The following is a 72,089-nucleotide window of genomic DNA, read 5'->3' as shown; positions in this document are numbered from 1 at the left end:
CATTGTCTGCTCAGGGTCCTCTCCTGGACGAGTTGGAGGAAGAAGAGGAGGAGGAGGATGATGATGGGGATGATTACTTAGGGGAGGAGGATGCATCTCGTGGGGCAAGTGAAAATGTTGGCGTGGCAAGGTCTGGTACAGGGTTTGTGCGTGACTGGAGGGATGTGGATTTGCCAGAAAGTGCTCCTCTAACCAGCACTCGCAGTGCATCATTGACACCGGGAACATTGGCCCACATGTCAGATTATGCCTTGCGGATCCTAAAAAGGGACCCCCGCATTGCCAAAATGATGAACGATGACGACTACTGGTTGGCCAGCATCCTGGATCCACGCTATAAAGGCAAATTACAAAACATCATGTCACAGGAGAACCTTGACCTAATATTGGCTAATAAACAAGCAACTCTGGTAAATCGGTTGCTTGAGGCATTCCCAGCACACAGCAGCGGTGATGTTCTCACACGAGCCGTACGGGCCGGGGGCAGCTTGGCAGAGGTGTTCATGGTGCACACAGCAGAAGTGGCATTGGAGACAGGGGTTTCATGACAATGTTGTGGACTGATTTTTCAAGTACCGCTCACACAACTGGTAATGCAGCATCGATGGAAAGTGACAGGAGACAGCAGTTGTCAACTATGGTTACAAACTACTTTTCCTCCCATATCGATGTTCTCCCACACAGGTCATTCCCCTTTGACTATTGGGCCGCTAAACTGGACACCTGGCCTGAATTGGCACAATATGCCTTACAGGAGCTCGCTTGCCCAGCTGCAAGTGTGCTATCGGAAAGAGTCTTCAGTGCAGCTGGATCAATCCTGACAGAAAAAAGGACCCGTCTGTCAACCCAAAATGTGGATGATCTAACCTTCATTAAAATGAACCATGCATGGGTTTCCAAGGATTTTGTCCCATCTTCCCCTGATGACACATAGGGTGACAGAAAAATGGCTTGCTTTGGTCCACCTCTTCCTGGGACTTGACCTATTTCGCCTTTTGCATCAGCTGAATGTCCAACATCAACATATGCTACTTTCTAAAACTCCCTAACTGTGCTGCCTTCCCCCCCCATGGCCGGGGTCACCACCTAGCACACGACACCGTGCGAGTGCCGTTGCCCTGGACAGGTGGGTAGGCCGACTCTTGGGCGCGGGCACTGGCACACGGTCCCTCATAGTGCAATCAAGTGTCTCTGACAGTGGTGGTGCACACCCGCCATCAGACACACCGCCGTACTATGAGGGGCCCAGTGCCAGTACCAACGCCCACGAGTGGGCCCCCCTTGCTTGGGCAGGGCCCCAGCATTTGCAATCTTTACCTCTCCCTGCTCCTCCGCTGTGTAGTCTGGGCCGTCAAATCCATACTGTGCCTGACACCGTCTGAGCCTGCCTCCTGATGTATAGACATATATTTTGAATGTGTACGCTATCCATACATGTTATCCGGGGAAACGGTACCCTTTCTCACCTTTGTGCAATCACGTGCAAGCCATACTGGGCCTAACACCGTCTGAGCCTGCCTCCTGATGTATAGACATATCTTTTGAATGTGTACGCTATCCATACATGTTATCCTGGGATACGGTACCCTTTCTCACCTTTGTGCAATCACGTGCAAGCCATACTGGGCCTAACACCGTCTGAGCCTGCCTCCTGATGTATAGACATATCTTTTGAATGTGTACGCTATCCATACATGTTATCCGGGGATACGGTACCCTTTCTCACCTTTGTGCAATCACGTGTAATCCATACTGGGCGTGAGAACGGCTGGCGAGCTGTTAAGCAAGCTACAGCACCTGTGGTTTGCACACGTAAGTTTTTCATTTTTTCAGGAATGACGGTTAGGCCTAATTCCGGAACTGCGGTTGACCTGCACTTACTGGGAAATCATCGTTCGCGGGTAATAATTGTAATCAGTGATCCCCATCACTAACGTTGTTCAGCGGGTTATCTGCACCTGTAAGCGACAAACGTTGGCCTTTTCAGTGTAGCGTACATGCAGCCACAGACATGTAAGGGCATGACACACCAGTTATTGGCCAATCTCATGTGCCAGAGCCTCACGTGTCCCTCTAGTAAGCCGGACTCGGACCGCGGGGCATGACGGAGTCTCGTTCGTTAACGAAATTAAGCTTGCAATGTGTGCATCTGTTCTGTATCTGGCATGGTTGAGGTTTCCCAGGTGGAGTCGAATTTAACCGTAGGCTCCACTCCTGGTGGTGCACTTCTGGACATTCCTTTAAGGTTCAGCTTTGCAACCATACTGCTCACGTAAAACAAACACTTTGCCTTCATGAACGCTGTTTGGAGGGTCATGACTCGTGGGAATAACGCCGCCCAATCAGTTAACCTGCTAGAGAGATCCTTCGTTGCTCCAAAGCATGACATCACACTCCCTAGGAGGAAGGTAATGCCACTGTGGCGACCGTACTCCTGGGGGCGACACAAGTGCACTGATGCCCAGCCACTGCTCGATGAATCTGCTGGTACATTGACCCAGACCACTACATTCTCCTCGCATGCTACACGGCCTGAATCTGACCCTGATGAAACTCAGGTTACCCTTCCCATATACAGTTCCATCTTACACGGTGACAAAGAGGAAGCTGCAGATGAATGTGCAGGTTCGGCCCACCCGCCATCAGACACACCACCGTACTATCAGGGGCCCTGTGCCAGTGCCGTCGCCAACGAGTGGGCCCCCCCTGCTTGCTCAGGATCACAGCACTTGCAAGGTTGAAATACTGTGCAGTGAGATGGAAGATGGGGATGACGAGGAGTCCAGACTAGTACAGGGATTCCCTAGCGAGGAGACTTATTTGATTGTTTTCAATGTTGGGACAGCAATTTTTGGGGAGCACTATACTCTGGAGAATGATAGATGGGGCCCACCATACACTGGAACATTCCAAAGGTGGACATCAGACACTGGAGCAGCATTTACAGGGCCCATTATACACTAGAGCATTAGAAATGGGGCCCATTATGTTTGGAGCATTATTTGGGCCCATAAGACAGTGGAGCTTCATCCATGGGGACCAACATATACTGTAGCATTATGTGGAGCTCATCATATACTGTTTCAAACATTATATGGGACCAATGATTCTGTATGGAGAAATAGATGGGCCTCGTCATGAGATGTAAAAAGTGAAAGTATTTTTCATTGTACTATACCGCTATTTCTCTGCGGTATCGGAGCATGATGAGTTGTGGTATGTGTTAAAGGGGCGCTCTTTCGCCCAGGGCACATGAAAACCTGGAGCCAGCCCTACCTCCCCACAACTTTAGCCAAATAACCCCCATTTTTCAGTGCGTAACTTGTATTATGAAGTTAATTAAGGTTGACCAGCTTAAGTAAGAAGAATTGATGCTTTTGGCATTCAAATGAGCACTGTAGGTGTGTTTCCTGTCCTCCTTTCACTGCCGACTTTTATTCCCCATTTACTTACATTGGGTTTCGTGTTTCGGGATGACCCCGACTTTTCCCTATAATCGGCCGATCTTGCTCGACCCGACTTTTGGAAAAGTCGGGTTTCACGAAACGAAACTCGACCCTAAAAAACCAAAAGTCGCTCAACTCTACTTATCACGGTTGTCGCGGATCACAAAAATTTGGCATACCTTGAATCTGCTAAGAGGCTTACTCCTAGACAGGCCCGTTGGTCACTTTTTTTTTCACAATTTCAGTTCTCAATTACTTTTCGACCGGGGTCCAAAAATGTTAAAGCGGATGCCCTGTCCAGAAGTTTTGATCCAATGTCTCCCCCTGAGCCGCCATCCTCCATTCTTCCCCCAGGGGTGGTAGTAGCGGGGGTCTCAACTGAGTTGGAACAAGAAATCCTAAGGGCTCAGGCCCTAGCTCCGGCAACCAGGCCAAGCGATAAACTGTTTGTTCCAGATTCATTGCGGCCTAGACTTCTGCAGGAGTTTCATGATTCTAGGCTGAGTGCTCATCCAGGTATCACAGCCACTAGAGAGGCAGTAGCCAGGGGTTTTTGGTGGCCTTCATTAAGGTCCGATGTCAAGGAATTTGTTTCTGCTTGTGGCATGTGTGCCCATTCCAAAAGCTCGCATAACCGACCGGCTGGGGAACTCATACCTTTACCGGTTCCTGATAGGCCATGGACTCATCTTTCCATGGATTTTAATACTGGCCTTCCACCTTCCAGGGGCAATACCGTGATCTGGGTGATGGTGGATAGGTTTTCTAAACAGGCACATTTAATTCCCTTGGCAGCATTACCTTCAGCAGAAACATTGTCAAGGTTGTTTGTGCAGCATGTGGTCCGATTGCATGGGGTACCCCTGAATGTTGTGTCTGACAGAGGTGTGCAGTTTGTGGCCAAATTTTGGAGGGCATTCTGTATGAAATTGGGCATTTCACTCTCCTTCTCGTCGGCATATCACCCGGAGAGCAATGGTCAGACAGAACGCACCAATCAATCCCTGGAACAAATTCTCAGGTGTCTGACCTCCGCCAGACAGGAGGATTGGTGTGATGCGTTACCGTTGGCTGAATTCGCTTTTAACAATCGGGTGAGTCAGTCCACCAACATGTCCCCATTCCTGATTAACTATGGCTTTAATCCGCATTTTGGGGAGTTTTCTCGGGTGAATTCCGGTTGTCCAGGAGCAGAGGGGTCCGTTCAACGGTTAAAAGACCTCTGGGCTGAAGTCCGGCGTAATATCTCTCGGGCCCAGGGGAGATACAAATATTTGCCTCGGGAGACATGTTTCAGGTGGGAGAGAAGGTTTGGCTCTCCACACGTAACATCAACTTAAAGGTACCATTAGTTAAGTTGGGACCAAAGTTCATTGGTCCATACGAGATTATGGAGATAGTCAACCCTCTGGCATATAGGTTGCGTCTCCCCGCCTCCTTAAAAATATCTAATGTGTTCCATAAGTCTCTGTTGAAACCAGCAGGATCTGTCAAAGAGAACTCTGAGACTGTTGTTCCTCCAGTGCTGGTGGAGTGTCAATTGGAGTATGAGGTCGGACATATTGTGGACTCTCAGCGGGTGCGCCGCTCTTTGCAGTACCTGGTCCACTGGAAGGGATATGGACCAGAAGAGCGCTCATGGGTCCCTGCTCGCTCGGTACATGCAGATCGCCTGGTTCAGGCGTTCCATGCCAAGTACCCGGGGAAGCCTGGGGGTCCAGAGGCCCCCCGTTGAGAGGGGGGTACTGTCATGATTCCAGTGCAGGGTTTTGAGCTGCACACCGGGGGTTAATGTCTGGAGCTCTGTGCAGGTTTTGACCTGCACACTTGGGGTTAATGATTGTGGCCTCTTTCTGGTTCTGGGAGAGCTTCATAAACCCCTGGGTAGCTTCAATCCCTGCCAGTTATACTTTTGCCTTTGGCCTAGTGTGCTGACCCCCGTGTGCCTGTTTGTTGCTATTGCTTGTTTATATGGTTCTGACCCGGCTCTGTTTCCCATTGTGAGTTTGCCTGTTGATTTTGTACTGCATTATTATCTGTGTATGACACATTGCCTGTGACCTGACTACTCTCTGCTCGCCCCCTTTGGTACCTTGCAGCTATCTCTGTGTGTGACTCATTGGCTACGTCCTGACTATTCTCACTGTCTATGCCCCTGGGTAACTTTTTCTCGCAGTTACTCTGCTAGGAATTGTCTTGCAGCTCCTAGCTCTGTGGAGTTTAGGCCACGCCTCTAGCAGTCACGTGCTTCAGGTCCTGCAGCTCTGAAGTACGCATCCACAGGTAGCTTTGAGCACACTTTCGCTTTACTCAGGACACGCACACTGGCTCAGTGAGCCAGTTCAGTGCGGTGTCTCTGATAAGAAGTTTATAACGCAGGGCCGTGAAAATAAAAAATCATTTTTTTTCCACAAAAATGATTTTTTAGCCCCCAATATTTTATTTACCCAAGGGTAAAAGGAGAAAATAGACCCTTAAATTTGTTGTGCAATTTGGCCTGAGTACGCTGATGCCCCATATGTGGGTGTAAACCACTGTTTGTGAGCACGGCAGAGCTCAGAAGGGAAGGAGCACCATTTGACTTTTGAACTCAAAATTGGCTGGAATCAGTGGTGGCACCATGCCACGTTTGGATGTACCTAAATATTGGAAATCCCCCAATTCTAACTCCAACCCTAACTCCAACACACCCCTAACCCTAATCCCAACCATAACCCTAACCCCTAACTCTTATCCCTAACCCTAATCCCTAACTTTAGCCCAACTTACTTTAGCCTAACTCTAACCCTAATGGGAAAATGGAAATAGATACATTTTTTTATTTTATTATTTTCCCTAACTAAGTGGGTGATAAAGGGGGGTTATTTACTATTTTTTTATTTTGATCTTTATGATAAGGCCTATCACAGTGACCAAAATGAACCAATAGGAAAATTCTCCCTATTGTTGCCAGGTGCTGACGGGTGGATCTTGGCGGGTGCACTGCGCATGCGTGCGCCATTTTCTTACCGGAAGAAGACACTGGTGGCCGTGGGAGGAAGCAGGAGGACCCAGGAACACCGGGAGGTACCGGGGGAATCAGGAACCCTATTTCTCTCTCCTCCGATGTGTGATCACATCAGAGGAGAGAGAAATTAAATGGCAAATCAGACTTTTTTGCGGTCACCGTTATACGGTTATTAACGGCGATTGCAATATTGGGGTCGGGAAAAAAACTGACCCAAATCATGTTCTCTGGGGTCTCAGCTACCTCCAGCAGCCGAGACTCTGGGGGGCCTTATACACTTAAACCTTAGCGCAGTTATAAAGCAGTGCTGTGGTTTAAGTACCCTTCACTGCAGTCGTGAAAAAGAGTATCGGTGGTCATTAAGGGGTTAAACACTGCACCCGTCAATCATTATAAACTGCTGTTTTGGAAACTTGTTAACCCTTCAGGTGCTACACAGGAATTAAGGCAAAGTGGAATGAAAAAAATGAAAAATTATATTTTTTCTACTAAAATATTGCTTTAGCCACAAATGTTTCATTTACACTAGGGGTGTTAGGCAAAAATGGACCACAAAATACATTACACAATTTCTCCCAAATGTGGTAATATCCTATATTTAGTAAAAAAACCCTGCTATTTGGGCACATGACCCAGCCCGGAAGAGAAGAAGCGCTTATTGAATTTTGGAGCATAAATCTGGCTGCAAACGATTGCAGACACTTTGTTGTATTTGCAGAATTCCTGAGATGTCAAAACAACAGAACCCACCCATGTGACCACATTTTAGAAACTAAACCCCACAAGGAATTCAACTAGTGGTATGTTGACCATTTTCTATTCGTCAATGCTTCACAGAACTTTATAACATATTTCACTTCAAAATTAAAACTAACTTCTTTTTCCATTCAAATGTTGATTTAGCCCTAAATTTGTTATTTTTACTTGGGGCAACAGGATAAATTTGGCCCAATAGTGTCTTGTGAAATTTCTACTGAACATTGTGATACCTCCTATGTGGCTAAAATCACCGGGGCTCAGAAAGCATAGAGCACTATTTGATTTTTGGAGGGAAAATTTGGCTGAAATAAATTGTGAACGCAATGTTGCATTTGCAAAGCCCCTGCGGTGACAGAACAGAAAACCTCCAAAAGTGACCACATTTTGGAAGCTAAATACCTCAAGGTATTTATGGTGTCTTGAGCATTTTTAACTTATAGAAATGTAGTGTAGCGGGGTTGTTGCAGGTTGACAGACAGGCAGTGACCCAGGAAAGTTCAAAACAATGTCTATTTCAATGTTCAATGTACTCACAAACAAAGCAAATAGTATCCTCTGGATCGCATCCAGGAAACAAGATAGTCCGTAACCGGGTCCAGTTGCCATGGGCGAATGCACTGCCGTGTACGCTGAGGGGTGCCAGGCCTTTTTGGGTCCGTTGGGCTCCGTGTTGCTTCATGCTGAAGCTATGGCAGAGCCATTTGCTCTGCAGGTTTGCAAAACAATACTGACTCACCCAACCCTCTGCTGCAGGGTTTTTACCAGCAACCTAGGAAGACCTGGCCAGGAGGAAGCGGACCGCTCCACTACCATCCTGTAGTCCACTTCAAAAATAAAAGCCCATGGAAGGTTTCCTTAAATCTGCCTTGGGCAAATAGTTTGCCAAGACCAACACTTACTTTTATTCTGCATTGCAATCACAGCAGTGCCTGTGACTGCAATGCACTCCAACGGCCTCAATAAGCTTCTGTGCGCATCCTGGGGGACACATAGCGACCCTCGAATATAATCCCGGTCACTGCCTCACATACCCCCCTCTGTTCAAACTTGTGGGGTTGAACATTTGTCACTATACAGGGGGCCTGTGACAGGGGGGGAGTCCGCATTTGACTCTGACTTCTCCGTCCGCTGTTCCGCTGAAAAATTGAAGTTTTGTGGGGACAGGTGTAAGGGGGTGGCATTGCTATGGACAGTAGAGACAAGCTGCCCCTTTAAGAGACAGCAACCCCTTGGTTAGAGCAGTGGGACATTCTGCGCTTCCCTGCTGTAAAGGGGCTGCTTTTCTGTGTGGGGAAGAGACCCGGGATTTTTGCAGGAAGCAGGTGTGCCTGCCTGAGCTGTGAGAAAAAGAATGTTTAGTCTGAGACTGTGACTTTGTAAACTATTCTGGGGATTAAAAGGTGGCTTTCCTGTCTTGCTGTGAGAAGCCATGAAGAAAAGATAAGAAAGGAACCCAGAGGAGGAATCCACCATTTCTAGGAGCATCATTGAACTTGCACACAAGGAAAAGATCACATTGCACAGAGCTTCCAGGAAGAACTGTGCACCATCTTGCAAAGCTTCAGGGACCCTGGGATTGGACTGAGATACCAACTACTGTGAGTGTTAACCCCGTGTGCGCACATGTTTAGGGCTTAGGATAGGCTGCAATAGACAGCATGGTAGCCATTCGGCCGAAGTAGCAGCGGCCAGATATATTATAGTTAGAGTAGCAGCATACTGTACTTTATTGTATTGTTTGGCCTTTTGCAAAATACACTGATCTGTAATAGTTGGTGCACCGTGCCATTTGTACGGCCCAGCTAGAGAATATCACTTTTGTAAATTGCTTTGTCATTGCATACCCCTGTTTACACTTTCCTAACACTGCATTCCTTGCCTGTAAATAAATTAACTCTTTGTTACTTGCACCTCATCTTGTGTACCGTAGTCTCCCTGCATTGTGGTGGTCCCCCGGCCATCGCTTCACAGGAACCAACTGGTGACCCGAGCATTCCATTTCTTTGTGTTTCACATCCAGACGAGGGGTCAATGGTCAATTACTAAATGAAACTGACGCCCGAGAAAATAGCGTAAGTACTCCAAGGCCCACGTAATCGCCAAGCACTCATCCACTACACTATAATTTTTCTCCAGTTTCCTACTCAAGTAGGTGACTGGATGCTCATCTCCATTCACCTCTTGTGACAGCACCGCTCCTAGGCCTACCTCTAAAGCATCTGCTTGTACGACGAAGGTTTCCTTAATGTTGGGGCTGATGAGGACCGACTGTCCACATAACGCCAACTTCAGGTAATCCAATGCTTCCTCCACTTGAGGATTCCACCATATCATCACTGACTTCTTACCTTTTAACAGGTCAGTTAGGGGTGCCAATCTTCCAGCAAAATTGGGTATAAACCGGCGGTAGTACCAATGATGCCGAGGAATGCCCTCACCTGCTTGGTACTTAACGGCTTGGGAAAGTTTTGAATGGCCTCGATCTTGTTAACTTGGGGTTTGCTAACCCTGCGGCCGATCACGTAACCTAAGTACAGGGCTTCAGAGAGTCCTATTGCGCATTTCTTTGAGTTTGCTGTTAACTCCGTGATTCTGATCCACCTGCTTGTACCTAGGTCAGGTGGATATTCCAATCCGCACCAAAGATGACTGTCCTCTAAATATGCCAATGCATATTTCCAATGAGGCCCTAACAAAACGTCCATCAGCCTTTGGAATGTGGCAGGAGCTCCATGTAATCTGAAAGGCAAGATGACATAGTAATAGAGACCCTCTGGCATTATTAAAGCTGTCTTTTCTTTCGCTGACTCTGTCAAGGGGACCTGCCAGTAACCTTTGGTACTGGGCATAGGATAGAGGTCAAATTTTGACACCTCATTTAATTTTCTGAAGTTGTTACAAAGGCGTAATGACCCGTCTGGCTTTGGAATCAGTACAATGGGGCTTGCTCACTCACTCCGAGACTCCTCGATGACTCCTAACTGAAGCATTTTCTTTACTTCGGTCGCGATGGCTTGCATCGGAGCTTCTAGCACTCGGTATGGTTTCATTTATACCCTTACCTGGGGCTTGGTGACTATGTCATGCTGGATTAGCGAGGTCTGCCCTGGCAGTTCTGAGAATACATCCGTATTCTGTTGCACCAAATCCGAGCCTCCCGTCGCTGTTGTTTGGTGAGGGTGTCATTTATTTTAACCTTCTCCCTGGCTGTGTCCTTGGCCACTGTTAGTGGGTTCCCCATTGGTACGACTGAAGACGCCTCCGTGACCAAACATTCTCGGTCCTTCCAGGCTTTTTGCAGGTTGACATGGTATAGTTGCTTGGGTTTCCTGTTACCGGTTTGGTACACTCTCTATAATTCACTTCTCCCACCTTCCCCTGGATCTCATATGGCCCTTGCCACTTGGCTATGAGCTTACTCTCTGTGGTGGACCCTATTACCAACACCTTGTCCCCTTCTACAAAGGTCCTGACCATGGCTCTCTTATTATACATGCGGCTTTGCGTGGCCTGGACATCCAACAGATGCTCCTTGACTATAGGTCTGATGACGCAATCCGGTCCTGCATGCTCACCACGTGCTTGATCACACTCCAATGCGGAGTTGGCTCCTGTTCCCATGTCTCCTTGGTTGCGTCCAGCATCCTCCTCGGATATCTGCAATACAATAGCTCAAACAGAGAAAAACTTGTGGACTTCTGTGGTACTTCACAGATAGCGAACATCAGATAGAGCAATAACATGTCACAATTCCTGCCATCCTTGAACCGCCTTCTTAAGCATGGATTTAAGGGTCTTATTAAATCTCTCTACTAGGCTGTCGGTTTGTGGGTGGTACACCGACGTGCATAGCTGTTTGATTCGGAGCAGCTTACATAGCTCCTTGGTCACCTTGGACATAAAAGCAGTCCCCTGATCCTTAAGGATCTCCTTTGGCAGACCAAGGCGACAAAACATGGCAAACAGCTTGCAAGCTATAAGTTTTACCGAGGTGTGGCGGAGATGTATAGCCTCTGGGTACCGCATGGCATAGTCCACTATGACCAAAATATGTTGATAGCCCCAGGCGGATGTCACTATAGGTCCTACCAGATCCTTTGCTATCCGCCCAAATGGTACCTCTATGATGGGCAGAAGTAGCAATATACACAAGTAGTTTACGGTGGGTGAGGTTAGTTGATACTCCAGACACATGTTGTTAGGGCCGGTGGAACGCACCAGATATAAATAATAGGGGGTGCGTTCGCCGCCCGGGGTCCACCGTGCGGTAGGTGACAAGACCGCTGCTGAGTAATGGCGAATGCACCAAAAGGTGAAGTACTGCGCTCGGGTTAACGTCACCCGAACGCTAAGAGCGGCTCTGTTCACACACAGAGTCGCTAACACAAAAGACTTATGAGGACGCTGGCCCTGTTCACTTCACAGGCTAACCAGCGAGTGACGTTGCAAACGCAGACGCCAAGGACGCTGCTACTGCAGCGCGGCAATTACTATGGCCGCTGAACGACGGCGCCGGAATGACCGAGCACCGTCGGACGCTAGTGTGCAGTGCAGGAGGCACAGTGGCGTGTAGCTTGCCACAATCTGGAGCTGACTACCCAACAATCTGTCACCATTCGTAATAACCGAGGGAAGGGGTTTCAAATAAGTCAGCCACCAGTCCATGCATCCATCACCATACACACACAGCATAATATGCTACACTAGCGCATGGCCGAGCCGCCATGCGGGCTTTTTATAGCCATGCGCTTCCGGGACCTTCCAGTACTATAGGAAGGACCAATCAGATCCGACATAGGACCTGCACATGTGACCCCTGCTCTCCACTGAGAAGACAAGTTGCGGGCATGCCCAGTAGCACGGCACGAGGACTTAGCCTCCGGAGCAGTTCCCTGCAAAGCAGGTTGCGCCACCATTGCTGCACCAGAGGTGGCAGCAACATCCAGGCTCACAGAACAAGTCTGAGGGAAATGCCTGGCTCACCGAGAATGCTGAGCAGGAGTCTGAGCGGTCAGAGGAGAATGGGAGACCGCAGGATGTCTGGTTCTGGATTCCCGCTGTGCAGTGCCAGGAATCTGACGCCTAACATTACCCCCCCTCCTAGGGCCCCCTCCCCTCTGAGCACCACCGCGCTCAAAAGCCGCTATCAGGAGCGGTGCGTGAATGTTTTCCACCGGCTCCCAGGTCCGAGCCTCGGGACCATGACCCTTCCAGTCCACCAAATAAAATTTTTTGCCACGGACAAACCTGCGCCCCACGATGGCGTTAACCTCAAACTCGTCAGACGATAAGTCTGATGATCCGGCAGATGGCTCGGAAAACCGGGCCATGTGAACTGGTTTGAGGAGGGACACATGGAACACGTCCGAGATGGCCAAATGTGGAGGAAGAGCCAGGCGGTAGACCACCGAGCTAAGTCGCTCAAGGACCTTGAATGGTCCAATGTATCGTGGCGCGAACTTGGGCGACTCAACCCGCAGTTTAATGTTTCGGGTGGAGAGCCATACCATGTCGCCAGGGGAGAAGCTTGGAGCCGGACGCCGGTGTGCGTCAGCGGAGATCCTCATTCTCTCCTTGGAAGCTCGGATAGCATCCTGGGTGCGATCCCAAATGTCACGTGCCTCCACCGCCCAGTCTGCCACCCTGGAGTCGGTGGAAGACACGGGCATGGGCACAGGGACGCGCGGATGCTGACCGTAATTTAGGAGGAATGGGGTTTGACCGGTGGAGTCGGCCACAGCATTGTTCAAGGCGAACTCTGCCCACGGCAGCAAGGATGCCCAGTCGTCCTGTCTGGCTGAGACAAAATGTCGAAGATATGTTATCAGGGTCTGATTGGCTCTCTCTACCAACCCATTCGTCTCGGGATGATAGGCCGAGGAGAGATTCAGCTCAATGCTGAGTAGAGAACAGAGCTCTCTCCAAAAACAGGACGCAAACTGAGGGCCACGGTCACTGACAATCTTGTCCGGCATGCCGTGCAGGCGGAAAACATGCTTGATGAACAAGACTGCCAGGCCCCGCGCTGAAGGTAACCGGGAGAGAGGTACCAAGTGCACCATCTTAGAGAAATGGTCGGTGACAACCCAAATGACCGTGCTGCCGCTGGACTTGGGTAGCCCCACCACAAAGTCCATACCGATCATCTCCCAGGGCCTGTCTGCTATCGGCAGAGGGAAAAGAAGCCCAGCGGGCCGCTGCCGAGAGGACCTATTCCGGGCGCAAGAGACGCACGCCTCAATATAGTCCTTGACGTCACGGGCCATATGTGGCCACCAGTACGTCCTCGCCAAAAGCTCAGAGGTCCGTTTTGTCCCAAAATGTCCACCCACTCTGGACGAATGGGCCCAAGAGAGGACCTCCGGTCACAGACGGGCAGGGACAAATGTCTTGCCCGGAGGTACTGACTCAAGGGCAACCGGAGCCACAGTCCTCAGGCTCTCAGATGGGACGATCAGCCGAGGCTCCTCCTCCTCTTCCTCCGATGAAACCACGGAGCGGGAGAGAGCATCGGCCCGGACGTTCTTCTCCCCGGAGAGAAAGTGGAGGGTGAAATGGAACCGGGAAAAGAACAAAGACCATCTGGCCTGGCGAGAGTTTAGCCGCTGGGCTGTTTGTAAATATACCAAGTTTTTGTGGTCGGTGAACACCTGGAAAGGGTGGCGAGCCCCCTCCAGGAGGTGTCTCCACTCCGAGAAGGCCAACTTCATCGCTAGCAACTCCCTGTCCCCGATGGCATAATTCCTCTCCGCCGGTGTGAAGGTCTTGGAGAAAAAGAAGCATGGATGCTTCCGACCTTGCGTGTCCTTCTGGAACAGGACCGCTCCAGCACCGACGGAAGAGGCATCCACTTCCAGAATGAAGGGCTTGTCTACATCGGGGCGATGTAGAATGGGAGCACTAGCGAAATGGGACTTAATGGTGGAGAAGGCCTTGGAGACCGGTTCCGACCACAACTTGGGATTTGCACCCTTCTTGGTGAGGGCTACCAAGGGTGCTACCAAAGTCGAGAAGTGGGGAATGAATTGGCGATAATAGTTTATGAACCCCATAAAGCGCTGCACCGCTTTGAGAGAATGAGGTTCCTGCCAATCCATCACCGCCTGTAGCTTGGCAGGATCCATGGCCAATCCCTGGGTGGAGATGATATAGCCCAGGAAAGGCAAGGACTCCTGCTCAAACACACACTTCTCCAACTTGGCATAGAGGGAGTTTGCCCGCAGGCGATCGAAGACTTTGCAAACCTCTCTCCGGTGGGAGTCAATATCTGGAGAGTAGATGAGAATATCATCCAGATAGACTACAACCGAGGTGGTAAGCATATCCCGGAAGATATCGTTTACAAAGTCTTGGAAGACGGCCGGGGCATTGCAGAGGCCGAAGGGCATCACCAGGTATTCATAGTGCCCGTCTCTGGTGTTAAATGCCGTCTTCCATTCATCCCCATCACGGATGCGAATCAGGTTGTAAGCCCCCCGCAGATCAAGTTTGGTAAATACCCTCGCTCCTCGTAGCCTATCAAACAGTTCTGATATCAGGGGCAGTGGATACTTATTCTTAACGGTGATGGCGTTAAGACCCCTGTAATCAATGCAAGGACATAGTTCCCCACTCTTCTTCTGGACGAAGAAGAATCCCGCCCCCGCTGGTGACACTGACTTCCTAATGAATCCTCTTGCCAGATTCTCCCTGATATATTGAGACATGACCTCAGTCTCTGGGAGAGATAGGGGATAGACTCGACCCCGGGGTGGCTCAGCACCAGGCAAGAGGTCAATAGGACAGTCATAGGGGCGATGCGGTGGAAGGGTCTCCGCCGCCTTTTTGGAGAACACGTCTGCATACTGTCGATAGTGTTTGGGGAGCGAGGAGAGATCAGCGGGAACCTCGGTGGAGGCAACCTGAACGCACTCCCTCAGACATCTACCCTCACATGATTTACTCCACCCAATAATCCTCCCTGAGGACCACTCTATATGGGGGGAGTGATACCGCAGCCAGGGAACCCCTAGAAGTACTTGGTCAATACCCTCGGGCATGACGAGGAGGGATATCGTCTCCTGATGAGACGGGGCCACTGAGAGTACTAAGGGAACGGTCTGGTGAGTTATCTGTGAGGGTAGGGTAGTGCCGTTCACCACTCTGACGGTGACTGGTGTAGACATCATAACCAGGGGTATAGCGTGCCGTTGGGCGAAGGCTGACGACATAAAATTGCCCTCTGCCCCGGAATCCACGCAAAACTCCACCGCCAGAGTGGAAGAATCAAACCCAAGAGTCCCCTTAAAGGACAGCTTGGAGGAAAACGTCGCTGACTCTAGTGCGCCGCCTCCTACGGCCACTAGGCGCGAGCGTTCTCCCTGCTGCTGTGGGCACCGGTTGGCACGGTGACCGGACTGCCGACAAATATGACTGCTCACAGGAGCTCAAGCGGACCGGAGCCTAGATCCCTCACGGGAAGCCCCCTGACGCTCGGACGCCCGATCGGAAGATTCCAGAGGTTTAGAAAAACAAGGTGCGAACCTAAACCTCTGCCTACACTGGTCCCGCTCCAACCCTCGCTCGGTAAAGCGAAGATCTATTCGGGTGGAGACAGTGATAAGCTCCTCCAATGTAGCGGGAATCTCCCTGGTGGCCAGAGCGTCCTTCACATGGCCAGCCAAACCTCTCCAGAATGCCGGAATGAGGACCTTATCTGGCCACTCTAATTCTGAGGCCAGCGTCCGGAACTGGATGGCGAAGTGACTGACCATGGACGAGCCCTGTGATAATGCCAGCAGCCGGAGCGCGGTGTCATGGGTGACTCGTGGTCCCAGGAAGACCTGTTTCAGCGTGTCTAAGAACCGCGAGACACACTGCACCACATGATCACCACGCTCCCACAGCAGTGTGGCCCACTCCAAAGCCCTGCCCGACAGAAGGGAAATGATAAATCCCACTTTAGCCCGCTCAGAGGGGAATCGGGCGGCCAGCAGCTCCAACTGTATAGAGCACTGGCTTACGAAACCCCTACAAGCAGCACTATCACCCGAGAACTTTTCGGGCAGCGGGAGGTGGGACAAAGTCGGGACAGGGATGGCTGTGGTCACACGGGAGGCAGCCTCTGTGGCTGCCTGAACAGCGACTGCAGTAACATCCGCAGCTGAGGCTGAACGCTCGAGAGCCGCCAACCTGCCCTGCAGCTGCCGGATGTACTGCAGCAGTCGCTGTTCATCCGCCATTACTAGCCAGACCCTGGCGCTAGTGTAATGTTAGGGCTGGCGGAACGCACCAGATATAAATAATAGGGGGTGCGTTCGCTGCCCGGGGTCCACCGTGCGGTAGGTGACAAGACCGCTGCTGAGTAATGGCGAATGCACCAAAAGGTGAAGTACTGCGCTCGGGTTAACGTCACCCGAACGCTAAGAGCGGCTCTGTTCACACACAGAGTCGCTAACACAAAAGACTTATGAGGACGCTGGCCCTGTTCACTTCACAGGCTAACCAGCGAGTGACGTAGCAAACACAGACGCCAAGGACGCTGCTACTGCAGCGCGGCAATTACTATGGCTGCTGAACGACGGCGCCGGAATGACCGAGCACCGTCGGACGCTAGTGTGCAGTGCAGGAGGCACAGTGGCGTGTAGCTTGCCACAATCTGGAGCTGACTACCCAACAATCTGTCACCATTCGTAATAACCGAGGGAAGGGGTTTCAAATAAGTCAGCCACCAGTCCATGCATCCATCACCATACACACACAGCATAATATGCTACACTAGCGCATGGCCGAGCCGCCATGCGGGCTTTTTATAGCCATGCGCTTCCGGGACCTTCCAGTACTATAGGAAGGACCAATCAGATCCGACATAGGACCTGCACATGTGACCCCTGCTCTCCACTGAGAAGACAAGTTGCGGGCATGCCCAGTAGCACGGCACGAGGACTTAGCCTCTGGAGCAGTTCCCTGCAAAGCAGGTTGCGCCACCATTGCTGCACCAGAGGTGGCAGCAACATCCAGGCTCACAGAACAAGTCTGAGGGAAATGCCTGGCTCGCCGAGAATGCTGAGCAGGAGTCTGAGCGGTCGGAGGAGAATGGGAGACCGCAGGATGTCTGGTTCTGGATTCCCGCTGTGCAGTGCCAGGAATCCGACGCCTAACACATGTCATAGTACCTCTGGACCTCCATGTAGACCCCAGGCCAAAAGAAACGCTGCAGTATGCGCTCCTGCATTTCCTTTGGCCCCCAAGTGCCCCCCCCAGCATGTGAGTGTGAGCCTGGGGCACCACCAGCTGTTCCACCACCTCATCCCAAATTTTATCCACCCTGTATAACAAATCCTGGTGGATAGCCATGCGGGGAAAAACTGCCTTGGCACCCAGTTGCTGAGCTACTCCTTTAATCTCTATCACCATTTCTCATGCCCGGGTCAGGGTGGAATCCTGGAGTTGAGCTGTCCCAAACTTACCAGGGGACACTTCCAGCTCAGGGATCAATGGAGTCTTCTTGACCTCTCCTCCCCATACCTCTAAGGGAAACCTATCGGGGTTAAACTCGGTCCCTAAGTTGGTGACCCCTATGGCAGGTGTCCCTGACTCGGGATCTTCGGGTTCCTCGCCCGGAATAACATTTACCTGGGGAGGGTTAACCCTGGTCTCCCACAGGGACAAGGACAGGGACAAGTCTCTTGCCAACACAGTCCCATATGGAAGGGTCTTCACCACTCCCACTGCATGTTTTATTTCCCCACACGAGGTGGAAAACGTTACCTCCGCTGTCAAGTATGCCGCATGGATGCACATAACCCCCACTTTCCATCCATTAGGGTTGTCCCCGGCAACAAGGAGCACATGGATCAGAGTCACTAAGCTCCCCAGTCCAAGAGAGCCTCCATCTGGTACCTGTTAACGAGTACCTTACACAGTTGGGGTTCGCTGCCGGTAGGGCCTGTAGTTGCGGTGCAGACTGGCTGGGCAAACATAGACACCCTGCGAGTATACCCGCAGTCCATGGATTCAGCTGTCAGGGGGCAGTTGGCAGCCATATGTCCGGGCCCTTCACACCGCCAACACTTGATAGCTGCGGCATAACTGAACATTGGGGCCGATTTAGGGGAAAAGGGTCTGTTGTCACTCTCACTCTGGGTTACTTCCTCAGTACGGGCTCGATTCTGATTAGCCCCAACAGAAGGTTGTGAACTTTTCCCAGGCTCCTGGGCTGGCGGTGCCCGACATGACAGCCGAAGTGGAGCAGTGTCCCATATAAAGTCCTGAGTGATCGTACACTGCTCAATCAGTCCCACCACCTGGTCCAAAGTGCCCGGGTCCCCTTGCCCCACCCAATGCTGTATGGCTGCTGGCAGAGCCCTCAACAGCCGGTCGACCACCACCCTCTCTACCATCTAGAACGGGGTTAAGGTTTCAGGCTGGAGCCATTTTTTACCAGCAGCAACAAATCATTTGCCTGAGACCTGACGAGACTCCACAAAGGACCACTGGTGCACCCGCTGAGCCCGCACATAGGTATTATCCCCCTGTAGGGCAAGGATCTCACCTTTCAACTTCTCATAGTCCAGTGCATCGTCCCGACTGAGGTTCACGTAGGCCTTCTGGGCATCTCCCATTAGGAAGAGGGCCACTACTTCAGCCCACTGGGTCATCGGCAAGCTCTCCCACTCTGCTGTGCATTCAAGCACAGTAAGTGTGGCGCCCCTGAGGGTTCAGTCACCACAGAGGTACTGCACCTCCTCCTGAGGTGTGGTACCCCACCATCCAGGTAAGGTGGAGACACCTGACCACACGCCAACACCTGCATCCCTCACAACATAGTAGTGTAGCAAAGCACCCTTTGGTGGCTCCCTGCTTGGAACACGCTGGGAGGCGGGTGGAGTTTAGTTTTGCACCAAAAGAGCGGGAAGAGTGTAGGATTGGGTCAGTTTGTCACAGGAGTCTGACGAGGTCAGTCTGTGAGAGGATATTCCCTGAGTGGGATGGAGGTAGGAAGTGCTTCAGCCGACCTCAGTGACCTGGGTCCACTGGCACAGGAAAGGAACATTGATAGAAAGCCTGACTCTCCAAAAGAAGGAAAGGATTAGTACGGAACATGAGGAGAAGAAGAGAACTAAGGATTAGGGTTAGAGGAGAACCCTTCCCAAGTTCTAAGCGCAAGGCCGGGGTCCGGTCCCCGAGGTTGTATGGATACTAATGGTCCTGCAGCAGACACCAGACAAATAGAAGTTGTCACCACTTTATTCCCACACCAGACTTGGGGGCACAACAGCATCGTGAGTGAGCCGGGACTAGGTAGTAAGGAGTCCCCGAAGCAGGCTACAGCTGTCTGCCGTACAAGTAGAGTTCATAGGAACATCTGACAGGAGGAACTCCATTGTAACTCAGTACTGTGAGTACTTCACTAAAGGCGCAATAAGGGAGACGTTCAGAAAAGGCACATGTTGGCGGAGTGTTGGAAAGGAGTACTTCATCTTGCCTGGAAGTTAGCTGAGCTCCTGACCCTGAGGACACGGCTGGATGCGAGCTCTTGTGCCACAACAGACTGTGAGTAAAGCTTTGGAACTACATGCCCTGGTGTCCTCCACTTATTCCTGCGTCAACCTACATCCCCCCTGCGCCTGACACTACACCATCTACGTGTCACTTCACCTACTCTGCCCTGGGACTACAGCCCTACCTGTGGAGGGCTATAACATCATAACATCATTGCTGCACCCCACCATCTGTCCCAGAGGGTCTGTCTGCAGCGTCGGCTTAACATCTTCATTGCCGGACACCACAGGTGGCGTCACGACTCATTTATTCATAAACTCTAATCATCATAAGCACACTGAACATTCCCCTTTTACAATGGGCGCCCAGGGCCACAGGCCGGGTCCCAGCTGCCGTGACATCTCCCATTGAAGCTCATCGGGCTCAGTAGCGTTGAAAGCGTTCTATGTCAGCTCGCATCATAGTTAAAAGTTCCGCCATCTTATACGAGCAAAGATCGTTACCCCCCGCATGTAAGATCAAAATGGTCGGCCCCCGAGCTCCTCTCGCGATCGAAACAACCTCAGGTAACACTTGCGGCCACTGCAAGCCCCTAATGCCTCTCCACATGAAAACGACATCCCGGAATCCCAGATGTCTTCCTCCTGGGCGACACTCGCAGCCCAGAAAATATAGGAGTGTCCCAGCAACCAGACAGTCGGTCTGACGGAACCTGCAGGAAAAGAAAACGTTAATACAACAAATCCGGACGAATATAACGAGCGAAACACGCCGATCTCCATCTCCCCATCCTCTGGACTTCGGCATCAGGAAGGCCCTCCTTGGCTGCCTCCGTAGAGGCCCCAATGCAGAATGAATGAGTGCCATACTCACCAGCGGGAACTCCCAGCCCCTTCAAACATCTGGTAAACACAGTCTGGAATTGATACCTGGTTAAAGGTAGGTAATCTGCGTGCGTGAAGAAGAAACTACCCCCTTTTCTAACAACCAAATATGCTTTAAGCAACGCGACCGGACACATTGACGAATTGGCAGCATGCAGCAAAACCCAAGAACCCCGACCCAACGGATCAGTCTTCGATTTACGAATTCTCACGCGCACCGATTCCTCCAAAAAAACCACATTCTCAAACCGCAAACCACACCGCAAATCGAGCTTTGAATGCGGAACCAACTCCCCAACCCTTAGGGCTCCGAAAAAAGCTAAACCAAAAGCAGCGGACACAAGAGCTGCTTCAAAGACGGAACTGCACACCTGATCCGCAATTGCTATAAGTCGACTAAGGAGAGCTAGAGACACCGGACGCCGACACTCAGTACTAGGCTGAACCCTCCTCCAACCCTTCATAGCCTGCCTAACAATAAAACATTTCGTAACGTCAGACCAGCCTAACAACTGAAAATGAAAAGCAACACCAGACAAACGTTGCTGTGCTGACGCGCCTGACAAACCCTTACTATTCAACTGACACAGGAACTCAATCGTAACTTGCAACCGCGAATTCTCACACACCTGAACCGGTCTGTTACCCTCCAACTGGCACCACTCCATCCTTGCCACGTCGACTGGGACACCGAGGAACGAACAAGGGACATCAACTGTTCCCGATCACGTCCCACAGAATCGGCGGGCAACTGTAAACCTCCGGGAGGGCATGGTGACCAAGATCCGTGAAAACCTGTGAATCAAAAGAGTCAGAAGAGTTAGCAAGCAAACCATCCGAGACCGGTTCCAGTCGAGCCCGAAACCAAATGTTGAATTGCAAACAAAGCAGAGCCAGTCTACGAAGAAGGGCCAAAACCTGCGGAGACCTGGAAGACATATGATTAATACAGCGAACTACCCCAGGGTTACTCGACTTAAACTGAATCTCCTGATTGCACAACAAACTACCCCACAACTCAATCGAAACAACGATTGGAAAAATCTCGCAAAGGGTTCTGTCATGGCCAAAACCTGACCTGGCCCAAAACTCTGGCCAAAGCTTGCGACACAGTCGATGGCCAAATCTTGTCATGAAACCCTCAACTCCGTCCTCCGATGCAAACAAATTAAACAATTTAAGTCCCGCGCCGTCCGGCACGGTAACATGAAGCAAGTGTAACCGTTGAATGTTTGTAAAAAAGAAAGCCACACCTCCAAATCTGCCTTCATAGCTCTCGTAAACCGCACCCTGTGGTGTGGGCTGGAGGCTCCTTTCGTAGCCAATGACAGTCGTCGTGAGAACGCCCTGCCCACCGGCATGACTCTGCACGCAAAAACCAATAACCCCAACAGGGATTGCATCTGCAAGAGGGTAACCTTTCGAACTGACAGGAAACCCTCAATCAAAGAGACCAATTTTTGAATCTTTTCAGCGGGTAGCCGATACACCATCGCTACCGTATCAATTTCGATGCCCAAAAAAGACAAAATTTGAACCGGTCCAATGGTCTTTTCCGGTGACAAAGGAACACTGAATTTCTGCGCAATTGACTTGAACGTGGAAAGAAGCCTATCACACACATCCGAAGAATTTGGGCCAACAAAAAGGAAATCATCCAGGTAATGAGTGACGGACCGCATTCCCGACTCCCATCTCACAACCCATTCTAAAAAAGAACTAATAAGTTCAAAATAATAGCAAGAAATCGAAAATCCCATGGGAAGACACATGTCAAAATAAAATTCCCCATCTACCTGACAACCCAACAGATGGAAACAATCCAGATGCACCAGCAACAAACGAAACGCCGAATCGATATCCGACTTTGCCAACCAAGCACCATCCCCCGCGATCCTAATCAAAGCCACAGCCCTATCAAACGATGCATAAGATACCGACGCATCGTCGGGAGAAATACCATCATTCACCAAAAACCCCTTTGGGTGCGACAAGTGATGAATCAAAGGAAAGGAACCAGGATCTTTTTTCGGGACCACTCCCAAAGGTGACACCCTAAAATCCTGAAAAGGCGGGGATAAGAACGGACCGGCCATCCTACCCAGTGCCACCTCCTTCTGCACCTTCGCCAACAAAACATCCGAGTGATCGCGAGCAGACTTCAAATTTACCGGAAAAACCGGGGGACCTATGCAACTTAAACGGAATGAAAAAACCTTCTGAAAACCCAAAACGCAGCTGACCCGCTGCCTCCTTGTTAGGATATCGGTCTAGCCACGGCTCCATCGCGACTACGCTCACCGGTGTCTTTCCTCTCATTTTGCTGCGGCTTGACCGGTAGCTTTCCCGCAGGATGGGAACACTTAGAGGCCGGGTGGGAGCCTCTACAGGCCGAACACTCATGCCGGAATTTACAAAGGCCATAGAACCTACAGTGTCCCTCATTGAACAACCAACAGGCACCGGGTCTCCGCACGACCACTGAACTGGAACCTGTTGAGCCTTGTCCAGCAGCCGCTGATGGAAAGGGATACTGCTTCTGCGTCATCATGAGACGCAACCACACCTCGGTCGCCTTAACCCCCCAGCCAATGTCTGGATGGAGGGCTAACCGTTTCCTGAATTCCTCATCATACCTCCACCAAGTCGACCCGCCGTGAGCCTTGTATGAATTATAAATCATATCCTGATAGATAAACAGCTCGGAGCAGCGGCCCGGGTGCTTCTGACCCATAATGCAACCCAATACAGCGAAAGCTTGCAACCAATTATTCATAGTTTTAGCCACCTTTGGACACACTCTCTCCGAAAACCTCTCAACCGGCCTCCTTTCCTTGTCCACGGTGTGTTGATCCACCGACACCAACGACCAAATATCTACATAATCATTGCTCCAAATCTTCTTCTTAGTGTCGTCATCTATGTGCGATCCCAGCGCACTAACCCCGCAGAACATGGTATCCTTATACACCCCCGCTAGCGGGGCGTCCACCTTATTACACTCTTTGCCATACCAGCCGTGGGGGGCAATTGCCCGATCAACGCTCTCAAAACAGATATCATAGCTGCATTATCCATACTTGAAGAACCCAATAGGGAACACTCACCCGGATTGACCGTTGGAGGAGGGACTCCCGTAGATGGAGAACTCCAGCTCCCGGATAACCCGCCGTACTGTTGATGCCAAAACTTGTAGCCTCAGGGGTTGCGCTCGACTCGACCAGGCTGTAAGTCCTTGAACGAGCCCTCGACTCCCGACGCTCGGGAAGAGGACCACGAACATGCTCGGGACTCGCAGACGCGCTGGACACCTCTGACAACGAAGATGGATAGCCACGTCTCGAGGACCGGGGACGACCACGGGAGGAACCTCTGCGGCCGGAGCGCCTAGATCTTTTATGACGCCGCTGCGAAGCATGACGCCCATGGCGTCGCGACTGCGGGGATGAAGAATAAGAGGAGGAGGAAGAAGATCTCCGGCGTCTACGCCTGTCCCGCCTCCCCCTCAAGGGACCGTCATCTACAGGAGCAGCAGCCACGGAAACTTCCCTGCTACCACCGGGTACGGCACTAGCCGAAGCCGGGCCGCGAACATCCTCGTGAGCCCCCTCTCTATGCGGTGCAGGAGCGAGCACCCCGGCACTCAGCGTACTCACCACCCCCGGAGAAGGGGATGTGTTGTGAGTTCATTTTCCCCTCCGTCACTGAGGCCTGGTGAACTCCCTATTCTAGTGAAGGAAGGTAGTGAGCCTGATTATCAGACACCTGGGACTGATGAGGACGATTGGCTGAGTGGAGTCACTGACTGGATTTAAGGCAGCCTACGCCCTTTCTGCCCTGCGGGTGATTTCTCTGTGGACTCTTGGACTCCAGTCTGATTCCTGCTCTCCTAAAGCTAAGTTTTCTGTTTTGCCTTTTGCATCTAAGATTTGTTTTTGTTTTTCTTGCTTTTTGGATTCTGCCACTCCCTGCTGGAGTGTGCAGTGTTCCTTGAGCTCTGTCTTCTGAATGTACCTGAGTGCTGATTTAGTGTTTGAAGCTTAGTTGCTTCAGGGCCATTTTTATATCAGCTTGTTGGCTTTTGTCTCTGATAGGGTTTTGGCAGATTGCAGACAGCAGCCTTCCTATCCGTTCCTATCTAGGTAGTTTTTGGGCCCCGTCTTTGCGCAGCCTGTTTTTCTGTCTGTGTAAGTGTTTTCATCTTGCTTCACCGTCATTATATGTGGGGGGCTGCCTATTGCTTTGGGGTCTGCTCCCCACGGCTACTGCTAGTTGTGTTGATAGGTTCAGGGGTCTGCAATCTGATAGTTGCCAACTTCTCTGGTTTTCAGGACTTAGCTAGCATTTCTGTTTTTGCCTCCTACGGTGACTCGATCATAACAGAATCACCCGCCTAACCGCAGATCCTGGGGTACTCAATAGCAGGAAAGAATTGTGTTTAAAAAAAAAAAAAAAAAGTGTATATTCTTTCTTCTATATCTCTGAGGCCGTAGGGGGAATTTTTTTTCTCTCTCAATGGAGATGGAGCAAGTGTCTGATCGTGTGGGGCAGCTCGCTGCTGAAGTGCGAGGAATTTCCGCCTATCTTGCTCGTTCACATGCTGTTGAACCAAAGATCCCCACACCTGATGTATTTTTTGGGGATCGATCTAAATTTTTGAGTTTCAAAAATAATTGTAAATTATTTTTTGCTTTGAAGCCTAACTCGTCAGGGAGCCCCGCGCAGCAGGTTAAAATTGTCATCTCTTTGCTGCGCGGCGATCCCCAGGATTGGGCGTTTTCTTTGAAACCAGATGACCCTATTCTGACTAATGTGAACGCATTTTTTCAAGCCTTGGGGTTGCTGTACGATGAACCTAATGCTATTGATCAGGCTGAAAAGACCCTGTTAGCATTGAACCAGGATCGAGAATCTGCAGAGTTGTACGGTCAAAAGTTCCGAAAGTGGGCGGTCCTTACTACCTGGAATGATAGTTCCTTGGCTGCTCTCTTTCGGAAGGGTTTGTCAGAAGCCGTAAAAGATACTATGGTGGGATTTCCTGTTCCCTCTGGTCTGGACGATTCTATGTCTTTAGCCATTCAGGTTGATCGGCGTTTACGTGAACGCAGGATTACACGAGAGGTGTTGCCACCAGTTGAACAGACGTCTGAACCTATGCAATGTGATCGAGTTTTGTCTAAGGCGCAACGTCAGGAATTCAGAAGGCGTAATAAGCTGTGTTTTTTCTGTGGAGATGCCTCACATGTTATTTCTGTTTGTCCTAAACGTGAGAAACGCTTTGCACACACGTTTTCTGTTGGTGGGTTCAGCCCACTTCTTTGAAGGCCCTCCAGAAGTTTTTGGGTTTTGCTAATTTTTATCGGAAATTTATAGCAAAATTTTCTAGTATTGCCAAACCATTGACTGACCTGACCAGGAAGGGTGCGGATGTGTTGAATTGGTCTCCGGAGGCGGTTGCTTCCTTTCAGGAGCTGAAGCGTAGATTTACCTCCACCCCGGTTCTGCGGCAACCTGATGTCTCACTCCCGTTCCAGGTAGAGGTGGATGCTTCTGAGATTGGTGCAGGAGCGGTGTTGTCCCAAAAGGATCCGGTAACATCTAAAATGAATCCCTGTGCTTTCTTTTCCCGTAAGTTCTCTTCATCTGAACGTAACTATGATGTGGGGAATCGGGAACTGTTGGCCATGAAATGGGCATTTGAGGAGTGGAGACATTGGTTGGAGGGAGCCAAACATCAAGTTGTGGTCCTCACTGACCACAAAAATTTGATTTACCTAGAGTCGGCTAAACGCTTGAACCCTAGACAGGCTAGGTGGGCCTTGTTTTTTACACGTTTTGATTTTGTGGTCTCTTTCCTTCCTGGAACTAAGAATGTCAAGGCAGACGCCCTCTCTAGGAGTTTCTTTGCTGATTCTCCTGTGGTGACCAAGCCTGCCACCATCTTAGGCGAAGGGGTAGTTCTTTCTGCCATCTCGCCGATTTGAGACTTGCTCTGCAAGAGTTCCAAGAGGACAAACCTGAGCTTTGCCCCAGTGGAAAGTTGTATGTTCCTGACCAGTGGAAGAAGAGAGTGATGTCTGAAGTTCATTGCTCTGCATTGGCTGGTCATCCAGGTATTTTTGGTACTAGAGATCTGGTGAGTCGCTCTTTTTGGTGGCCCACCTTGTCTCATGATGTCAGGAATTTTGTGCAGTCCTGTGGGACTTGCTCCCGGTCTAAATCTTGCTCTCGCTCTAGTGGGTTGTTGATGCCTTTGCCGGTCCCCAGGAGGCCATGGACCCATATTTCAATGGATTTCATCTCTGATATGCCGGTCTCTCAAAGAATGACTGTTATTTGGGTGATTTGTGATAGGTTCTCTAAGATGGTTCATCTTGTACCACTCCCTAAGTTGCCATCTTCCTCTGAGTTGGTGCCTCTGTTTTTGCAACAGGTTGTTCGCTTGCACGGGATTCCTGAGAACATTGTATCTGACAGAGGAGTTCAATTTGTGTCTAAATTTTGGAGGACGTACTGTTCCAAGTTGGGAATTCAGTTGTCCTTCTCCTCTGCTTTTCACCCTCAGACCAATGGGCAGACAGAGAGAACAAACCAGACCTTGGAGTCGTATTTGAGATGTTTTATTTCCGCTGATCAGGATGATTGGGTTTCATTTTTGCCCTTGGCCGAATTTGCTTTAAATAATAGAGCTAGTTCTGCCACTTTGATGTCACCTTTTTTTTGTAACTTTGGTTTTCACCCTCGATTTTCTTCAGGGCAGGTGGAGCCTTCTGCCTGCCCAGGTGTTGACACTGTGGTGGAGAGAATGCACCAGATCTGGGACCAAGTGGTGGATAAGTTATCTCTCTCCCAGGAAAAGGCCCAGCGGTTTTCCAATCGACATAGGACCATTGGTCCCCAGTTTAAGATTGGTGATATGGTGTGGTTATCATCAAAAAATATTGCTATGAAGGTGGCTTCTCCTAAGTTTAAGCCTAGATTTATTGGACCTTACAAGATTTTGGAGATTATTAATCCGGTCTCTTTTGGCTCTTCCTGTCACATTTAAGATCCATAATGTGTTCCATAAGTCCTTGTTGAAGAGGTTTGTTGAGCCAGTTGTGCCTGAGGTGGCACCTCGGGACCCTGTATTGGTTGAAGGTAACTTGGAATATGAGGTAGAGAAAATTCTGGATTCCCGTCTGGCTAGACGGAGACTCCAGTATTTGGTTAAGTGGAAGGGTTATGGTCAGGAGGATAATTCCTGGGTCTCTGCCTCTGATATTCATGCCAAAAGATTGGTGCGTGCCTTTCATCGGGCTCACCCTGATCGCCCTGGTAGCGTTGTTGAGGGTTCGGTGACCCCTCCTCAAGGGGGGGTACTGTTGTGAATTCATTTTCCCCTCCGTCACTGAGGCCTGGTGAACTCCCTATTCTAGTGAAGGAAGGTAGTCAGCCTGATTATCAGACACCTGGGACTGATGAGGACGATTGGCTGAGTGGAGTCACTGACTGGATTTAAGGCAGCCTACGCCCTTTCTGCCCTGCGGGTGATTTCTCTGTGGACTCTTGGACTCCAGTCTGATTCCTGCTCTCCTAAAGCTAAGTTTTCTGTTTTGCCTTTTGCATCTAAGATTTGTTTTTGTTTTTCTTGCTTTTTGGATTCTGCCACTCCCTGCTGGAGTGTGCAGTGTTCCTTGAGCTCTGTCTTCTGAATGTACCTGAGTGCTGATTTAGTTTTTGAAGCTTAGTTGCTTCAGGGCCATTTTTATATCAGCTTGTTGGCTTTTGTCTCTGATAGGGTTTTGGCAGATTGCAGACAGCAGCCTTCCTATCCGTTCCTATCTAGGTAGTTTTTGGGCCCCGTCTTTGCTCAGCCTGTCTTTCTGTCTGTGTAAGTGTTTTCATCTTGCTTCACCGTCATTATATGTGGGGGGCTGCCTATTGCTTTGGGGTCTGCTCTGGGGCAGCTAGATTTCCCCTTTCCTTCTTTAGGCCTATGTATCTCTCCGGCTGTGATCGAGGGGTCTAGGTCATCGTAGGAACCCCCCACGGCTACTGCTAGTTGTGTTGATAGGTTCAGGGGTCTGCAATCTGATAGTTGCCAACTTCTCTGGTTTTCAGGACTTAGCTAGCATTTCTGTTTTTGCCTCCTACGGTGACTCGATCATAACAGGGATGTCTGACTAACCCTTGCGACAGGTGCCTGTGATGCACCGACCTGCCCCCGCTCCTCCACCCCGGGCACCAAGGGCCGCTCCGGCTGCTCATTAATCTGCTCCCCTGCTGAAGCAGAGGAGGTCGTGCTGTGCCTACCCCCCAAGATTATTCTCTCCACCCCGGTCCAATTAACCCCCCTGGGCTCCCAACCCTTCTCCCCTGCTGCTAACGACATGGGCACCCGCCCCGAGGCCACTACCTCCCTCCTCCCCGCCGCGATGCCGCACTGCTCCTTCGCGCGCTTCTCCCACGTGCAGGAGCCCCCGCACAGTCAGCGCCGCCAGACCGGAAGTCGGGGGGGCGGTGACTTCCGCCCAGCCGCGCGTCGCTGGGAAGCCCCGGCCAACGCCGGCGAACCGTCGCACAGCCGCAGAGGAGGGCGGGATTCCCGGGCGGACCGCCTGCCTCCCCGCGACGCCGGCTGTTCCTGCCGCAACCCGGAGGCGGCAGCCGGACCAGAGCGCCATGAAGACGCGTCAGGACCGGGCACCCCATCAGAGGCCGGGGCCTACGAGGCCGCCAGGTGAGCGCCGATCTCCGCCAGGACGCCATGTAGCCAGGGCTCTCCCTCCTGTAAGACCCGCAGGCGCAATGCCTCCAATAGTGGGTCACTCATAATGCCGCCAGACAGTGCTTGTGACAAGCACCTCCAGGAACCGGTCAGAAGGAAAGAGGGAGGGTAGCCACGGATTTGGTGCTATATAACCCCAGGAAGGGGTTGTGCTAAACCCTACCCAATCCCATTAGCCCCATACATTAATACTCCGCCCCAGCATGACTTGGATGGGCGAGTTCAACTTTAACCCATAAGGGAAGGGGAGGGGAGGAAAGGCACCACAGTCAGGGGCACTCTCCTTAATCAGTACAGTGCCCACCATTAGTCTTTTGCTGCTGATGATGATAATTGTGCTGCTCCAGCTGCTGCCGCTGTTACTGCAGTTCCTACTGCTGCTGAAACTGCAGCTGCTGTTGCTGCTACTCTTGCTGCCATTGCTCAGTGACGACCAGCTGCTTCAAAAGCTCCTCCATCTTGTCGGCAGGTTTGGTCTGCATTGTCGCAGGCATAATCACTGACATGCAGCACGCTTTGGGGTATGCCTCAGTTCACACTGCTGCATTCTCCAACCATATGTAGTGCAGCGGGGTTGGTGCAGTTTGACAGACAGGAAAGTTCAAAACAAAGCCTCTTTTAATGTTCAGCGTACTCACAAACAGAAAGCAAATAGTATCCTCTGGATCGCAGCCAGGAAACAAGATGGTCTGTAAGCGGGTCCAGTTGCCATGGGCGATTGCACCGCCATGTACACTGAGGGGTGCCAGGCCCTTTTGGCTCCAGTTGGCTCCGAGTTGCTTCACAAATTCTGAAGCTATGGCAGAGCCTTCTGCTCTGCAGGTTGGCAAAACAAGACTGCCACACCCAACACTCTGCTGCAGGGTTTTTACCAGCAACCACTTGGAAGACCTGGCCGGGAGGAAGCAGACCGCACCACTACCATCCTGTAGTCCCCTTCAAAAATAAAAGCCCATGGCAGGTTTTCTTAAATGTGCCTTGGGCAAATAGCTTGCTCAAGACCAACACTTACTTTTTTTGGCACTGCAATCACAGCTATGCCTGTGACTGCAATGCACTCCCACGGCCTCAATACGCTTATGTTTGCATTCTGTGGGACACATAGCAATGCTCGCATATAACCCCAGTCACTGCCTCACAAGGTGCTTCACATAACTTTATAATATTAGGATGTGTAAGCAAAAAAAGTTTTTTTTCCTGCAGAATGTTTTTCAACCCCAAATTTGTAGGTTTCACAAGGAAAAAATTGGAGAAAATAGACCTCACAATTTATTACATGTTTGGACACATGGCAAGTCTCAGAAAGCAGAGAGCTATTTGATTTTTGGAGAGAAAATTTGGACACCGTGTTGCATATACAGAGCCCCTGAGGTGCCAAAAAAGCAGAAACACACACAATTGACCCTCATTTTGGAAACTACACTCCAAATGGAATTCATCTAGTGTTGAGCATTTTAACCCATTAACTACATCATGGAATTGTATAACATTGGGCTGTGGAAATAAAAAAATATATATTTTGATGCAGTAAATGTTATATTAGGAGTTTGTATGGTTTTCCCGTGTTTGCATGGCTTTCCTCCGGGTACTCCCATTTCCTCCCACACTCCAACACTCCAGAGACATACTGAGAGGGAATTTAGATCGTGAGCCCCAATGGGGACAGTTATGATAATGTCTGTAAAGCGCTGTGGAATTAAGGGCGCTATATAAGTGAGTAAAATAAATAAATAAGCATTAACTGAAAAAATTTCATTCATACAAGCGTAATAGATAAAACTCACAATTTATTATACAATTTTTCCCAAATTCGTTGATACCCCATATGTTTTTGGAAACTACTGTTTATACAAGTGGTGAGGCTTAGTAGGAAGAAGTATTATTTGGCTTTTGTAGCACAAATTTTGCTGTAATAGTTTGTGGGTGCCATTTGCAGAGCCTCTAATGTGCCTGAACAGCAGAAATCTTCAAAGACTACATTTTAGAAATTACACCACTTGATGAATTCATCTACGTTTGTGGTGGCAATTTTGAACCCACAAGTGTTTTCACTCTGCAACATCCACTTCATGCTGTTTTCTAGAAAATTGCAAATATGCCATACATTGTGCCCAGGTAGTGCTTTTGCGCACACACACACAATACGTTAAATGGGTTCATCCCCCACTGGCAGGGCTGCCACCAAGAATTTCAGGTCCCCATACTGGCAACATTTTCAGTGCCCTCTTGAGACTCCACCCAGGCTCCACCTCAGCCCCGCCTCCACCCCTTGAACCTTCCACAGTCCCACTGCCATCTCTTGCAACTCCACGTCTGCACCACACCCTCACCAATCACCCATTAAGACCGGAGCCACACTAGCGAGGAATGAGGACAAGTGCTATGCAATAAAACATTGCATAGCACTCGGACCGCTATTAATCTATGGGGCAGCTCATATCACCATTTTTTTTCTCAGCCGTATTATACGTGCGAGTGAAATTGCAGCATGCTGCAATTTGCTGCGTATATCGGCCAAGACTCGCCAATGCAAGTCTATGGGTGCGAGAAAAAATCACACCACACAGACCAACCATGTAACTTGCGAGAAATACGCATCGGTGTCCTCTAAAAAGCTGGCAATTCATGTGCGGTGTATAATAAAATCACACTGACAGGTTAGAAAAGAATAGATATACACATAGAATACATATACTGTATATACCGCAAGTCGCGGTCTTTCCTGCCGGCTGCCCGCCGCTGCCGTGAGGACTCCCCCCGCCGATGGATCCGCCGCCGCTGGACCCATCGCTGCTGGCCACCATGTACACACACCCACATACACACACACACACAAATGTACACACACACGTACACACACACGCATACTCACATACACACACACGTACACACATGTACACACACACGTACACACACACGCATACTCACATACACACACACACAAATGTACACACACACACGTACACACACACGCATACTCACATACACACACACGCGTACTCACACACACACACGTACTCACATACACACTGTGAGGTAGCGCTGTCATTTAAGTAGGGGATCACTCGCTTGGCAGCCTCAAAATCAGATCCGGCACAGGTTTTCCATAAACTCAGAATGGTCCATGCGGTTTATTAAACATCATAAACCATGACCAGCAATATATAAACGGCATAGCATCCATGACAGAGCTTCACTCTGTTAGCAGTGTCCAATATGCAGGCTTTTCAGCCTCACAGTTATATCTCACCCCGTCAGGGTTCTCTCATGGCTGATTCTCCATACTGCAGACATTCATTCCCTCCAGGGAACTCTCAGGCACTTGCAGCCATTAAACACAGCGTCCACACGTGCTGTCAGGCAGGAAGCCCCATCTCAGCGGGACCTTCCACACTGGACCACCCAGGTCCCAGCATTCACCCCCATGTGACCTACCCTGGCCACATTATTTGGTCCATAGCCACGCCCACCGGGTCATATGACTCTGACCTCATCACAGGTCCTTCAAGCCTTTACACACTCTTTACAATAGTGCTTTAAACACACCCCCTGAGTGGGTTTGTAGGCAACCAGGACCACCCATCTCTCTATTTACGTGGAGACTTCTCCCTTACACATTGAATCAACACCTCAGCAGTATCACTGCTGATCAACACATAAGTCTCCATCCCAAAGCCACCCACTTTGAGATACATAACGGCCATTCAGTGTTCTGCCATTCATCCTTTCTCCTGGGACATCCACACAGCGCCCCCTAGCGGACTCAGTAGTTACTAAAACACATACCTCCCCCCTCTGTTCAAACTTGTGGGGTTGAACACACAACATTACACCAGGGTCTCGCGACCGGGCACTCACTACAACTTGCCCCACAGGTCGAGAGAACCGTCTCCATCTGTCATACGGCCTCGTTCCTACGTTAGACCTCCCCCGCCCCTAGCGGTCAGAATATCGGTCATTGGCTTTGACCCTCCAGTCACTTTCTTTCTGCGTCGTCAGACACTGGTTAGTCACCATCCTTTCTCTATCTAAGCGTCTTGTACCAAATGGTACCCCACCACATCTAAGTTTACTTTTCAGTGCATTAACCTCACAATTCTTTGCATCTGCTGTCTCTGTAGCAACCTCCAGTTCACACTGTAATCTACAGTGCAACGTATTGGCACGTTGAGCCTCTTTCTCTGTTTCTTCCACCTGGCGTTTCAACTGTTTCAGATGCACATCACTTCCCTCCGCCAGGTCTTGGTACTGCTCAGAATTACGCCTTTCATCATCCATTTACCTTAGTACAACCTTCAGTTTTTTCTCCATACGACTGACTTGTTTGCTAGCAGATAGTCGCACTTTAATTTCTGCATCAAGCTGTTCCTCCAGTAGTGCAACCTTTGCTTCTAAGTCCTTATTCTGGCGAACTAATTGCTGACGGGCATTCTCATTCTTCTGAGCCTTACTACTTTCTGTCTTCAGATCAGCATCCATCTGGTCAACCTGAAGTGTGGCCTTTCTCAGCTTGTCATTGGCTAATTCAACGAATACGTGTTCTTCCTCCACTTCTTCTTCAAGCTGAACAATGCGAGACTCTAACCGCCTCTTTTCTTCCAAAGCCAGAGCACCTTCACCTCTGTTGTTGGCAATCACATCAGCCAGTTCATCTCTTTTCTGCTGTGCTTGTCTTTAAGCACACTCTGTAGCAGCAAGCTCTGTCTGCAAACGAATCACCTCTGCTTCCATACTTTTCAGTTTCTTTTTGTCTTCACACTGTTCCTCACTCAGGCCTGGCCGCTGTAAGTCTTCGTCCCACTTCTTCTCCCGCAGAAGACCTCTTACAGTTTTTGATAGTACTCCTACCTCTTCTCTGAGGGACTTATTCAGACCTTACCACGATGCCAGGTGATCTTTGAGCTTGAAGACTTCTTAGCTCATCCAGTCTGTGCTCCCTTTCTCTCTCAGAGCCACAGTCACCACTAGAGTGTGAGTCACGTCGATCATCCAAGTCAACCCTCCAGATACCCTCTGACCATGTGTCCACTCCAGTCACCTCATCTCCCAGCCCACCATCTGTCTTGTCACGAGACGTCAGGTCCGTCAGTTGGGCAGATCTACTTCTTTTCCCGGTCAGTTCTACCTCTGACCTGTCCACGTGAGGAGCCGTCACTGTCTCAGTGTCTGCTGGCCCCACAGTCAAAACGTCTCCATCCTCCGACCGTACGTCATCAAACAAAACAAAGTCCCGGCCCCTCTCCAAAGCATAGACTAAGTCCCGTGGTATCCCACCCCCTTGGCACGCACCACCTTTGGTCCCCTCAAACATTACTCGGTCTACTGCATAGTTCACCATGACCCCATGTTTACAGCGAACCCTGGCGTTTTTCTCGGTCAGAGATAAAACGAGAGGAGTTCCTGTCAGAGTCACCTGACTCTCTGAGTCCAGTCTACCAGAGACTCCTTCCCGATGCAGCATCACGGTACACACCTGTGGCCCGTCATTATCCGGAAAATACATGCCGCACTCCTCAAAACTCATACACACACACTACGGTTCCCAAGACAAACCCACTGAGGCAACCAGTGCTGCCATTTCCTGAACCACCCCAATTTGGGTCGTCGCCCCCTCCTGGGACTCCACCCCTTTTGGGTTACCACCCTGATTTGGGTCACCTCCCCCTTCTGGGACTCCACCCCTTTCTGGGCCACCACCCCCTTTCGGGATTTCCCCATGTCCGTTCTGCAGAACTTCTTATGCCACAGTTCACACAGTACAGCTTATCTCTTTTATGATACCACACAAGTCCTTGTTGGCACCACCACAGCTCCTGCTGTCACCGATCACTGACACCACCGGCTGCTGTTCACACACAGCGGCAGGTGTCCTCTTCGTAACCCCGCCAAGTTACCGGAAGCCGCTTGTCCCCTTCGTACCCCGCCGAGTTACAGGAAGCCGCTTGTCACCTTCTTGACTCCCACTGAGCCACCGCAGGCTGAGTTGAGAAAATAAAAAAACACACCACACAAAACTCACGTGTCCTTTCTGTGTGCTATTCAGGACGTTCCGTCTCCGCCTGAGACCGTCCAACACACAGGGCGCACCGGGTGCTATTCAAGGAGCAGCCCTCCTCCCAGGGTTTCCCAACACACCGGCCTCACCAGGTCCAGGGGCTCAGCGGGTGCTCTTCAGGACATCCGTCTCGGCTTGAGACTGCCCAACACTCATGCCTCACCAGGTCCAAGGTCATACCACGTGCTCCAGGGAGTCGATTCTTCTCCTAGAATCTCCCAACACTGACCCTCCAGGACCTTTCTCACTGAACCCTCCAGGTACACAGTCTTTCCCACTGACCCAGGTCAGTACAACACAAACACCACACGTAACTGAAGAAGGTCACATTAACGTCTTTTTTCTTGTACTACAATAAACCGCCTTACAAATACCTTTAAGTTGAGTGCTAGGTTCATATTTGTTGCTTCAACGGTTTGGGAACCTAACCTTAGCACCATCTTGAGCTGTGCTCACGGTGTTCTTTCTGTACAAGAGGGACAGGCAGAACTCGTAACAGGGACGGAACCGGATCAAAACCGAGCAAACAACAAGTCATCAGGCACAAGGCACACGTACACAAGAGGTCAACTAACTCAGCCGAGGGCAGGAGTATAAATGACACTGGACCTAGGTCGAGTGGCCACTAAATAGCCTCCCTCTGCCAGAGAGAGGCAGAAACAATTAACCCCTGTCTGACCAGGACGGGCCAAAGACAAAACCCCGCCCTGGATCATGACAACGGCCATTCAGTATTCTGCCATTCATCCTTTCTCCTGGGACATCCACACAGCGCCCCCTAGCGGACTCAGTGGTTACTACACCACAACATACACATACTCACATACACACACACACACGTACTCACATACACACACACGTACTCACATACACACACACGTACTCACATACACACACGTACTCACATACACACACGTACTCACATACACACACACACATGTACTCACATACACACACGTACTCACATACACACACACGTACTCACATACACACACACGTACTCACATACACACACACATACTCACATACGCACCCGTACTCACATACACACACACGTACTCACATACACACACACACGTACTCACATACGCACACACACGTACTCACATACACACACACACACACACATACTCACATACACACACACACTTACTCACATATACACACACAAATGCACTCACATCTCCAGCACAGGCCGCAAACCATTCTCTTTCCTGCTGGCTGTGACTGCACGGAGGTGGGTGGTCAGGCAGCTGTGGGACACACACACATGTACGTACACACACACATGTACTCACACACATACACATATGTACTCACACACACACACATGTACACACACACACACACATACTCACACACACACACCCCCCACACACACACACACACACTTCCCTCCCGATGCATATACATGTCAGTGAAAAATGCAATTAGTATAGAGTGTGTGCAAAATACTGGACATGTATTTAATGAATAAAAGATTATTTAATGGAAAAAAATGGCCTGGGGTCCCCCTACAATTAATAGCCAGCAATGTCTATGCAGACAGCTGAGGTCTGATGTTAAATGCCTAGAAAGGGGCCATGGATCCTGCCCTCCTCCCCGGCTAAAAGCCTCAGCTCTCAGCCGCCCTGGAAAAGGCGCATCTTAAAGATGTGCCAGTTCTGGCACATAGTCTTGCTCTTCCCACTGGCCTATAGTAGTGGCATATGAGGTAATAGTTTGGGGTTGATGTCACCTTTCAGGTGATGTCACCTTTTAGGTGACACCAAGCCCTGAGGTTAGTAATGGAGAGGCTTCTATAAGACTCCCCTATTACTAACCCCATAGTCAAATTGTAAAGAAAACACAGACACACAGTAAAAAATACTGTAATTGAAATAAAGACACATACTCCTTTATTATTCTTAATTAAACCATACTTACAACCATACCTAATCCATGCGAAGCCCTTGTTCTCCTGTAATAGAATAGAATTGTTTTGTTTTGTTTTTTTAATATATTTTATTCTAACCTGTCACTCTGTGATTATACTGTATGCGGCAGATGATTTGTCGGCTTTTAATCTATCTATCTATCTATCTATCAATCAATCTAATATATATATATATATATATATATATTGTGTGTGTGTGTTTTGAAGAATATTTCGTTGTAAAACGATGTGTCAATGACAGAGAACCGCTGTATGTAAAAGCTCATGTTAAAATTGCATTGCATACGGATGTCATACGGATACTAGGTGCAAGGAAATCGCATCATCTCATTGCAAACGGATTACATACGGAAAAAGTTAATGCACCCTCCCCAATGATGGATCAGATATCAGCCACATGAGGATATGACAGACCCCAATGTGTGTTTCATGTCAATATGTATCCGCATCCCCGGGGGACCCGAAACTTGGTCCTGACTCTAAAAACTAAGGGTGACGTTACACTAAGCGATGCTCCAGCGATCCTGACAACGATACGACCTGGTAAGGATTGCTGGTATGTCGCTACATGGTCGCTAGTAAGCTGTCAAACAGGCAGATCTACTCAACGAGGCAGAAACGTTTCGGCGTTCTGTATAACGACCTCGGCGGTCATTGGTGCGTTGTCACACAGCTGCTATTCTAACGACTCACACCTGCGTCCATGAGTTCTGCGTCGCCAACGAGGTCGCTCGTCGGCGTCAAGCACAGCGATGCATGCTGGTCAGTGGGATGCCAACGATCAAAAAATGGCCTAGGACATTCGAGCATGATCAGCGATATCCAGCGGGGGGGCCGGTCGCTGCTGCGTGTCACATGTAGCAAGATCCAGGGCCGCCATTAGGGCATGACAGCCCTTACAGGTGTATGGGGACACGGTGATTAGGGGGGCCCGGCGGCGCCCGAGCACGCTGGCAGCACCATCCGCGCTCGGTGCTCGGGTCCCAGCTGGGCCCACCCTCAGCCCTGCCCTGCTGCCCTGACACATCCAGGTAGACTGCCTAGTCTGGTCTGGACAGCGCCGCCAGTCCCCTCCTCCCTCCTCAGTGCTGCAGTGCACCATGGTCCAGCGCCGCCCCCTCACGTGATGTCACACGCTGGCCTCTGCTCTGCACTTTCTCATTCCAGGGTGGCTGAGCAGGAAGAAGAGAGCGGTGTGCCATGTGGCATCGGCGTGGGACTGGGAGCGGCTGCAGCGAGCAAGCAGGTAAGTATCTTTTTATATCTCTGTCGGGGCCCAGCATGGGGAGCCAGGGGATGAGGAGCGTCTGGGGCCCGGCTGAACATGGGGGGTCTGGCGGGCTGATGGAGGTCTGGGGGAGCAAGGGGCCCGGCTGAACATGGGGGGGTCTGGGGGACCAAGGGGCCAGGCTGATGATGGAGGTCTGGGGGACCCAGGGGCCCGGCTGATCATGGGGTTCTGGGGGATCCAGGGGCCAGGCTGATGATGGAGGTCAGGGGGACCCAGGGGCCCGGTTGACGATGGAGGTCTAGGGGAGCAAGGGGCCCGGCTGAACATGAGGGGTCTGGGGGAGCCAGGGGCCCGGCTGATGATGGAGGTCTAGGGGAGCAAGGGGCCTAGCTGATGATTGAGGTCTGGGGGACCCAGGAGCCAGGGGCCGGCTGATAATGGAGGTCTGGGGGAGCCAGGAGCCCAGCTGAAGATGGAGGTCTAGGGGAGCAAGGGGCCCGGCTGATGATGGAGGTCTGTCTCCAACCTTCTCTGTTGATATGAAGCCAGAGCTGTCTATTGAGGGAGAGGGGATTCACATAGAGGGAAAACAAGCAGGTGGTAAGGTGAATTGAAATGATTGGGCCCAATGTGAGACAGAATGGAGGGACCTTTTTTGAACAATCACTCTATGCAGACAGTCCCTTTAAATCTAAGTTACCTCTTATACCGTCCGAAATATTCACCCATTTTCAGCACCACTCTGGTATTTCGGTGCCATCTTGTACACGCAGCTTCTGACTGGCTGGAAGTCAGAAGCTATGTCATAAGTAGAGTTGAGCGAATATCTTCATGTCCCTGCTTATTCTGCAAGCTGTAGTGCTTACCGATTATGCTACAGTGGTAACCCGGATACCTGGAGCGCTCCTGATGATCAGCTGTTCGGCGCCGCATCTGCATGTGTCGTCGTGGCTGTGTGACAGTCACAGCACATGCATAGAGACCCTTTGTTTTGGGCTCTCCATGCATGTGCTGTGACTCTAACACAGCCCAGCCATGACACATGTAGCTGCGGTGCTGATCAGCCAGCATGCTCCATGTATCCAGGTTCCTGCTGTAACTTATTCATTAAGCACTATAGATTGTTCAGGTCCTCACTTATTCATCAAATTCGCTCATCTCTAGTCATAAGCTCTCAATGCAAGTATATGAGAGCTACAACGATGTTCTCATAGATTAGATCTGGTCATGGTGTTGCTGTATTTATCTATATGGTGTAGTCATGGTGTGATGGTATTTGTCCCTTGTATATGGTATTTTTTGGCCACAATGTGGTGGGAATATGTTATCTGGACATGGTATGGTGATATCTCTTCATTTGATGTGGTATTATGTGCTTGTTATATATGATCTGTTCATGAAGTGGTGGTATTTATTCCTTGTAGCGTGGTGGAGGAGCTAGGGTGGAGGCGGAACTGGGGGTGGAGCCTGGGCGGAGTCTCAAGGGGGGCCCCATAAATTATGCCAGTATGGGGCCCCGAAATTCCTAGTGGCAGCCCTGGCGAGATCGCTGGCGAGGTCGCTGTTGCATCACAAAATCTGTGACGTTTCAGCGATCTCTCTAATGGTTATGTGAGACAGGGCCTTAACTCTAATGCCTTAACCCAATGGATTTATGGAAACTGATCTAGAAATTAGATTTTTTTTCTGACAAGACAGCACTTGGACATAGTGTATCTCTCGTCTCTCCCAGCACAACTACAAGGAGAGGAGAGAGGCACAGCCCATGTGCTGCCATATTTGCTATATTTGCTAATATTGGGGCTTTTGATCTCTGTGATAGGGTCTACCACAGGAATCAAAAGTCATTAGCCAATGAAAAAAATCTCGGCGGTTGCCTAGTGCAAGGAGGCAGATTTCAGTGGGAGCACTAAATGTGCCTGTCATTTTTCTTTGGAAGAAGGAGAGGGGTTGGGAGACTGCGGATTCGGTACCAAAGGTACCGTGGAGGGCTCGGGGGCACCATTTCTCTCTCTTCTCACATATAAAAGAAGATCTGTTGATTAACGTAATTTTGTTTGTGGCACAACCCCTTTAAATCTGGTTCACAGATACATTTGCATGCCCAGACCAAAGAACGTTGAACAGCCGTAATAATTAACCAATTCATAAGCAAAACATGAACAGTTATTGGTTTCCAAGAAGAACTCTGTTGCAGGAGTATCTCTTTTCAGTGGGTACATCTTATCTATAGATCAATATAATATAGAATATTCTAACAATTTCTGGGGTGGTTGCTGCATCCTGATAGTGAATTGGATTCTGTGACCTGGGCAGGTAAATACTTTTGCCCTTTTTTTACTATGTTCATTTTTTTATAAAGGGGGAATTTTTAATTCCTTTTTCTGTGGCTTTGCTTCTAATGTCTCGATTCTGTGAGCTATAAGGTTTGTTTGTTTGTTTTTTTTTTGCCAATCAAAGCTGTATGAGGGTTTGTTTTTTTGCGGGATGAGTTCAAGTTTTTATTGGTATTATTTTGGCGTAATAATTCAGCTTAACAAATAAAAACAGCCTCCTCTGGGTAGAAAAGAGCACCAAAATGGAAAATAAACCGTCCATATATATGTAAGAGGGAGGCAGGTCCCATCAGTTGCACCCTCTCCCTCTCTGTGTGGCTCCCCTGTGCACCTTATATAAATATATTCTGCATGTGATGTATATGTCATGCCATGTAAATGAAATTGCCTTACATTGATGTGTTATATTTACATTGGTTCATGGTGTGAGTTCCCTTTAAATGCTAATGTGTTCATTGTATTCACTGCTGCCTGTACATAGCTAGGGACAGAACTAGTTAACTAAGGGGGCTGGACTTTCAGCCTCCAGGGAGGAGGAAGCTGCTTCCCAGTCAGAAGATCGGGTATGCTAGCCCAGAGCAGACATGTTGAATAGATGGGGCACTGCCAGACTCCCAGATGAAAGAGATCTGTTGCCCTGAACTCCAAGGACTCAGAGGAGCTGGAAAGGACACTAGAGGACTCAAGAGGAGTTCAAAGGACTAAGGACTGCAACACAGGCCACAGGACTCTGGAAGGGCCCCTGCTGAACGGGTCTCAGGCGCCCAGATTCCAGTGTGTGGACTACTGCAGATTTTCGGCTGCTGCAGCTGCAGTGGGTGCGGCTGTAGAGAGTGCAGAGAGAGATCAGGAATCTAGTGTTGTACTCTTTTCATTTCATTCCATCCTTGTTCATTAAACGTTATTCCCTGTTGGACAACAGTTGTCTCATTGGACTCTATTTCTCCAGATTTACAGTGGCCTGAGAGAGAACAAGGTAAATTGTGGGAAAAGATGTGTCGGTCTCATCTATTTATGTACAAGGGACAGGGGATGCTCGCTGACCATTTGCTCAGTGGACTCTGTCATGACCCAGCCTATTTTGACCTTAACGACCTGGCCATTTTTTGCAATTCTGACCAGTGTCCCTTCATGAGGTAATAACTCAGGAACGCTTCAAAAGATCCTAGCAATTCTGAGACTGTTATTTAATGACATATTGGGCTTCATCTTAGTGGTAAATTTAGGTCGATCATTTTTGTGTTTATTTGTGAAAAAAATGGAAATTTGGCAAAAATTTAGAACATTTTGCAATTTTCAAATTTGAATTTTTATTCTGTTAAACCAGAGATATATGTGACACAAAACAGTTACTAAATAACATTTCCCACATGTCTACTTTACATCAGCACAATTTTGGAAACAAAAGTTTTGTTTTGTTAGGAAGTTATAAGGGTTAAAAGTTGACCAGCGATTTCTCATTTTTACAACAAAATGTACAAAACCATATTTTTAGGGACCACCTCACATTTGAAGGCACTTTGAGGGGTCTATATGGCAGAAAATACCCAAAAGTGACACTATTCTAAAAACTGCACCCCTCAAACTACTCAAAACTACATTCAAGAAGATTATTAACCCTTCAGGTGCTTCACAGGAACTAAAGCAACATGGAAGGAAAAAATGGACATTTTAATTTTTCCAACAAAAATTTCCTTTTAGCATCAATTTTTTCATTTTCACATGGCATCAAGATAAAATGGATCATAAATTTGTTGGGCAATTTCTCCTGAGTACACCGATACCTCATATGTGGTCATAAACCACTGTTTGGGAGCACAGCAGGGCTCAGAAGGGAAGGAGCGCCATTTGACCTTTTGAATGGAAAATATGCTGGAATATTTAGCTGTTGCCATGTCGCGTTTGGAGAGCCCCTGTGTGCCTTAACATTGGAGCTCACCCACAAGTGACCCCATTTTGGAAATTAGACCCCCCAAGGAACTTATCTAGGTGCATAGTGAACACTTTGAACCCCCAGGTGCTTCACAAATTGATCCGTAAAAAAAAGTACATTTTTTTCACAAAAATTTTCATTTAGCCACAGTTTTTTCATTTTCACATGGGCAATAGAATAAATTAGATCCTAAAATTTGTTGGACAATTTCTCCTGAGTACACCAATACCTCATATGAGGTCATAAACCACTGTTTGGGCACACAGCAGGGCCTGGAAGGGAAGGAGCGCCATTTGACTTTTTGAATGGAAAATTAGCTCCAATCGTTAGCGGACACCATGTGCCTAAACAGTGAAAAACCCCCACAAGTGACACCATTTTGGAAACTAGACCCCTTAAGGAACTTATCTAGATGTGTGGTGAGCACTTTGAACCCCCAAGTGCTTCACAGAAGTTTATAATGCAGAGGCGTGAAAATAAAAAATAATTTTTTTCCACAAAGATTTTTTTAGCCCCCAATTTTTTATTTTCCCAAGGGTAACAGGAGAAATTAGACCCCCAAAGATGTTGTGCAATTTTTCCTGAGTACACTGATACCCCATATGTTGGGGTAAACCACTGTTTGGGCACACTTCCGGGCTTGGAAGGGAGGGAGCACCTTTCGACTTTTTGAATGCAAAATTGGATGGAATCAATGGCGGCGCCATGTCGCGTTTGGAGACCCACTGATGTGCCTAAACAGTGGAAACCCCTCAATTCTAACTCCAACCCTAACCTCAACACACCCCTAACCACATCCCTAACCCTAATCCCAACCATAACCCTATCCCCAACACACCTAACCCTAATCCTAACCCTAACCATAACCCTAATCCCAACCCTAACCCCAACAAACCCCTAACCCTAATCTTAACCCTAATTCCAACCCTAACCCTAATTCCAATGCTAACCCTAATACCAACCCTAACCCTAATTCTAACCCTAACCCTAATTGCAACCCTAACCCTAATTGGGGGGGTGATTTACCATTTTTTTTATTTTGATCACTGTGATAGGATCTATCACAGTGATCAAAAAGAATGAATGGAATCTACCATTTGGCAGATTCGACGGGCGCACTGCACATGCGCCCGCCATTTTGGAAGATGGTGGCGGGACACCGGGAGCCACAGTGGGACTCGGAGGGTACCATTGGGAGGGGGGTGATCAGAAGGCAGGGGGGAGCAGAAGGAAGGTGAGGGGAAGCAGATGATGATGGCGGCGGCAGATCGCTGCCGTCAATTGGTGGCCAGGGCCGATCGCCCCCATCAGTCATGGGGGGGTCGGATCGGTGTCTCCAGCCATGCCCAATGCTATTTCAGCATCGGCCATGGCTAGATTGTAATATTTAATCAAATTTAATTGATGAAATATTACTATCGCTCTGATAGGCTGTTTCACTTTCAACAGCCAATCAGAGCGATCATAGCCACGGGGGGAGAAGCCACCTCCCTTGGGGTGAAGCACAAAGGGTCCTTTATTTGCTGGTCGGGTGACCTTTCAGTGACCCCTGTCATCCGACCTGCAGGAATGCTATTTATAAAAAGTAAAAGTAAAAGAAAAGTCAAAGATGCTATAGGATTTTTACAGGATGAAAATGATGAAATGGTAAGACAGGATGTTGAGAAGGCTGAACTTTTAAATTCCTATTTTGCATCTGTTTTCTCTCAGAAAGGAAATGTAACATCAACTGTTATTCACTGTCCTATTAAGGGAATAGAAGAATCCAGGATATCTATAAACAGAAAGATAGTGAGGAAACACTTAGCTAACCTAAATGAATTCAAGTCTCCAGGTCCAGATGAATTACACCCCAGAGTACTGAAGGAGATAGCAGAAGAAATTTTTGAACCCCTCTCCATAATCTTTGAAAATTCTTGGAGAACAGGAGAAGTGCCAGAAGACTGGAGAAGAGCAAATGTTGTTCCTATCTTCAAAAAGGGGAAGAAGGTGGACCCAGGCAACTATAGGCCGGTGAGTCTGACTTCTATACCAGGAAAGATCTTTGAACAAATTATTAAACAACATGTATGTCAATACCTGGATAAGAATGAAGTGATTAAACAGAGTCAGCATGGGTTTGTAACTAATAAGTCATGTCAGACTAACTTAATTTCCTTCTATGACGGTATCACTGATTGGGTGGATCAAGGAAATGCTGTAGATATAGTATATCTTGACTTCAGCAAAGCATTTGACAAAGTCTCTCATACAATCCTTATTGAAAAAATGACTAAGTATGGAATGGACAAGGCAACTGTTAGGTGGATTCATAACTGGCTTAGTGATCGGACGCAAAGAGTGGCCGTAAATGGCTGCACATCCAGTTGGAAGAATGTCTCAAGTGGGGTACCACAGGGCTCTGTCCTGGGCCCTGTATTGTTCAACATCTTTATCAACGATTTAGATGAAGGAATTGAGGGTAAACTGATTAAATTTGCTGATGACACAAAGCTAGGAGGGATAGCTAATACTAGAGAAGAGAGAGTGAGGATTCAAAAAGATTTAAATAAACTGGAGAAGTGGGCAGCAACTAACAGAATGGTTTTTAATAGGGAGAAATGCAAAGTACTACATCTGGGCAATAAAAATGAAAAAAGCATATATAGAATGGGAGGAATAGAGCTAAGTGACAGCACATGTGAAAAAGACTTGGGTATACTAATAGATCACAGACTGAATATGAGTCAACAGTGTGATGCAGCAGCAAAAAAGGCAAATGCAATTCTAGGATGTATTAACAGAAGCATACAGTCTAGATCACGTGAAGTCATTATTTCCCTCTACTCCTCTTTGGTCAGACCTCATCTGGAATATTGTGTCCAGTTTTGGGCACCACATTTTAAAAAAGACATCATCAAACTGGAGCAAGTTCAGATACGAGCGTCCAGAATGGTGACCGGTCTGCAAACCCTGTCTTATGAGGAAAGGTTGCAGGATTTGGGAATGTTTAGTTTGCAAAAGAGAAGACTGAGAGGAGACTTAATAGCTGTCTACAAATATCTAAAGGGCTGTCACATTGTAGAAGGATTAACTTTATTCTCATTTGCACAAGGAAAGACTAGGAGCAATGGGATGAAACTGAATGGGAGGAGACACAGATTAGATATTAGAAAAAACTTTTTGACAGTTAGAGTGATCAATGAGTGGAACAGGCTGCCACGAGAAGTGGTGAGTTCTCCTTCAATGGTAGTCTTCAAACAGAGGCTGGACAGACATCTGACTGGGATGATTTAGCGAATCCTGCTTTGAGCAGGGGGTTGGACCAGATGGCCCAGGAGGTCCCTTCCAACTCTACGATTCTATGATTCTATGATTCTATACCATGACGCCAACGTAGGCGTCATGGGTTGTATTGGCACAGATTTTCATGATGCCTACGTTGGCATCATAGGTCAGGAAGGGGTTAAATTACCCGGCCACAACTACCCCTGGTCACCCTTATTATATACTGTAGTACGAGTGCACGCATGTAAATGTCAGACCTTCACTCAGCCTCCAGCAGACTGAGCCACACAAGTGAGATCTTTTCACTTTGCACACACCACACTAATGATACAGCAGATATATTGAAGTCCAGCTGTATCAGGCCCTGCAGTGGGGATATGTGAGCAGCCAGTCCCATCCATCTCTTTGACTGCTCATAATTCCGGCCCTGGACACGCCCTACTAACTCTCTCAGCACTATACATGCTAGAGCCTGCTTATTCAGGTTTACCTCACTAAGGCTACTTATTTATACTCTGCTACTTTTGCACATTCAAAAGAAATATGACAAGCCTCCATACCTCAAGGTCATTACATGACCTCAGAATGCATTAGCAACTATGTGACGTCAGGGCACTGAAAGATTTAAAGACGGAGACATCTTAGGGCGAGCTATTCAATCGTTAGTGGTGTTAAAATGCAGCACAAAGGAATAAGGACCCTTAATGAAAAGGATTAAACACATAAATTGCGCTCTTTATGATACTGGTGGCAGTGTGTGGGTCTTCGGGAACCTGACAGGTTACTTTGAAAGGAAGGGTATCCTCAAAAAATTACGTATGGCTTAAATCATGTTTTTGTCTTAAATGTATTTCTTTATTTTTGCCAATAGTTTTCAGAATTTAGTGAGTCTTTGGCGTATAGTGCATGCAAACTATATATTATATATATAATTTACATTAATATTTATATATTATATATACAGCACTGTCAAAAATTAAGAGACCATCACATCAAATCTTTGTCATGGGCAGCCCATTCTCCAGACGTGAACCACATTGAAAACCTCTGGAATGTAATCCATGATGATGGATAGTCACAAGCCATCAAACAAAGAACTGCTTACATTTTTGCGCCAGACCCAGTGTGAAAGACTGGTGGAAAGCATGCAAAGACGCATGAAAGCTGTTTTTAAAAATCATGGTTATTCCAAAAAATATTGATTTCTGAACTCTTCCTGAGATAAAACATTAGTATTGTTGTTTCTAAATGATTATGAACTTGTTTTCTTTGCATTATTTGAGGTCTGAAAGCACTGAGGGTTTTTTTAATTGTGACCATTTCTCCTTTTCAGAAAAAAAAAAAAAATTTATTGCTTGGAAATTCGGAGACATGTTGTCAGAAGTTTGTAGACTGAAAGAACAATTTACATTTTACTCAAAAACATACCTATAAAGAGAAAAATCAGACAAACTGAACATTTTTTCCAGAGCTGTACTATATATATATATATATATATATATATATATATATATATATATATAATTATTTTTTATATATAATACAGGTGCATCTTACAAAACTAGAATATCATCAAAAAGTTAATTTATTTCAGTTCTTCAATACAAAAAATTAAACTCATAGATTATATAGAGTCATTACAAACAGAGTGATCTATTTCAAGTGTTTATTTCTGTTAATGTTGATGATTATGGCTTACAGCCAATGAAAACCCAAAAGTCATTATCTCAGTAAATTAAAATACTTTATAACACCAGCTTGAAAAAATGATTTTAACAATGATACTGTTGTTTGTAAACCAGGTATTGGTACTTTTGGCAGTGTGGACAGGTGCCAAGTCCTGCTGGAGAATAAAATTTACATCTCCAAAAAGCTTGTCAGCACAGGGAATCTCTTGGTAGATGGCTGCACTGACTTTGGTCTTGATAAAACTCAGTGGACCTACACCAGCAGATGACATAGCTGCCCAAACCATCACTGATTGTGGAAACTTCACACTAGACCTCAAGCAGCTTTGAATGTCTGTCCCTCCACTCTTCCTCCAGACTCTGGGACCTTGATTTCCAAGGTTTAGTGTGACGTATCCACAATCAATGATGGATTGTGTATTATTTGTACTTTGGTCAAAACTAGGTGATCAGGACAAGTCATGGGCTTCAAATGTATTATGTTCTGTTTTTGTAGAACTACGACAGTGGTCTAAAGGGAGGAAAGAGAGTGATTTGCCCTGTGCTTCATGGTCCTGTTCACCTGTTCTGTCACCTCTGGAGAAACTTGAAGATTAGAGTTGAGCGACTTTTGTTTTTTTTATGGTCGAGTTTCGTCTCGTGAAACCCGACTTTTCCAAAAGTCGGGTCGAGCAAGATCGGCCGATTATAGGGAAAAGTCGGGGTCGTCCCGAAACACGAAACCCAATGTAAGTCAATGGGGAATAAAAGTCGGCAGTGAGAGGAGGACAGGAAACACACCTACAGTGCTCATTTGAATGCCAAAAGCATCAATTCTTCTTACTTAAGCTGGTCAACCTTAATTAACTTCATAATACAAGTTACGCACTGAAAAATGGGGGTTATTTGGCTAAAGTTGTGGGGGGGTAGGGCTGGCTCCAGGTTTTCATGTGCCCTGGGCGAAAGAGTGCCCCTTTAACACATACCACAACTCATCATGCTCCGATACGGCAGAGAAATAGCGGTATAGTACAATGAAAAATACTTCACTTTTTACATCTCATGACGAGGCCCATCTATTTCTCCATACAGAATCATTGGTCCCATATAATGTTTGAAACAGTATATGATGCGCTCCACATAATGCTACAGTATATGTTGGTCCCCATGGATGAAGCTCCACTGTCTTATGGGCCCAAATAATGCTCCAAACATAATGGGCCCCATTTCTAATGCTCTAGTGTATAATGGGCCCTGTAAATGCTGCTCCAGTGTCTGATGTCCACCTTTGGAATGTTCCAGTGTATGGTGGGCCCCATCTATCATTCTCCAGAGTATAGTGCTCCCCATAAATTGCTGTCCCAACATTGAAAACAATCAAATAAGTCTCCTCGCTAGGGAATCCCTGTACTAGTCTGGACTCCTCGTCGTCCCCATCTTCCATCTCACTGCACAGTATTTCAACCTTGCAAGTGCTGTGATCCTGAGCAAGCAGGGGGGGCCCACTCGTTGGCGACGGCACTGGCACAGGGCCCCTGATAGTACGGTGGTGTGTCTGATGGCGGGAGGGCCGAACCTGCACTTTCATCTGCAGCTTCTTCTTTGTCACCGTGTAAGATGGAACTGTATATGGGAAGGGTAACCTGAGTTTCATCAGGGTCAGATTCAGGCCGTGTAGCGTGCGAGGGGAATGTAGTGGTCTGGGTCAATGTACCAGCAGATTCATCGAGCAGTGGCTGGGCATCAGTGCACTTGTGTCGCCCCTAGGAGTACGGTCGCCACAGTGGCATTACCTTCCTCCTAGGGAGTGTGATGTCATGCTTGGGAGCAACGAAGGATCTCTCTAGCAGGTTAACTGATTGGGCGGCGTTATTCCCATGAGTCATGACCCTCCAAACAGCATTCATGAAGGCAAAGTGTTTGATTTACGTGGGCAGTATGGTTGCAAAGCTGAACCTTAAAGGAATGTCCAGAAGGGCACCACCAGGAGTGGAGCCTAAGGCGTAATTTGACTCAACACGGGCAACCTCAACCATGCCAGCTACAGAACAGATGCACACATTGCAAGCTTAATTCCGTTAACGAACGAGACTCCGTCATGCCCCGCGGTCCGAGTCCGGCTTACTAGAGGGACACGTGAGGCTCTGGCACATGATATTGGCCAATAACTGGTGTGTCATGCCCTTACATGTCCGTGGCTGCATGTGAGCTACACTGAAAAGGCCAGCGTTTGTCGCTTACAGGTGCAGATAACCCGCTGAACAACGTTAGTGATGGAGATCACTGATTACAATTATTACTCGCGAACGATGATTTCCCAGTAAGTGCAGGTCAACCACAGTTCCGGAATTAGGCCTAACCGTCATTCCTGAAAAAATGAAAAACTTACGTGTGCAAACCACAGGTGCTGTAGCTTGCTTAACAGCTCGCCAGCCGTTCCCACGCCCAGTATGGATTACACGTGATTGCACAAAGGTGAGAAAGGGTACCGTATCCCCGGATAACATGTATGGATAGCGTACACATTCAAAAGATATGTCTATACATCAGGAGGCAGGCTCAGACGGTGTTAGGCCCAGTATGGCTTGCACGTGATTGCACAAAGGTGAGAAAGGGTACCGTATCCCCGGATAACATGTATGGATAGCGTACACATTCAAAAGATATGTCTATACATCAGGAGGCAGGCTCAGACGGTGTTAGGCCCAGTATGGCTTGCAAGTGATTGCACAAAGGTGAGAAAGGGTACCGTATCCCCGGATAACATGTATGGATAGCGTACACATTCAAAAGATATGTCTATACATCAGGAGGCAGGCTCAGACGGTGTTAGGCCCAGTATGGCTTGCACGTGATTGCACAAAGGTGAGAAAGGGTACCGTATCCCCGGATAACATGTATGGATAGCGTACACATTCAAAAGATATGTCTATACATCAGGAGGCAGGCTCAGACGGTGTTAGGCCCAGTATGGCTTGCAAGTGATTGCACAAAGGTGAGAAAGGGTACCGTATCCCCGGATAACATGTATGGATAGCGTACACATTCAAAAGATATGTCTATACATCAGGAGGCAGGCTCAGACGGTGTCAGGCACAGTATGGATTTGACGGCCCAGACTACACAGCGGAGGAGCAGGGAGAGGTAAAGATTGCACATGCTGGGGCCCTGCCCAAGCAAGGGGGGCCCACTCGTGGGCGTCGGTACTGGCACTGGGCCCCTCATAGTACGGCGGTGTGTCTGACGGCGGGTGTGCACCACCACCGTCAGAGACACTTGATTGCACTATGAGGGACCGTGTGCCAGTGCCCGCGCCCAAGAGTCGGCCTACCCACCTGTCCAGGGCAACGGCACTCGCACGGTGTCGTGCTCTAGGTGGTGACCCTGGCCACGGGGGGGGAGGCAGCACAGTTAGGGAGTTTTAGAAAGTGGCATATGTTGATGTTGGACATTCAGCTGATGCAAAAGGCGAAATAGGTCAAGTCCCAGGAAGAGGTGGACCAAAGCAAGCCATTTTTCTGTCACCCTATGTGTCATCAGGGGAAGGTGGGACAAAATCCTTGGAAACCCATGCATGGTTCATTTTAATGAAGGTTAGATCATCCACATTTTGGGTTGACAGACGGGTCCTTTTTTCTGTCAGGATTGATCCAGCTGCACTGAAGACTCTTTCCGATAGCACACTTGCAGCTGGGCAAGCGAGCTCCTGTAAGGCATATTGTGCCAATTCAGGCCAGGAGTCCAGTTTAGCGGCCCAATAGTCAAAGGGGAAAGACCTGTGTGGGAGAATATCGATATGGGAGGAAAAGTAGTTTGTAACCATAGTTGACAACTGCTGTCTCCTGTCACTTTCCATCGATGCTGTATTACCAGTTGTGTGAGCGGTACTTGAAAAATCAGTCCACAACATTGTCATGAAACCCCTGTCTCCAACGCCACTTCTGCTGTGTGCACCATAAACACCTCTGCCAAGCTGCCCCCGGCCCGTACGGCTCGTGTGAGAACCATCACCGCTGCTGTGTGCTGGGAATGCCTCAAGCAACCGATTTACCAGAGTTGCTTGTTTATTAGCCAATATTAGGTCAAGGTTCTCCTGTGGCATGATGTTTTGTAATTTGCCTTTATAGCGTGGATCCAGAATGCTGGCCAACCAGTAGTCGTCATCGTTCATCATTTTGGCAATGCGGGGGTCCCTTTTTAGGATCCGCAAGGCATAATCTGACATGTGGGCCAATGTTCCCGGTGTCAATGATGCACTGCGAGTGCTGGTTGGAGGAGCACTTTCTGGCAAATCCACATCCCTCCAGTCACGCACAAACCCTGTACCAGACCTTGCCACGCCAACATTTTCACTTGCCCCACGAGATGCATCCTCCTCCCCTAAGTAATCATCCCCATCATCATCCTCCTCCTCCTCTTCTTCCTCCAACTCGTCCAGGAGAGGTCCCTGAGCAGACAATGGCTGAATGTCATCAAGGATTCCCTCCACCTCTTCCTCCTCGTCAACATTGGCTGCAGACGCCTGCTCCTTAAGGTGCGTCAAAGTTTGCATGAGCAGACGCATAAGTGGGATGCTCATGCTTAGGATGGCGTCGTCTGCGCTTACCAGCCGTGTGCATTCCTCAAAACACTGAAGGACTTTACAGAGGTCTTTCAGCTTCGACCACTGCACACCTGTCAACTCCATGTCTGCTCTCAAAGTGCCTGGCCGTGTATCCTCCCACAAATGCATTATGGCCTGCCTCTGCTCGCACAGCCGCTCCACCATGTGCAGTGTGGAGTTCCACCTTGTTGCAATGTCGATAATGAGGCGGTGGTTGGGAAGGTGGAGCAATCGCTGCAGCTTCTGCATACGAACGGAGTGTACAGGCGACCGGCGGATGTGCGCGCACAGTCTTCGCACCTTATGGAGCAGGGCTGTTAACTCCGGATAATTTTTGAGGAAGCACTGCACCACCAGGTTCAAGGTGTGAGCCAAGCAAGGTATGTGGCTGAGTTTTGAAAGGGCTATGGCTGCCACAAAATTACGGCCGTTATCACTAACTACCTTGCCTGCCTCAAGATGTACACTGCCCAGCCATGACTCAGTTTGTCGCTTCAAGTACTCGGCCAGCACCTCGGCGGTGTGTCTGTCGCCCAAACACATCATCTGCAACACAGCCTGCTGATGCTTTCCACTAGCTGCTCGATAGGTGGACACCTCGTGTGCAACAGTGGCAGCAGCAGATGGAGTGCTCGTACGACTGCGCTCTGTGGACGAGCTTTCGCTTCTGGAGGAGGAGGAGGGTGGAACGCCTACAGCCAACTGTTTCCTATACCGTGGGCTAGGCAGCACTGTCCCACCACCGCTGTACCCTGTGGACCCTGCATCCACCACATTAACCCAGTGCGCAGTGATGGACACGTAACAGCCCTGGCCATGCCGACTGGACCATGCATCAGTTGTGAGGTGCACCTTTCCACTCACTGACTGCTTGAGTGCATGGACAATGCGGTCTTTCACATGATGGTGGAGGGCTGGGATGGCTTTGTGAGAGAAGAAGTGGCGACTGGGTAGGTCATAGCGTGGTACTGCATAGGCCATGAGTTCGCGGAAAGCTGCGCTTTCCACCAACCGATAGGGCATCATCTCAAACGAGATTAGTTTGGCAATGTGGGCGTTCAAACCCAGTGTACGCGGATGAGAGACTGAGTACTTTCTTGACTTACTCATAGTGTCTGGGAGGGTGAGCTGGACTTGAGATCTGCATATGGTGGAAGTAGCGGTGGTCAGGGCAGACTGAGAGAGGGTTGATGATGGTGATGGAGCTGGTGTTCTTTCTGATGGCCTAGATTCAGTATTTCATTGATATAACAGTGGGATTCCCTGACTGCTGTGGCCTTGTAACGACACCTCAACATTTGCTGCTGTGCTAACCGGTGGGCTTACAGTGGGGGAAACAATGTAGCGTTGCTGACTACCTTCTTTGTGATCAGTTGCACATGTGGCACTTGAGGTTTGGTGTTGTGTCCATGCTTGCAAGTGCATGCTGGTTAAATGTCTAAGCATGCAACTGGTATTCAAATTTTTCAGATTTTTCCCTCGGCTAAAGGTCTTTGCGCACTTCTTACAGATAACCTTGGCCTGATCATGAGGATTTTGTTCAAAGAAGTGCCACACTGCACTCTTCCTACTTTGGCAGACATTTTGCGGCCTAGCACGCTGTGATGTTTTGACCCTCTGGACAAGTTGACCAGCAACTCTTTTGATTTTTGGAACCTGTCTTTGGAGTGCTCCGGGCCTGCCAGATAACAGCTGTTGCGATGTCGATGTCTGCTGTGGATGCTCCTCATCTGAGCTATTGGAAGCAGCACCCTCTTCCCCCAATGGATGCCAATCTGGGTCAACAACTGGGTCATCCATCACCTCCTCTTCAATGTCATGTGCACCTTCCTCTGTGTCACCGTGTATGGTGGTATAGTGTGCGGGAAGGGGCACCTGAGTCTCATCAGGGTCAGAATCTGGCTCTGTACACTGCGAGGACAATGTAGTGCTCTGAGTGAATGTACCAGCAGAATCATCTATCAGCGGCTGTGCATCAGTGCACTCCATGTCAGATTCATCTTGGCCTGGGTAATTCACCATTTCACTTGATAATCCAGGCATGGTATGTGAAAACAGCTCCATGGAGTAATTAGTAGTATGGCCTGCGTCATCCTTCAATCTTGGTTGGGGTGAAGGACACAAGGAAAGGTGTGGTTCATGAACATGAGCCTCCAATGACGACTCAGTGCTTTTACTTTTTACAACTTCAGAAGAGGAAGTGATAGAGCTGGAGGCAATGTAAGACAAAACTTTTTCCTGATGCTCTGGCGTTAAAAGCGGTTTGCCAACTCCTAGAAAACTAAGCCTTCGAAGCCTTATGGAGCCAGACGATGACGCAGGCTCAACACCTCCTGCATTTGGTCCTATTTTGCTTTTGCCACTACCATCAGATCCACCACCAACACCATCATTACCAGCTGCCAACCCCCGCCCAATTCCACGGCCTCTTCCACCAGCCTTCCTCATTTTTGGTAGAAATGTAGACAAAATCCAACAAACTATATAGTAATGTAAAACAAGGTACAAGGTGTCTATAGGACAGGGGAGATTTAGATTTTCTGCAGACACTTGTGGACACTGGACACTTGGATTGTGTGAGGCCCACTGAATATCAGAGCGCTATGTCACAGGCTCGATGGCACAGGTGTGAAAAAAGTGACTACAGGATAAGGGAGATTTTGAATTTCTGCAGACACTTGTGGACACTGGACACTTGGATTGTGTGAGGCCCACTGAATTTCAGAGCGCTATGTCACAGGCTCGATGCAGCAGGTGTGAAAAAAGTGACTACAGGATAAGGGAGATTTTGAATTTCTGCAGACACTTGTGGACACTGGACACTTGGATTGTGTGAGGCCCACTGAATATCAGAGCCCTATGTCACAGGCTCGATGGCACAGGTGTGAAAAAAGTGACTACAGGATAAGGGAGATTTTGAATTTCTGCAGACACTTGTGGACACTGGACACTTGGATTGTGTGAGGCCCACTGAATATCAGAGCGCTATGTCACAGGCTCGATGCAGCAGGTGTGAAAAAAGTGACTACAGGATAAGGGAGATTTTGAAATTCTGCAGACACTTGTGGACACTGGACACTTTTGGATTGTGTGAGGCCCACTGAATATCAGAGCACTATGTCACAGGCTCGATGGCACAGGTGTGAAAAAAGTGAATTGTAGAATTGGGCAGAATAGGAATCTCCCTAGAGTGTAGGTCTGTAAGAACGGAACAAGTCCTCCACTTATCCTTCCACAGTGACACACAGATAGCTTCAATGTGGCTGTGATAACAGCCGTTACACGGTACTGTGTGAGGAGCGTACACCGCTGTATGGTGTGAGTAAATGCACGCTCAGTACCTCAGCAGGACAAAAAAAAAAATTGGGATTGCTTTTAAAAAAGCAGTTTGCAGAGCAGTGGGGAAACAGCAATGCAGCTGTCAGGAAGCCTTAGAAGGCAGCCTAACAACCAACACCGCTGATCCACCACAATATAGCCTCCCCTTGCACTGCACACACAGTGACTGGTGTGTTGCACAGGCAAAATCGCTAGCAGCAGAAGCAGTTTTTTTGTCTTCTTCCCTGCCTAACGCTCTCCCTACAGAATCAGCAACCTCTCCCTATGCTAAGATCGGCAGAAGTAAGATGGCGGTCGGCGTGCACGCCCTTTTATAACCCCTGTGACGCCCACCAAAGCAAGCCAATCACTTGCATGCCCTTCTGAAAGATGGTGGTGACCCCTGCCTATGTCATCACGTTGCCCACAGTGTCCGTGGATCCTGATTGGCTGAAAAAGAGCGCTAAACAAACTTTTGAAACGCGACTTTGGCGCGTAAGTCGCCGACCTCGTGGCCGACCTCATCCTAGGGTCGGGTTTCGTTTCATGAAACCCGACTTTGCCAAAAGTCGGCGACTTTTGAAATTGTTCGACCCGTTTCGCTCAACTCTATTGAAGATACATCTGTTTCAGAAGATTCAGAACATGAAGAGCAGGATTATGATGAAGCTGACAAGCCACTGCTATTTTCACAGCTCAAACTAAATGTTTTAGTCAGGGACTTGGAACCTCCTAAACATTCTGCAGAACTTTAAGGCTCTAGACTAAAGGAAAACAACCTGCTAGCTCCTGGTACCTTTTTTTCATGATACAAAAGCAGAGAAAAGGAATTTCTTTCAAACTTTTCTCAAGATGGTGTTCTAGTGTATTGCTGATGGAAAAATGTATGGTGTACAATGAGGGGGAGTGGAAACTCTTTATTGATTCATCCCAAAAAAAGTCTGAAAGCTGTTCTACTGCACACTGGCAACAAGTATACTTCAGTGCCTGTGGGGCATTCTGTGCATTTGAAGGGAAGCTATGAGAATTTAGACATTATTCTCAAGAAACTTAACTACAAGGATCAAGGATGGTCAATATGTGGTCGGTCATCTGAAAATTCTCTCTTTGCTGCTTGAGCAGCAAGGGGGATATACAAAGTACCCGTGCTTTTTGTATGAATGGGACAGCTGACACCCGGCACAATGTGTCAGGGGCGGTCACGGACCACCCCCGACACGTTAACCCCCTGCACACCGCGATCAAACACGATCGCGGTGTACCGGGAGTTAAAGGGAAGCATCGGCAGGGAGGGGGCTCCCTCCGTGCTTCCCTGAGCCCCCCACGGCAGCGCAATGTGCAGCGCTGTTGCGGGGGGCTCCTTTCCTCCAGGCCCCCGAAACCAAGATGGCGACGGGGGCCTGCAGGAAGCTGGCTTCCTCAGTGCCTGCAAAGCGCAGGCAAGAGGAAGTCTTCTTCAATGCCTGTGACAGATTGCTGATCTGTCACAGTGATCTGTGATGTGACAGATCAGCGATCTGTCACAGGACAGTGATGTCCCACCTGGGACTATGTAATAAAGTAAAAAAAAAATTAAAAAAAAGTGTAAAAGTAATTTTAAAAAAATCGCCAAATAAATTAGTAAAAAAAAAAAAAAATATTCCCCAATAAATTCATTTTTTGAAAATAAAAAAAACCCAAAACAATAAAAGTACACATATTAGGTATCGCCGCGTCCGTAACGACCTGCCCTATAAAACTGTCCCATTAGTTAACCCCTTTAGCGAACCCCTTAAAAATAAAAAACGAAGCAAAAAATAATGATTTATTATCATACCGCCAAACAAAAAGTGTAATAACGCGCCATCAAAAAAACATATATAAATATCCATGGTACCACTGAAAACATCATCTTGTCCCGCAAAAAACAAGCCGCCACACAGCATCATCAACGAAAAAATAAAAAAGTTATAGCTCGCAGAATAAAGCGATGCAAAAATAATTATTTTTCATATAAAATAGTTTTCATTGCATAAAACCGACAAAACATAAAAAAAAGACCTAAATGAGGTATCGCTGTAACCATACTGACCCGAAGAATAAAACCGCTTTATCAATTTTACCGCACGTGGAACGGTGTAAACGCACCCCCCCAAAAGAAATTCATGAAACTCTGGTTTTTGTTCATTCTGCGTCCCAAAAATCGGAATAAAAAGCGATCAAAAAATGTCACGTGCCCGAAAATGGTACCAATTAAAACGTCAACTCGTCCCGCAAAAAATAAGACCTCACATGACTCGGTGGGTCAAAATACCGAAAAATTATAGCTCTCAATATGTGGTGATGCAAAAACTATTTTTACAATAAAAAGCGTCTTTCAGCGTGCGACAGCTGCCAAAAATAAAAACCGACATAAATAGTAAATCAAACCCCCCGTTATCACCCCCTTAGTTAGGGAAAAATAATAAAATTTAAAAAATGTATTTATTTCCATTTTTCCATTAGAGTTAGGGCTAGGGTTAGGGTTAGGGTTAGGGCTAGGGTTAGGGTTAAGGTTAGGGCTAGGGTTAGGGTTAGGGTTAGGGCTAGGGTTAGGGTTAGGGCTAGGGTTAGGGCTGAGATTAGGGTAAGGGGTGTGTTGGGGTTCGGGTTGGAGTTAGAATTAGGGGTTTCCACTGTTTGGGCACATCAGGGGCTCTCCAAATGCAACATTGCGTCTTATCTCAATTCCAGCCAATTCTGAGTTGAAAAAGTCATATGGTGCTCCTTCCCTTCCAAGCTCTGCCATGCGCCCAAACAGTGTTTTACCCCCACATGTAGGGTATCAGCCTACTCAGGACAAATTGCAAAACAATTTTTGGGGTCCAATTTCTCCTGTTACCCTTAAGAAAATAAAAAATTGGGGGCAAAAATATCATTTTTGTGGAAAAAAAATCAAAAAAATGATTTTTTTATTTTCACGTCCGAGCGTTATAAACTTCTGTGAAGCACTTGGGGGTTCAAAGTGCTCACCACACATCTAGATAAGTTCCGTGGGGGGGTCTAGTGTCCAAAATGGGGTCACTTGTGGGGAGTTTCAATAGTTTAGGTACATCAGGGGCTCTCCAAACGCACATGACACCCGCAGACCATTCCATCAAAGTCTGCATTCCAAAATGGCACTGCTTCCCTTCCGAGCCCCGACGTGTGTCCATACAGTAGTTTTCTCCCAAAAACGTCAAATGGCGCTGCTTCCCTTCCGAGCTCTGCCATGCGCCCAAATAGTGGTTTACTCCAACATGTGGGGTATCAGCGTACTCAGGACAAATTGCACAATAACTTTTAGGGTGCTGTTACCCTTGGAAAAATAAGAATTGAGGGTGAAAAGATCATTTTTGTGGAAAAAATATGATTTTTTAATTGTACGGCTTTATGTTATAAACTTCTGTGAAGCGCTTGGGGGTTCAAAGTTCTCACCACACATCTAGATAAGTTCCTTAGGGGGTCTAGTTTCCAAAATGGTGTCATTTGTGGGGGGTTTCCACTGTTTTGGTACATCAGGGGTTTTCCAATCGCGACATGATGTCCGATCTCAATTCCAGCCAAAAACGTCAAATGGCGCTGCTTCCCTTCCGAGCTCTGCCATGCGCCCAAATAGTGGTTTTCCCCCTACATGTGGGCTATCAGCATACTCAGGACAAATTGCACAATAACTTTTAGGGTCCTGTTACCCTTGGGAAAATAAAAATTGGGGTGAAAAGATCATTTTTGTGGAAAAAATATGATGTTTTAATTGTACCGCTGTACGTTATAAACTTCTGTGAAGCCCTTGTGGGTTCAAAGTTCTCACCACATATCTAGATAAGTTCCTTGGGGGATCTAGTTTCCAAAATGGGGTCACTTGTAGGGGGTTTCCACTGTTTAGGTTCATCAGGGACTCTCCAAACGTGACATGGCGTCCGATCTGAATTCCAGCCAATTTTGCATTGAAAAAGTCAAGCGGCGCTCCTTCCATTCTGAGCTCTGCCATGCGCCGAAACAGTCGTTCCCCCCCACAAATCAGGTATCAGCGTACTCATGACAAATTGGACAACAACTTTTGGGGTCCAATTTCTCCTGTTACCCTTGGGAAAATGAAAAAATTGGGGACTAATTGATCATGTTTGTGGAAAAAATACGATTTTTTTATTTTCATGCCCGGGCATTATAAACTTCTGTGAAGCCCTTGGGGGTTCAAAGTGCTCACCTCACATCTAGATAAGTTCCTTAGGGGTTCTCGTTTCCAAAATGGGGTCATTTGTGGGTGTTTCCACTGTTTAGGTACATTAGGGGCTCTCCAAAGGCAACATGACACCCGCAGACCATTCCATCAAAGTCTGCATTCCAAAACGTCACTACTTCCCTTCCGAGCCCTGACGTCTGTCCATACAGTAGTTTTCTCCCACATATGGGGTGTCAGCGTACTTAGGACAAATTGGACAACAACTTTTGGGGTTCAATTTCTCCTGTTACCCTTGGGAAAATAAAAAAATTGGGGACTAATTGATCATGTTTGTGGAAAAAATACGATTTTTTTATTTTCATGCCCTGGCATTATAAACTTCTGTGAAGCCCTTGGGGGTTCAAAGTGCTCACCTCACATCTAAATAAGTTCCTTAGGGGGTCTAGTTTTCAAAATGGGGTCATTTGTGGGGGGTTTCCACTGTTTTGGTACATCAGGGGTTTTCCAATCGCGACATGGTGTCCGATCTCAATTCCAGCCAAAAACGTCAAATGGCGCTGCTTCCCTTCCGAGCTCTGCCATGCGCCCAAATAGTGGTTTACTCCAACATGTGGGGTATCAGCGTACTCAGGACAAATTGCACAATAACTTTTAGGGTGCTGTTACCCTTGGAAAAATAAGAATTGAGGGTGAAAAGATCATTTTTGTGGAAAAAATATGATTTTTTAATTGTACGGCTTTATGTTATAAACTTCTGTGAAGCGCTTGGGGGTTCAAAGTTCTCACCACACATCTAGATAAGTTCCTTAGGGGGTCTAGTTTCCAAAATGGTGTCATTTGTGGGGGGTTTCCACTGTTTTGGTACATCAGGGGTTTTCCAATCGCGACATGATGTCCGATCTCAATTCCAGCCAAAAACGTCAAATGGCGCTGCTTCCCTTCCGAGCTCTGCCATGCGCCCAAATAGTGGTTTTCCCCCTACATGTGGGCTATCAGCATACTCAGGACAAATTGCACAATAACTTTTAGGGTCCTGTTACCCTTGGGAAAATAAAAATTGGGGTGAAAAGATCATTTTTGTGGAAAAAATATGATGTTTTAATTGTACCGCTGTACGTTATAAACTTCTGTGAAGCCCTTGTGGGTTCAAAGTTCTCACCACATATCTAGATAAGTTCCTTGGGGGATCTAGTTTCCAAAATGGGGTCACTTGTAGGGGGTTTCCACTGTTTAGGTTCATCAGGGACTCTCCAAACGTGACATGGCGTCCGATCTGAATTCCAGCCAATTTTGCATTGAAAAAGTCAAGCGGCGCTCCTTCCATTCTGAGCTCTGCCATGCGCCGAAACAGTCGTTCCCCCCCACAAATCAGGTATCAGCGTACTCAGGACAAATTGCACAATAACTTTTGCAGTCCAATTTCTCCTGTTACCCTTGGTAAAATAAAAAAATTTGAACCTGAAGTATTTTTTTTGTGAAAAAAAGTTAGATGTTCATTTTTTTTTTAAATATTCAAAAAAATTCCTGTGACGCACCTAAAGGGTTAATAAACTTCTTGAATGTGGTTTTGAGCACCTTAAGGGGTGCAGTTTTTAGAATGGTGTCACTTTTGGGTATTTTCTATCCTATAGACCCCTCAAAGTGGCTTCAAATGTGATGTGGTCCTAAAAATAAAATGGTGTTGTAAAAATGAGAAATCGCTGGTCAACTTTTAACCCTTATAACTTCTTAACAAAAAAAAATTTTGGTTCCAAAATTGTGCTGATGTAAAGTAAACATGTGGGAAATGTTAGTTATCAAGTTTTTTGTGTGCCGTATCTCTGTGATTTAAGGGCATAAAAATTCAAAGTTGGAAAATTGCGAAATGTTCAAAATTTTTGCCAAATTTCCATTTTTTTCACAAATAAACGCAAGTTATTTGAATGAAATTTTACCACTAACATGAAGTACAATATGTCACGAGAAAACAATGTCAGAATCACCGAGATCCATGGAAGCGTTCCAGAGTTATGACCTCATAAAGGTACAGTGGTCAGAATTGTAAAAATTGGCCCGGTCATGAACGTGCAAACCACCCTTGGGGGGAAGGGGTTAAGCTTCGACTGATGAAGCAATTTGTGAAAGCTCTAACTAAAAAAAGAGAGACTTTTAAGTATGTGTGTACCAAGTTTCAGGGACTGTCTGAAGCATAAATGAAGGAAGGTAATTTTGTGAGTCCGTATATTTGTAAACTCATGAAGGACGACATATTTGAATCCAAAATGAAAGCTGTTTAGAAAAGGGCTTGGGATTCTTTCAAAGAAATTGTGAAGAAATTTCTAGGTAAGAACAAAAATCCAAAATTTAAGTCCATCATGGAGAACACGCTGAAATGTTTCAAAGCTTTGGGTTATGTGATGAATTTGAAGTTACATTTTTTACATTCCCATTTTTACTACTTTCTTGAAAACCTTGGTGCTGTTAGTGAAGAGCAAGGAGAAAGATTTCATCAGGATATCAAGGCGATGGAACAATGATACAAAGGTAGATGGAATGTGAACATGATGGGGGACTACTGCTGAATGCTTCACAGAGAAGATTTGCAGGCCTTCTATTAAAGAACTTGTATGAAGAAAATCTTTGACGAGAAAAGGAAAAGGTGCAAGAATTAATTTCCAATAAAATTGCAGACTGAATGTTCAAAACATTTCTATATATAATATTGTGTACATTTCTGGCTACAATCAAGATTTTTCTTGTTCATCACTCTTGTTCGTAATTGTGTAATTGTAATGCATTTGTGTGGACAAGAAGGTAGAATTAGTAATCAGGCAAGAGCCTTTGAGGGATTCAGGGCTGAAGTGGAAGACTAAATACCTATCAACATATATGTGTACTGAGAAGACCTAGAGAGTATGCGACTGTAGCGTGACTACCGATTGAACAATATTGGGAGAGAACATATGGAGAGTGAATCCCGTGAGTTTGACAGGCAGGGAAGAGTGACTTGGAAACTTAACTGAACCCTTGGCAAAGGAAGAGACAGGGCTCTTGACAGTGGGAGCCCTAGGTGTGGGATTTATGTGATAGTCTGACATCTGCCAAATTGTGGAAACTAATTGTGTGGCATGTATCTCAGTGATGGTTTCATATCTGTCAATGAAGGTCTGAACAGAACAATAGCCTAAGTTGTTTTGTAGTTATTCAGTTTTGCTTGTTCTTCCAAATTTCCTAATTTCAAGCCATCATACATATTATGCCAGTTAATGTGATAATTATATGCTGTATGCCTATCTCTATCTCCCTATAAATATGGGTATACATCAAATATTTAATTGGTCACTTATACTAATTGCCCTATTTCTAAAAATTATAAGTACTTCCTATGGTCTGATGTTGTATGATCAACACATCTCCAAGTACAATTCATAACAAATACTACTTTTTTACACATGTGTGCCAGCAGCCATAAATCTCATTAGCAGATTTTCATCTGAAAAATGTCTTGACCTAAAGACCCCAGTATGTCGACAGATAAAGCAAGAAGATGTATAACTTTCATATGAGACATAAGACATTTCTGGTAACACTGTAGATGACGTGGGAAGCGTCCAGGGTTGATCTGTTTCAAAGAGACACTAAAACAAATTCTTAACCTAGAACAATGTTTTCTCTCATGTTAGCAAGTCAGCAAACGACACGTTTGCATTAGCATGCTGGTGTAAAAACATGGGAGATGAAGGGTGGTCACAGAGTGAAGACTTGACGGAGCCAGACAGACAGCTATACGAGATCACTCATGTTCTGCATTTTCTTTTTCTGTGTGAGATATAGGCTCATCAGTAGTACAGCCATATGCATATACAGTATATTATGAGATTATTTGATTCCTAAAATAACAATTTTTTTCTTATGATTTTGAGAAATGTAAAAAAGAAAAACAATATCCCACTAAATTATATATAAAACTGTAATGCGATAAGAAAAATAGGGGTTATGAAAGTTGCATAAAAGGAAAGTGGAATCGAATTCCTCTAAGTTAGTGGTGTATTTATCAAATTTAAATCTATTAAAATACAGTCTTGACCGAAAGTGTTGGCACCCTTGAAATTGCTCCAGAAAATGATGTATTTCTCCCAGAAAATCACTGCAATCACACACTTTGTTACACACATGTTTATGTCCTTTGTGTGTATTGGAATAGCACAAAAACAGAGGAAAAAAAACCAAATTGGACATAATTTTACACAAAACCCCAAAAATGTGCTGGAAAAAAATTGTTGGCACCCTCAACTTAATATTGGTTGCAGAACCCTTTGCAATAAATAACTGCAATCATTCGCTTCCTATAACCATCATCAAGCTTCCTACAAATCTTAAAAGGAATTTTGGATCACTCTTCTTTTGCAAACTGCTCCTGGTCTCTCATATTTGAAGGGTGCCTTCTCCCAACAGAAGATCTTTCCACAGGTGTTCAATGGGATTTAGATGCAGACTCATTGCTGGCCACTTCAGAACTCTGCAGCTCTTTGCTTCCATCCATTTCTGGGTGCTTCTTGAATTAAATTTGGGGTCATTGTCCTGCTGTAAGACCCTTGATCTAGGATGCAAACCCAGCTTTCTGACACTTGGCACTACATTGGGATCCAAATTCCTTTGGCAATCTACAGATTTCATGATGTCTTGAACACAGTCAAGGCACCCAGTGTCAGGAGTAGCAAAACAACCCCAAAACATCTTTGAATCACCACCATATTTAACTGCAGGTACTGTGTTTTTTTGTAGGCCTTATTTCGTTTTTGGCAAACAGTAGAATGATGTGCTTTACCAAAAAGCTCTATCTTGGTCTTATCTGTCTAAAAGACGCTTTCCCAGAATGATTTTGCCTTACTCACGTTTTTTGTGGCAAATTGCAGTCTATCTTTTTTAGATCTTTGTGTCACCTGAGGTTTACTCCTGGGTCTCCTGCCATAGTGTTTCATTTTATTCAAATGTTAATTGATAGTTTGCCTTAGCCTGATGCTCCCTGAGTATGCAGGACAGCTTGAATTTCTTTGGAACTTGATTGGGGCTGCCTATCCACTATCTAGACCAGATGACAACATCACGGAACAGCAATACCACCAGATATGAGTATGGGTTTTATTATTATATTTTGAAAACATATTGATTGAGAATGGCTTGATTAAGTAGTGGAAAACCCCTTTAGTGAGGTTGTCTCAAATATTAATTTTTCAGACAGAAAATAATTATATGTATTTCTTATCAAATATCTGTGTATTATCTTCCTGATCCAGCACCACCAATATAGCGGTCCTAGCTGGTCATTGCGAACTTTGCTGCAGTGATTGTGTGCAATAGAGATGAACAAATAGATCTGCAGGAACCTGATCCAGTGACCATGTTGGTGGTCTGTTACTGCCAGACTAGAGGCCTGTGATCCTCCTTCTACCTGTTGGCATCTTCAGCATCTTTTCTGATTAGTAGGTCTGGCACAATCTCTTATGTATGTTAAGCTAGAACAATGCCGTTGCAGAGTCTGCTAATCAGAAAAGGTGTCCAGGATTCTTTCAGGTACGAAAGGGATTGCAGAGTTCTAGTCCAACGGCTGTGAACTACAGATGTGGCAGCTGGGCCAGGATTTTGTTAATCATCTTACTCCCCTCTAACGTGTCATCCATCTACTTGTCCACTGAAGCCAATCACTAGCCTCAGGAGTGATGCTTGCACATACGACTGGCTGCAGTGGTCATGTGGATGTGTGGTATCTTTGATAGAATAGCAGTGATAGAATTCCGGGAATTAGGCAGATAAGTATTGGGCAGTACACACATAGAAATAAATGTACTAAATATATATGCACATGCATGCACTTTTGTGTGTGTGTGTGTATATGTGTATATACTGTATATATACAGTATATGGCAAATATTAAGAGACCACAACATCAAAACCCTGTCATGGGCAGCCCATTCTCCAGACCTGAACCCGATTGAAAACCTCTGGAATGTAATCAAGATGATGATGGATAGTCACAAGCCATCAAATAAAGAAGAATTGCTTAAATTTTTGCACCAGAAGCAGAGTGAAAAACTGGTGGCAAGCATGCCAAGACGCATGAAAGCTGTGATTAAAAATCATGGTTATTCCACAAAATATTGATTTCTGAACTATTCCTGAGTGAAAACATTAGTATTTTTGTTTCTAAATGATTATAAACTTGCTTTCTTTACATTATTTGAGGTCTGAAAGCACTGGGTTTTTTTAATTTTGACCATTTCTCCTTTTTATAAAAAAAAAAAAAAAAAAATTATTGCTTGGAAATTCCGAGACATGTTGTCAGAAGTTTGTAGACTAAAAGAACAATTTACATTTTACTCAAAAATATACCTTAAAGAGAAAAATTTGAAGTGGTCTTTTAATTTTTGCCAGAGATGTGTATATATATATATATATATATATATATATACACACACACTGTGAGGAAAGAAAGTATTTATCAGCCACTGGTTGTTCAAGTTTTCTCACTTAAAAGACACTTAAAAAGATGAGAGGCCTGTAATTGACATCATAGGTAGACCACAACTATGAGAGTCAAAATGAGAAAAGAAATCCAGAAAATCACCTTGTCTGATTTGGCAAGATTTATTTTGCCAATTATGGTGGAAAATACGTATTTGGTCATTAACAAAAGTTCATCTCAATATTTGGTTATATATCCTTTGTTGGCAATGACAGAGGTCAAATGTTTTCTATAAGTCTTCACAAGGTTGGCACACACTGTTGGTGGTATGTTGGTCCATTCCTCCATGCAGATCTCATCTAGAGCAGTGAAGTTTTGGGCCTGTCGCTGGCCAACACAGACTTTCAAATCCCTCCAAAGGTTTTCTATGGAGTTGAGATCTGGAGACTGGCTAGGCCACTTGAGGACCTTCATATGCTTCTTATGACGTCACTGCTTCATTGCCCTGGCAGTGTGCTTGGAATCATTATCATGCTAAAAAGACCCATCCGTGTTTCATCTTCAATGCCCTTGATGACGGAAGGAGGTTTGCACTCAAAATCTCATGATACATGGCCCCATTCGTTCTTTCATGTACACGGATCAGTCGTCCTGGTCCCTTTGCAGAGAAACAGCCCCAAAGCATGATGTTGCCACCCCCATGCTTCACAGTAGGTATGGTGTTCTTTGGATGCAACTTACCATTCTGTCTCCTCCAAACACGACAAGTTTTGTTTCTACCAAACACTTCTACTTTGGCTTCATCAGACCATGTGACATTCTCCCAATACTCTTCTGGATAATCCAAATGCGCTCTAGCAAACTTCAGACGGGCCCAGACATGTACTGGATTAAGCAGGGGGACAAGTCTGACAATGCAGGATCTGAGTCCCTAGCTGCGTAGTGTGTTCCTGATGTAGCCTTTGTTACTCTAGTCACAGCCCTATGCAGGTCTTTCACTTGGTCCCCCTGTGTGGTTCTGGGATTTTTGCTCACCCTTCTTGTGATTATTTTGAACCCACGAGGTGAGATCTTGCGTGGAGCTCCAGATCGAGGGAGATTATCAGTGGTCTTGTATGTCTTCCTTTTCCTTATTATTGCTCCCACAGTTGATTTCATCACATCAAGATACTTGCGTATTGCAGATTCAGTTTTCCGAACCTGGTGCAGGGCTACAATTTTGTTTAAGGTGTCCTTTGACTGCTCTTTGGTGTCACCATAGTGGTGTTTGGAGTGTGACTGTATGAGGTTGTGGATAGTTGTCTTTTATGTCTTTTATACTGATAACAAGCTCAAACAGGTGCCATTACTACAGTTAATGAGTGGAGGACAGAGGAGACGAAGTTACAGAAATCTTGCATGTTTTTAAGTGACCAAATACATATTTTTCCACCATAATTTGCAAAATAAATCTTCCCAAATCAGACATGGTCATTTTCTGGATTTCTTTTCTCTTTTTGACTCTCATAGTTGTGGTCTACCTATGATTTCAATTACAGGCCTCTCTCATCTTTTTAAGTGGGAGAACTTGCACAATTGGTGGCTGACTAAGGCTAGGTTCACATTAGCGTTTGTGTGACGCATGCAAAAGTGCATGCAAACGCATGCCTCCGCAGCGTTTTTTATCCGCATCAACTTACGCATGTCAAAAAAACGCTGCATATACATGTGTTTGCATGCTTTTTCGCATGCATTTACGTTGTTTATACGCATGCGTTTGATATTTCCAATGCATTTACAGTAGCTTTTCCTTGACATCAAATACCCAATAGGCGTGTTTCATGGGATTTCTATATATATATAGACACACTGCACTGATGAAATCCTCATCTTTGGCTGCTGTATCCAGCTGCAAGATGGATCTTGACATGGCCAGCTTCTATGATAATCTGGATTTACAATTGAAATTGGCTTTTTCCATTTCTGTGGCTTGTGAAGAAGAAAGAAGCAGACAACGACGGAGAAGACGTCATCCTCGCTACTGGCAACATTCCATCCTTGAACTCCGAGAAAGCCTTGAAGTCTACCACTCGTTATACACAGAGCTGCATGAAAACCCAGAGAAGTTTTTTGACTACATGAGGATGTCGGAACAGAGCTTCGATGACTTGCTGCAATGTGTCCGAGGATCCATCACCAGGCAGGACACAACTCCGTTGAGCAATTCCTGCTGAGGAATGTCTGTTGGTGACCCTGAGGTACGTAATTTTGAAAAACAAACACATATCGCTACTAGTATTATTGTTAGAAAAGCCATGAATTAATATTTTTTTTCCATTTTATGTTTGGCAGATTCATGGCTACTGGAGAGACCTTATCATCTCTACATTTTCAATTCTGGATTGGAGTGTCCACCCTTTCTGGGATTGTTGGAGACACCTGCCTTGCTTTATGTGATGTTCAGCATCAAGAATTCCTCCCCCAACCCACAACTGAACTCTGGCTGGAAAATTCTGCAAAATTCCAGGACATTTGCAATTTTCCTAACTGTGTGGGGGCTGTGGATGGCAAATACATTCGGATTATGAAACCTGCTGGAAATGGAACCGAGTATTTTAATTCCAAAACATACTTTTCAATTGTTCTCATGGCGATTGGAGATGCTGAATGTCGATTTGTCGCCGTGGACGCTGGCTCATTTGGACGAGGAAATGACTCTCAGATTTTCAAAAACTCTGACATGGGCCAACGATTGTATGATAATAATTTCAATTTTCCACAGCCACGACCACTTCCAAACAATGAAGGACTGCCAATGCCATTTGTTGTGGTTGGGGATGAGGCGTTTCAAATGTGTGCCAACCTCATAAAACCGTACCCAAGTCGGGACTTGAATCACGCCAAATGGATTTACAACTACCGACTGACAGAGGCACAAAGAACTGTGGAGTGTGCCTTTTGATTGCTGGTATCTAAATGGCACATTTTGGGAACAGCCATCAATATAAAAATTGAGACAATTGATGAGGTTGTGAAAGTGTATGTTGTTATGCACAATTGCATCCTGGCAAAAGAGCAACACAACTTAGAATTTGAGGAACCTGTTACATTGCAGGATTACCAATATCACCCTCTGAGGACTACAATGGAAGTTGCCCAAATGAGGGATAAGTTTGCTGCTTACTTTGTTTCTGATAATGGACGTGTGGCAAGGCAAGACGGAATGGTTTAAGCCGCTATGTAAAATGTTCCTGTAATGCTAAAATGTACCTGTAATGTTAAAATGTATCTGTAATGTTTGCTGATTTAATTAATAAAAGACCTCCAGTAAAACACCCGTTACAAGTTCCCTCAACAATACAATACACGTGTGTGTTTGTGGCAGCGCATAAAGGACAGATGGCAGCATCGGTAGAGACGGCAGCACCAGGACAGATGGCAGCACCAGGACAGACGGCAGCACCAAGAGAGATGGTATCACCAGGAGAGACAACTGTGGTGCCCTGCGTCTTTACCGCCACAAAAGGGTTAAATATGTACTGTTTTGTATGTGTTTTGTGAGCAATGGAAGTTATGCTTTCTCTGCTAGAGACCACAACACAAACACACAATTTACCTCACTCCCTTACTTGTCTGAAGCCTAGAGCTTTGCAGACATACCCTAACTGGGAGGGGGAGGGATCAAGTTGTTGTTTTCTGTGAAGAAGGTGGGGAGAAGATGGAGAACGCTCCTGGAAGCCATGACATGTGCTCCCTCCAGGAGTAAAGCTAAGAAGAATCAGGGAGTCAGCCCCTAGGCTATCCATGCTTTCAGAGCAGGGTGGTAAACTGAGAGACTGAGTGAGTTTATACAACTAACAGCAGAGTGTTTTCCCTGGGAAGACTGCAGCAAACTAGGATCAGTGAAGGATTGTACAAGAAGGAACTTGAGCTTCACACAGGATCCAAGCTGCAAGATGCCAGAGGAGGAAAACACAGTGAGTAGTGGCTATACTGGAAGTTCCAAACTCCGGGAAGCCTTGGTCCCTGAAGGGATTAGAATAGCAGGAAGCTTACACCGAGTCACAGCAGAGGGAAGGATAACTCCCATTTTACAAAGCAGACTGTAACCTGGTGAAAGTTGTAATATCTCCTCTGAACTGCACTTGAACTACAGTAAACGATAAAGTGACTTTCCTTGTCTCCTGCCTTATTACTCCGTGCCTTCTACTTCCATCACAATCTCTGGGGGTCAGCCCTGGTTGGAGGGGGTTAAACATCTGCACTGCCATCACCATCTACCCCCCCAGGGATCATCTGCAGTGCCAGCTATCCTACAGTCGAACACTCAAACTGGCGTCATGAATCACTACATAAACTTTATCCCTAATCAATACTCCCCTTTTACATGACCGCCTGGGGCCATGGACCGAGTCACTGCCACTGTGACACATCCCTTTAAGACGACCGACCCGGTACTGAGTATCCCATGGCCTCTGGGGCGCGTCACAACCAGTCTACAAGAAACAGAAAAAGCAGTGAGAGAGACAGACATTTTCAGAGTTTCTATACTTACATAGACAGTGTTGTCCTCACCAGGATGGCAGTACCTGGAGAGACGGCAGCACCAGAACAGATGGCAGCACCAGGACAGATGGCAGCACAAGGAGAGACGGCAGCACCAGGACAGATGGCAGCACCAGGAGACAACCATTCTAAAAGGAACAGAAAAAAAAAATAGTACAAAGTACAGACTGCAGTGAGAGAGACAGACATTTTCAAAGGTTCTATATTTACATAGCCAGTGTTGTTGTCAGATCCAGAGTCTTGAAAGTAATGGCCTTGCAGTTTCCACACTTCCATTTACAAAGCTTTGTTTTGGGGGTGGCTGAAACCAGTTCCTGGACCTGCTCATCCGAAGTACGTATGTGTATCGATCGCATGCGTACCCATGTCCTTGAGTACCAATGCGTTCCTATAGACAATAATGCGTTGTTGTGATGCATTCCAGCCGCAATCATCCGCATGCGGATGACTGCACATAATTGATGCCTCAAAAAATGCAACCTGTTGCAGTCGCTGGGCCCCGCCGCACACCGCAAAACAAAGCATGCATACGCATCCGCATGCAAACGCATGTCCCTGCATACACAATTTAAAATATAAGTACGCAAGATGCAAGCCAATCTATGCGGATCAAAAGCTGCGTACAGATACGCAAATGTGAAAGCGGCCTAAATACTTTTTTCCCCACTGTATATATATATATATATATATATATCAAATAGAGTTGAGGCAGCACACCATGTCTGTTACTGAGCATGCGCATATAGCAATGTGACCTAAAGGTTGTGAATTAAGTTTGACGCGTGTGTGCAACATTTTTACCTTTTTTGCAAGATGGCATTTTATGTACTTCCGGTTATAATTGCGCATGACCGCAACTATTCATTGGTCTGTAATGGATCTTTTTCACTGACATGCGCACTTGTTGCAAGACGCCGGTTTTCGGCGCAATGTGCTGTTTGAGTATGGGGTGAGGCATGTAATATGACTAATGATGTACAGCTGGCTTAAATGATCAATTATGCTTTAGACAAGTTTTTTATGTACTAGATGGAGGCACGATGCTATCGCATCGGGAGGGTGGTAAAGTCACGATGGGGGCAGGCATTGCAGCGTTGAGAATTTCTCCCCCCATGTGCTCACCCACCTATCCACTCTCTCTTTCCCCATATGCTGACTTTACATGTTTGTGCTGTCTTTGACCTGTCTACCCCATGTGCTATCCCCCTTGTCTGCTGTCTCTCTCCT

The sequence above is a fragment of the Dendrobates tinctorius genome, unplaced genomic scaffold, assembly GCF_039654945.1.
Source record: "Dendrobates tinctorius isolate UK_male_01 unplaced genomic scaffold, ASM3965494v1 ptg000018l, whole genome shotgun sequence".
Classification (NCBI taxonomy): domain Eukaryota; kingdom Metazoa; phylum Chordata; class Amphibia; order Anura; family Dendrobatidae; genus Dendrobates; species Dendrobates tinctorius.
Note: the sequence above shows the minus strand (reverse complement) of the source record.